The 70,917-nt window shown below is 49.6% G+C and overlaps 3 protein-coding genes and 1 long non-coding RNA gene across 4 annotated transcripts; all 4 read left to right on the plus strand.

Annotated features, from left to right (window-relative positions):
• The first annotated feature begins 14,191 nt into the window (after positions 1-14,191).
• On the plus strand, positions 14,192-17,694 carry LOC147599828 (uncharacterized). Its single transcript, XR_015259280.1, has 2 exons — positions 14,192-14,831; positions 16,869-17,694. It is a non-coding gene; the product is annotated as an uncharacterized LOC147599828 (long non-coding RNA).
• Positions 17,695-22,186: 4,492 nt separating this feature from the next.
• On the plus strand, positions 22,187-22,771 carry LOC147599829 (olfactory receptor 14C36-like). The gene has a single exon (XM_086753628.1). It carries the CDS (start codon positions 22,187-22,189, stop codon positions 22,769-22,771), a length of 585 nt encoding a protein of 194 aa, XP_086609754.1.
• A 17,772-nt stretch (positions 22,772-40,543) lies between these two features.
• LOC147599830 (olfactory receptor 14A16-like) lies at positions 40,544-41,479 on the plus strand. The gene has a single exon (XM_086753630.1). It carries the CDS (start codon positions 40,544-40,546, stop codon positions 41,477-41,479), a length of 936 nt encoding a protein of 311 aa, XP_086609756.1.
• Positions 41,480-53,638: 12,159 nt separating this feature from the next.
• Positions 53,639-55,094, plus strand: LOC147599831 (uncharacterized). Its single transcript, XM_086753633.1, is given in 2 exon segments — positions 53,639-54,909; positions 54,911-55,094. Coding segments are annotated over 2 exon segments (1,455 nt in total).
• Positions 55,095-70,917: the final 15,823 nt, after the last annotated feature.

The following is a 70,917-nucleotide window of genomic DNA, read 5'->3' on the forward strand; positions in this document are numbered from 1 at the left end:
CCCATTTCTGTCTCTGCAGGGCCCTCACCCTGGCCAGGGCACAGGCTGGGGCTGCCTGGCTGGGAGCAGCTCTGTGGGAAAGGTGCTGATGGACAGGGAGCTGGACAGGAGGCAGCTGTATGCCCTGGTAGCAAGGGAGGAGAGCAGTGCCCTGAGCTGTATGATCAGGTCATGGGCTCCATCCCAAATACTGTGTCCTGATTTCAGAGGCCAATATAGGGAAGATGATGGCAAGCTGGAGCAGGTTTAGGAAAGGACCCCAGAGATGACTGAGGGCTGGAGTACTTTGCCTTTGAGAGGAGGCTGAGGGAGCTGGGCTTGTCCAGCCTGGAGAAAGGAAGATCTTGGGGGAACATGCAGCAGCATTGCACTGTTTCCAGGAAGAGTGAGTCAGGCTCACATCCATCATACACAAGACACAAGGACAGAAGGCAATGAGCTGAACACGAGGCTTAGGTTACATATAGAGAAAAAATTTTCCAACTTGAAGATAGTCAAGTGCTGGAAGCTGTTTCCCAGCTGTATGTGTCAACTCTGTCCCGCCAAGTCACCAAGATGTGTTTGGGTACAGCCCTGAGTAATCTGGTCTTGCCCTGATTTGAGCAGGAGGTTGGCTGAGACCCACCCTGAGGTCCTTTCCAGCCTGCATGATGCTGTCCTTCCTCCCTTTTCATGTTTTCAAATTAGGGAAAGACCTCAGGATCTGCTTGACCACAGAAATAATTCACAGAGGGATCAGGGCTGCTTCACAGGTGCCCTCAAAGAGCCCTGACCATATCCTTTGCTTCCCTTTTAATTCCCTGCACCCGAGGTCTTCCCTGTTACTGTCATAATACACTCAAAAAAAACCAACCTACACATTTAACCCTTTCCCCATTGGCTGTACGTTCCTTGTGTTGTTGTCTATTCTGTCATTTCTGAGATGCTTGCTGTGGTATTTTTCACCACGGGCAGCAGCTCCATCACACACATCAATGTCTTTCATTACCTGTAGTGTTCTGCAACTCCTCATATTGTTCTCTTGTTTGAGAGAGATAACAAACCTTAAATGTTGATGTGTTGGAGTTTCAGTCCAGAGGAACCTTGACAAACATGAGGGCTTAACCAACAGAAACCTCGTGAAGCTTAACAAGGCAAAGGGGGCAAGGTCTGCATCGTGCGCAGAACAACCTCATGCAGCAGGGCAGGCTGTGACCTGACTGGCTGAAGAGTGCCCTGGGGAGAAGAGCATTGCAGTTATGATGGATGCCCTATGAGTCAGTGGGTTTCCCATTTAGAAAAGAAAATCAGGAGAAAGTCTAGAGGAAGTCTGTCATGATGGGGTTAGGGGCACATGAGCTGGGTGGAGAGGCTAAGGGAACTGGGGCTCTTTAATCTTCTGAAGGGGAGGCACAGGGCAATCTAAAAGCAGGTGACACCTGCCTAGGCAGGTGGTAGGGCCAAGATTTTCTGCAGTGGCAGATGGTATGGCAGGGACAACAGCTAGAAGCTTGTTCCTGGGAGCTTCACACTGGGCCTTAGGAAAAAACTGGCTAGAAGGGTGGTGCTGCTCTGGAGCAGGACATGCAGAGACTCTCTGTGATCTCCATCTTTGGAGGTTTTCAGGTCAACAAAGTCAAGGCCAACCTGTCCCATGGTTGGTGATTACCCAGACTTGGGTGGGAGGCTGGACCAGAGACCATCAGCAGTCCCTTTTCCAACCATTCATTCCATGTGCTTGTGTCTTGCAGTGTGCCCTGAGAGAAAGGACTCAACTGGAAGTGAGGGTGTCTGGCTCCTGGGGAAATTCGGGGTGGAATTCTCCTGTGCTCAGAAGCTCTCTAGTTCTTCCTTTGGTTCCAAGCAGGGCCAGCTCTGAGGTCTAAGAAGATTGCTCCTTAAATGTCAGCATCCATGTACAGTCTCCACTCGAGCCAGGCATCGATGCCACCACTGCAGAAATGGAGATGATGCATTGGACCGTCTCCCTGAACCCAGAATTTGGTATCCCGTGCCACCTGAGGTTCCTGGGAACACCCAAGCGTGTTGTCCAGAGAAGTGTGACTCCTCTTTAGATGTCCCGTGAGAGCGGCAAAAATAAGGGAAGCTCCATTGTCTGAACTCAAAAATTCTCCATCAGTTAAGTCCCACAGCCTACAAGACATTTTCATTATTTGGCCTTATAGGAAGTGGAGTTCCTTGGGTCTCTTGTCTCCAGCCGGCTGCATTCACGTTTCCAGCAAGGGGAAAAATTTCATTTTGAGTATCACTATTTTTTTTCCGATCCTGCATGGAAGGCCAGGGCAGTTCTTTCATACAGTAGTGAGTGCTAGAAGGAAGATGGAGGTAGTGTGAATTGAAATGATTTGAACTCAAACGGAAGCTCAGATCCTGAGCTGGCAGGACAGCATTGGCTGCAGTTAGACATAAGCTACCTGAGACAGCTGTGAGTTCAGATCTCGTTGGCAGAGTTTCTCAGCTCAATGAGGAGGACAGGTCGTTGGGGACAGGGGAGATGCTTCCCTTACCCAAATCCCAGGACAGTATCCAAACCATCCTTCCCTTGGCCTCCAGCATCGCGTTTCCTGAGATGCGAACCTGGTTGGGTCAGAGTCCTTCAGTCTTTCATGTGTTTGTGTGATTTCTCTAGGAATATCAGTATTTAGAAAAAGAAAAAAAAAAAGCCTTCCTCTAACTGAATAAAAATTTCTGTAATATAGCAGCTAGCTTCTGTAGTAGCAGTTTTTTTTTTTTTTCCTACAGAGAGGCAGAGCATGAATCCCTGTCTCAGGCCAAGCTCCTTACCAGGAAGCCACAGGCATGGGCGTAGCTCATTGGGTTCTTGCTGACGTCTCACTCGGCACCTGTTTGGATGGTGCTTTTCTCTGACTACAGAAAAAGACAACCATTTCATAAGAGGTGGTCACAAAAGCTCTGTTACAGACAAGAAAGTTGACCATGAGGTCTGGAGGAAGCAAAGAAGATTGTAACAAGCACCAGGAAGATCCAGGAAGACCAAGGTCTCTTCTGAAGAGGGATTGACCCTGAGCAGCAATGATTGGCCGTGTGCAGGCCTGGGAGGGAAGGTCAGGGGATGTCAATGAGAAACAAGGTGAAGGCTGATGGCTTCAGCAAATCCTTAAACTATGTCTGAGGCCATAAATGGAAAGCAGCTGATGTTTACAAGTGGAGGAGAAGGAGGAGGAGGAGGAGGAGGTTTGTGCTTGGTATATTGCAGGAAGGAAGGTCCCTCATGGATGATAGGAACACTTCTATCTTATATGCCTGGAAGATGGGGACTGCTCTCTTCCAGGAGTGGCTGTGCTCCTGCATGCCCCATGAACTGATGCTGTTCTCCTCCCCTCCTACACTCCCCACACTTGGATGGAGCTCAGGAAACATCCGTGAGCCTGGAGGATGCACAAACCACCTGGGCTGAGGTCTCATCACTGCAGGGAAAGAGTGAAAACTTTGTGAGACATGGGAGTGCAGGAAGAGAGCAGCGTACGTGTGCCAGCAAGTGTGTAAAAGACAGAAGACTTGAAATAGCAGGGGGTGGAGGGGTGTAGTGCTGAAGTGAAACAGGTTCAGCTTTGATTCTGAAGCAGCAGAAAAAGGAGGACGTGCTGTTCTGTTCTGGGATATGGAGACAGAGCACTCAAGCAAATCTGGAGGGTTGGGACATCTGGGGTGATGGGGGAGCATTAGTAGGGCTTTGGAAGAAGTTGAACAGGTAATGGGGAACTCACAGCCAGTGGCAAAACCTCAGAAAATGACAATTTTGTGTTTGAGGAAATTGTGAGGACAGAGAGTCATCAGTAAATCTTGGGACAGCATGGAGCCACAGTGAAGTAGGGAAGCAGGGGTGGCTGTTAAAAATCTGTAGAGAAACAGGCACAGGCACAGGACAGTGTAGAACAGCCTGTGGTGGGGATGATCTGTTTGTTGGGGCTGAGGCCCCCCAAGAGATCTGAAATCCTTGTCCACTTGACTCTGACTGCCATCTCTGCCACTAAGTCCCCTGAGAGGACACCAGCTCCTTACAGCCACAGGGCCTTGTTTCCTCCTCTCCCTCTCTCCAGAGAGCCTGGGAGGTGTCCTACTGCTGTTCTGCACTCAACGTCACACATCCCCTCATCCCACTGCCTCCAGTAAGAGCACTGAGCAACCCACGAGGGAACGAATCCCCCTAACAAGGGTATGAGGAACAGTGCTTGAACATCCTGCTTGATGAAATGCATTAAATGCTTCACAGCCACTTCCACATTTGATTTTCATCCTGTAAACATTGCCTCTGACTTTCTGCTTCAGGGACAGTCAGCTTGTCTCCTCATTCCTCCACAGTCTCTTCAGTGATGGCACTCAGTCAGGACTGCTAACACTCTCAGAGACTTGGAAGTTTGCTGCTTTAATTTCCCTAGAGGCCACCTGAATCCACTTTCAGCACCTGCAGTTCATTAACTTGGCACCAGAGGGCTCACTAGCATGCAAAAGGCCCTGACAAACCAAATTTCTGAGCATCAATTAATTTATCATTTCTTAAGGGATTAATTAGGGAGATTTCACAAGTGAAAAGATTTCAACAGTAAATAACAATAAGAAAGGATTTATTTTTCTTCCGCTTTTCTTTATTTTTCAGCTCACACATTAAGTGATGTCTGCAATCTCCAAATGGTATGGAAACCAAACATATTCGAGCGTGAATATGTAGGAAAGTCAACACCCTTGTCGTAGTTCAGCCCCGATCGGGACCAGACTACGCACTCTCTCTCCCGCTCCCCCTACCCTCTGAGAGAATAGGAGGAGATGTTATAAGAAAAATGGCTCGAGGTTTGAGATAAGGATGGGGAGAAATCCTTAAAGTTACCGTCACGGGCAAAACAGACTCGACTTGGGGAAAACTATTCATTTATTACTAAAATTAGCACGAAAATGAGACAGGGAACAAGATAACCTCCCCCCACCCCTCCCTCTTCCCGGGCTTAACATTATCTCTACTACCTTCCCCTCCTGAGCGTCATGGGGGGGGAAAGGGGATGGGGGTCGCGGTCAGTTCATCATGCGTTGTTTTACGCCTCTGTGTCATCGTCGGGGGAAGAACTCCTCGCATTTCTCCTCTTCTCCAGCTTGGGGTCCCTCCCACGGGCCACAGTCCTTCGTGAAACTGCTCCGGCGTGGGTCATCTCTTCCACGGGGTGCAGTCCCTCTAGAACAGCTGTCCCAGCGGGCCCTCCATGGGGCACAGCCTCCTTCAGGCCTCCACCTGCTCTGGCGTGGGGTCCTCCACGGGCTGCAGGTGGATCTCTGCTCCTCCGTGGACCTTCATGGGCTGCAGGGGGACAACCCGCTCCACCATGGTCTTCACCACAGGCTGCAGGGGAATCTTGGCCAGGAGCCGCATTACTCCTCCCCCTCCATCTTCACTGACCTTGGCGTCTGCAGCCGTTCCTCACAACAGGCTGGCAGACGCCTCTCAGGATCCTTTTTACATCTTATTCACTTCAACTGCTCATCTCCTCTCTACTTCTTACAGCCAGGCCGGGCCGAGTTGGGCCCAGTCTGCTGCCTGGCGGGAGGCCAGAGGGTGAGGCCTGCAAGGCCCACAAGGCTCGTGCCTCCCCCTCTCTGCCCCTGCTCAGCTGCTTCACATCTTCTCTTCTTTTTTTTTCTGTTTTCCCCTACTTAAATACGTTATCGCAGAGCCGTTATCACGGGACATTCTGCTACCAATCGGCTCGGCCTTGGCCAGCAGCGGGTCCGCCCTCTGCCCGGCCGAGTCCACTAAACAAAGGGGAGCGACTTCTAGCAGTTTCCTACAGAAGCTACCACCTTAGGCCCCCCTCACTTACAAAACCAGAACAACCCCGTATGTCTCTATGGGCAGTCTTCGTCCCTACCTCCAACCTCACATCTCCCTCATCGGCCACCTGGCACTTAGAGCAACTTTGTTCAGATCAGAGCTTGCTCCATTGTAGATAAAGTGCTGCAAGTAGCTGTAAGTTTCAACCCATTGGCTCGAGTTTCCACTGTTTTACTGGGAGAATGAGCTGCACCCAGACACAGAAGGATGTTTCTTAATTGTCAAAAAAAGAAAAACAAAGAAAGATATGCTTAAAAAAATATATTAAATACACTCCTTTTTGGTATGTTAAGTCCACCTTACGTCTTCTGAAGTCCACTCTCCACAGTGAATGGCCGTTGACCAATGGAAAACATGTTTTTGTGCCAAGCATGGTTTCTAAGACCCCCCAAAGCACTCCCTGCTCTGGACCCTGTTGAGTGAGCTCTGAAATGAGTTGTCTCAACTGAGATGCTTTGGCCTACCCTACCTGTCCACCAGCTCCTGCTCCAGAAATGCTCCCATCAGCCCTGGGTCACATTTCCCAGTCCCATGTCGGGGCTTCAGGCACCCCTGGGTATCCTGGAGGCAGTGGCCACCTCTGTGTGGGCAACTGCATCAACCCCTGAATGAAGATGTCAGGCAGAATTTGAAACGTACAGAAAAAGATCTCAGTGTAATAAATGTGTAGGAATTCTTCAGTTTCAGAATATTGATGCTGCTTGTCTGTATATCCGTATGATTTTTTTTCATAGGTCATGGGTCAGCAAAATGATGACCCTTTCTCTCACTCTGTGTGAACACTGATCTTGTTTGATCTTGGAAAAGAGAATATAGTGGGGGTAGTGTTGAAAGCCCTGCTGGTGTCCTGGTAAATGACAGTGCTCTCCCCTCACCCAGAGGTGTGGTCCTTTCATCATAGGAAGCAATGGTGATGGTCAGGCATGATCAGCCCTGGCTTCATCCAATCACCTTCTCTTTCACACGCCCAGAAAAGCAACGCAAGAGGACATCCTCTGGGAGACATGTTCCTCATCCAATGTGGAACTCAGCAGCTCCACCTCTGGACCTTTTGGAAAGATGCATGCAACGTACACTTCTTGCCTGTTGTTTGGGAGCCCCTCCAGTCTCCATGACCTTTCAACGGTGATGGAGAGTGGCCTTACTGTGACATCATCTTGCTCTATCAGCACCCTTGGATGTAGCCCCTCCAGTAGCTTCTGACTGATAACATTTGAGTGTGCATCCTTGAAGACCAGCTCTACTGAGCTCTGCTGCCTCTCAGTGCTTGTGACCATTGGATCCTCGCTACACCTCCCTAGAATAGACCAAAGTCTGCTCCTCTGACATTCAGCATCTGCAGTCTTCTATTCTCCTTCCTCACTCCCCTCGGGAGCTGGAACCCCTCTATCACAGGATTGCAGCACCCAGTCTGCACATACCTGAGCAGATCTCCATGCCTGCAGGTTGGCATTACCCTTGTTGGCCCATCTGGCAGCTGGGCAACTTGTTCCAAGTCACATCAGAAACCACCTGCACTATTTTCTTCCTGCTGGATTCCCCTTCCAGAAAATGCCAGAGTCACCAAAGTCCCCACTGAGACCAGGGCTTCCACATCAGGAGACTTCCTTGGGGTTCTTGGAGAAAACTATGACAACTTCTCCACTGTGACTGTAGGTTCCTTATCTCCCACCATGAGAGGTCACTTTTACTGGCCTCTCCTCTGACCCTTCCCCACAAGAGCTCCCTAAACATTTCACTCGCCCCACAGAGGAGCTTCATACATGAAGTTAATTTCTGCACTTTCAGGGAATTCCACCCCATGGCCTTCCAGCCTGTCTCTCCTGAAAAACTGGTACCCATCCATGGTAGCACTCCAAGCTGTGTGACTTGTCCCACCATGCTTTGGCAGTTACCTCACCAATGTCAAACAGCACAGGCTTTTGTCGACTTGCCTGCACCCCTGGTTGAGGACATTGGTGCACATCTGGGCTGTGGCACCTCAGGTGTGGCTGCAGGCCAAGCTCTGACTTGTCTTAGGGAAACCTGGTATCAAATGTCTAAGTCCCCATGTGTGAAAAGCTTTGCTTCAGAGCAGAGACATGGCTGAGTGATTGGCAGGCGGGAACTTAAACCTGAAATTGCGTGCAAAGAGAGTGAGGAACTCCTGCTGTCCGCAAGGTGAGAGAGAAACAGGGCTCGGAAGTGCAGCCCTGGCAATTAATGACTTTGCTGTCTGTGGTGTCTCTGCTGCCCCTGAGGGCCTTTGGTGAAGGAGAAGCTGATCTCCAGAACAACAAGGTTCTATGGACACACCCACTAGGAAAACTGTTGGTCTGCTCCTTGACTCCATTAGCAAGAGGGCAAATCAATGTTGGTGCAGAGAAAAAGAGCATCCTGAGAGTGCAGGCCCACGAGTGGAGACTCCAGTGCCTTGGTTCCTGGACCGCTCAACATCTGCTGGATGGAGAAGAAGCAGACCTTGCCACATGGCAGTGGTGGCAGTCCGTCCCTTGTGTTAGGACTTCTTTGCCTCAGCCTTTAATAGTAAGACCAGTTGTTCTCTGGGTACCCAGCCCCCTGAGCTGGAAGGCAGGGACAGGGAGCAGAATTAAGACCTCATAATATGAGGGGAAATATTTAGTGACCTGCTACATCTCTTGGGCACAAACAAGTCTATAGGGTGGGATGGGATCCACCCAAGGGTACTGAGGGAGCTGGTGGGAAGGCTCACAATCCACTCTCAGTCATGTATCAGCAGTCCTGGCTAACGGGGGAGATCCCAGTGGACTGGAGGGTAGCAAATGTGACACCCATCTACAAGAAGTGCCAGAAGGATGATCTATGGGCCTGTCACTCTGACCACAGTGCTGGGGAAGGTTATGGAGCAGGTCAATCTTGAGTGCCATCATAAGGCACGAACAGGACCACCAGGTGATCAGGCCCAATCAGCATGGGTTTATGAAAGGCAGGTCATGCTTGCCTAACATGATCTCCTCCGACAAGCTGACCCACTTAGTGGATGACGGAAAGCCTGTGGATGTTGTCTATGCTTTAGTAAAGCCTTTGGCACCATTTCCCCCAGCATTCTCCTGGAGAAATTGGCTGCTCAGGGCTACTACTGGTGGGACGTCCTCCTCGTTAGCATAGTCATTATTCAGAAGAGGGTGTAATTTTTAGTATTTCTATCACCTCAGGGTAGTTCAGGACACAAATTTTGGTTAGGGTGCAGTGTAGGCTTGTATACCACAGCACAGATCACTTGCACACAAGTACACTGGACATGAATCACATGAAAATGTGATTATTGTCCTTGACCAGGATGCATATCTGTGGGTAGCTAGGGTCTGGCGACCGGAAGATATCGCGCTGTACGGAAAGATAGGGTCTCTCTCCTGATGACCAATAGCAGTCAGTTTGTGATGCAAGCAGACGGAAATAACGTTGTAAACCTAAGCTATATAAGGTCGTGTTACCCCTCAATAAACGCCATTTGCCGTCCACCACACTGGTGTCAGCGAGCTGATGGACCGAGCAGCCTGGGGTTGGTCGCCGTGCCATTCCTGAACCAGGTCGCCACGCCAACAAAGGCAACAAGTGGTGCCGAAACCCGGGAAGTCGCCTGGACGGGTGAACGGCGGCCGGAGTGGCAGGACCAGCCCGGCAGGGAGGACACTCCCGGACCAACAAGGAGGATGGAAGCCCTTGTGAAGGTCGTATCACAATTACATAAGCAGTGGGGTATTGATTGTAAGCCCAAAGATTTTACTCTCGCAGTTGCGAGGCTTTTACAAATTGGGGTCATTGACCAGCTGGTGGCTATTCTCCACCCCGAAGTGTGGGATAAATGCACTAAAGCATTAGCCGAGGAGACGATGTCCTTGGGTAGCAGGAAAAACCTTAAGTCGTGGGGGAAAGTCATACAGGCCCTGCAGAAGGCCTTACAAGAGCAGGAAACCTGGAGGGCGGCAAGGGACTGTTTGTTAGTCACTCCGAAACTGGGAGTCGGGGCAGCTACACAGACTCCGCACCCCCCAAATGGCGGTGATTCCACGGAGTCAAAAAACTTACAAGAGGGCGACACGCCCCCTCTACCCCTGAACCCCTCGCCCCCTCAGTCCCCGAACCCTGACCCGATTACGGAGGCACAGAAGCGCGCACTGTCCTTCTGGGGTGGGTTAGCTGAGGAAGCCAGGGGCGCTGAAGCCCGGGCGAGACCACCACCTTATGCGCCTCATAATGGCGCCGAACCCCAGGGGGGAGGGCGGGGCGAAGATGTCCCTGGTGGGAACAAAGAAGAAGCACTCGAGCTAACAAGCGCACACAAACCGGAAGGGGAGGAGGACGACAAGGAGAAGAGTGTTGGGGGCGACCGGGGAGGGGAGGGCAGTGTGAGTGAAGCGCCGACAGCCAATCAGAGCGGCCCGCCGAGCAGAAGGCGGGGCGAACCAAAACGGAGGGACAAGCCAAGGGGGAGGGAACAGCCCGCCCACAAAAGAAGTGGGCGGCGCCCAACAAAAAGGCATCAGAACCCGGAAGTAACCAGTCAGTGGAGTTCCGACTCCGGAACAGACACGAGCTCGGACGAGCGGCTTGTAACCGATTCAGACTCAGAGGAGGGGGACACGAGGGTAAATAAAATTAAAAGCAAAAATATCCCCAGCCAAAATAAAAAGGAATCGCGAGGGGAAGGAGTTCCTCTCACGGATTGGAGGGAAATAAAGATTGCCTGTGCGGATTGGGTCCCAACAGCCACGCTGGCGTTCCCGGTCTGGGTGGCAGACGGGGGACAAAGGGTCTACTCGCCAATAAACCCCAAGGATATACAAGCGATTGTTAAAGCAATTGCAGACAAAGGGCTCAATTCTGCCTTGGTCTCCACCCTTGTAGGTGGTGTCTTTGGGGGAGACGACATGCTCCCATTTGATATAAAACAAACTTGTAGACTGATCTTTGATGGGGCAGGGATGATTGTTTTTAAACAAGAATGGGAGGACAACTGTGCAAAGCAACTAGCCCAAGTAACCGGGGCGGATCACCCACTACACGGCTCCAGCCTGCAGCGGCTGATGGGTTCAGACCCGACAATGATTACCCGCCAAGCGCAGGCCCAGGGCATGTGGGCCCATGAGGTTATGCCAACTACGCGTGTGGCCAGAGAAGCTATTCGCACAGCCTCTAGAGCTATTGTCAAGCCCTCACCCTGGTCCACAGTAAAGCAAAAAGAAAGCGAAAGCTTTGCGCAATTTGTGGATCGCCTCCAGACAGCAATTGACTCCTCGACCCTGCCTTCGGAAGCGAAAGGCCCGGTTATAGCAGAGTGCTTACGTCAGCAGTGTAATTCGGCAACCAAAGAAATCTTACGATCACTGCCAATGGGGTCAAGTATCGCGGACATGATTAAGCATGTCACGAACGAAGAGCATTTAGCCCCGATCCAGGTGGCTGTCCGCACTGCAATAGCTGACGTGATGGCATGTTTTAAATGCGGCCAGGCGGGCCACGTTGTAGCAAACTGCCCTCGGCTGGGGAATCTGCCAACAGCACCCCCCCCCGCGCCAAAATCAATCCAGAGGACCGTGTTGGGCCTGTGGAAGGACAGGGCATTTCGCTAAAGAATGCAGATCTAAAATCCAGGGAAACGGGAGGGGGAGAGGGCACCTGGGCCGCACAGAGCCCTCTCCCACTTGGGATACGAGGCGGCCCAATTGTGCCAACCCCGGATGGGGCAAAATGCTCCCGAACCCGCTGCCCCCTCAAGAAGCGACCAACTTTATGGCTCAACCAACGGTCCAGCCGAATCTACCCCCATCTCAGGAACAACAAGGACCACCATTTGGGGGCAGGACCCCAGGGTGGCCCTGGCAGTAAAGTGTGACAACCCACCAGTGGTGTGGGGGATCTGTTCCCTTCACAATGCCTTAAATGGCACCACTATTAGTGTCCCTTTTCTGATTGACACCGGAGCAGATGTTACAGTTATCCCTGAGGTGAATTGGCCCCCACATTGGAAATTGGAAGGCGCCCCCATGGTGGGTGGAGTCGGGGGATTAACCCAAGCCGGGAAGAGCGCTCAATTGGTAGCAATCACACTTCACACTGAAAAGGGACCGGAGAAAACTATTACCCTCTTCCCATATGTCCTGTCAGGAGTCCCACCCCTGTTGGGAAGGGACGCTCTAACCCTATTAAAAGCCAGGGTGACAAATTTACCATAAGGGCCACTGCCACATACCCACTCCCACCAATCAGACTGATGTGGAAATCGTCCAACCCAGTGTGGGTCGAGCAGTGGCCCCTGTCAAAGCCTCGAATGGACGCTCTTCTTAAGCTACTTGACCGTGAACTACAACAAGGTCACATAGAGCCTTCCACTAGCCCGTGGAACACCCCAGTTTTTGTAATACCCAAACGATCTGGCGAGGTGTTTCATCTCCTTCATGACCTGCGTGAAGTAAATAAGAGAATTCAACCAATGGGTCCTGTCCAAACACTGTTGCCCATGAACTCTATGATACCAGAAGGACAGCATTGCGCCGTCCTTGACATTAAGGACTGCTTCTTTTCAATACCCCTGCATGAAGAGGACAAAGAGCGGTTTGCTTTTTCTGTCGTGTTCCCAAACAGCCAACGCCCCAACCTACGCTTCCAGTGGAACATGCTGCCTCAAGGAATGATCAACTCGCCCACTATCTGCCAGATCACAGTGGACCGGGCGCTGGCACCGGTTCGGCGCAGTGACCCAACCGCGACTATCATTCAATACATGGATGATATCTTGATCGCCGCACCGTCAGGGAGTCAAGTGGACCAGCTAGTGTCAACAGTCTCAGAAACTTTAAAAACTAACGGGTTCGAAATTGCTAGTGCAAAAATCAAAAGAGGACCATGTGTGAGTTTTTTGGGAGTGGGAATTACAGGTTCTTACATAACCCCTCCCCAGATAAAGATCCATTGGCATATCGAAACGCTCCATGACATGCAACAGCTGGTGGGGTCCTTGCAGTGGCTCCGTAACATCGTCTTGATCCCTCCCGAAACCATGGCCCCCTTGTACGATCTTCTAAAGAGAAAAAACCCATGGGAGCAAAAAACTCTGACGACGGAAGCAATGAACTCCCTCGACTTCATTGAGCAACAGGTATCATCAAGCATGCTCGCCAGATGGAACCCAGGTGCACCGGCTCGATCTGTATGTACACTTCACAGAAAAAGGGGGGGTAGGGGCACTAGCCCAGGGTCCCCCTGAAAAAGCGCAGCTGATACAATGGATAGTCCTGGGAAACACGTCGCGTGCATTCTCTCCAGGAGTCAAGTGTCTTGGCAACCTCATCATGAAAGGCAGAAAACTCGCCTTGAGACATCTAGGCATTGAACCCGCCAGAATATACCTACCCTTCCGCAAACAGCTTCCAACGCAGTCAGGGGCAATGTCAGAACATTTAACCATAGCCCTCGCCGGATTTGGAGGAGAAATCCAGTACGCTGTAAAGCCCCCTTGGACTCAAATGCTGGCAATTGTCGATATCGACCTTCCACGAAAAATCATGGACCGGCCCCAACAGGGACCAACGGTCTTCACAGATGCATCCTCAGCGACCTCAACCGCAGCAGCAGTATGGCAATTGGAAGGAGAATGGTGCTGCATTAAAGCAACCGATCGTGCGCTTTCAGTCCAGCAGCTAGAAGCAACGGCAGTAGTACTAGCCTGCGGACTGTTCCCAACGGAACACCTTAACGTTGTGACTGATTCGATGTTTGTGGCTAAACTTTGCTTGGCCATGTCGGGGCCTGGCGTGTCAACGTCCACAACAGCATTGATGCTAGAAGAAGCACTTTCTTCCCGAAAGTCATCGGTCATCCTCGTCAACAGTCACAGTTCAGTTAAGGGATTCTTTCAAACCGGCAATGATAAAGCAGACGCCTCTGCAAAAGGGCTGTGGACGCTAAGAGATGCCCGTCAGCTACACGAGTCTCTCCATATCAGAGCTAAAGCGCTGGCGAAGACACGTGGGATTTCAGTCACAGATGCGAAACACGTAGTAGCTACGTGTCCCCACTGTCAGAAAGCGCCACTATGGTCCAGTGGAGTCAACCCCAGAGGTCTTAAAAGCCTCTGAGGTGTGGCAAACGGACTTTACGCTCTGTCAGCTACTGAAGCCTCGAGAGTGGCTAGCGGTAACTGTGGACACGTATAGCGGAATGATCGTAGCCACACAACACCTTAAGACTGACTCCAAAGCGACCATCCAACATTGGCTGACAGCCATGGTGTGGCTTGGCATTCCTAATCAGATCAAAACAGATAACGGTCCGAATTTCATTTCTAAATCAGTCCAAGCATTTGCTTCAAAATGGGGTACTACTCTAATACAAGGTATCCCGTACAACAGCACAGGACAAGCCATAGTTGAGCAGGCAAACCAAACTCTAAAATCCAAATTAGAAGTTTTGGCAAAAACAGAAGGTTTTACCAATGCCATTCCTTCAGGGGACCAAACACGCCTCTTGGCGACTGCTTTGTTAGCATTAAACCAGTTCCCCAGAAGGGAAGAGGTGAATAGCCTCGCCCAAAAACATTGGGCCACTCGAGCGCTGGAAGAGGGCCCATTGGTTACAATCAGGAATGAGCTGGGAGAATGGGAACGAGGGTGGAGGCTAGTCCTAACAGGGCGAGGGTATGCTGCTGTCAGAAAAGAAGGGAGAGTTAAGTGGTGTCCGCTTAAGTCCATTAAACCAGACCTCCAGAATAAAGCTAATGAAAACTCTGAGTTTTCGTCCACAGGACCGGATCATCGGACGCCCTCGTAACCCGTATGCCCCGGTGCCAAGAGAGGACGACAACTCAACAAGCACCCTGTCCGCACCTGAGAGCTCCGCACTAGCGGAATCAGAACAACGGCGACAGAGCACCCATGGGTGGGGGGCCGCGACGCCTTTGTGTGATTCTGATTTTAGAGCTTGTGGCTATAGGGCAGGCAGAATCGGAGTACCATCCCCATCGGCCATGCAGGTGGGTCCTATGAAACCCTGCAAACAATGACAAGGTGATAAAGGAAAACATAACAGCAGGTGCTCCGACTTTTACAATAACAATTGGTGACCTGTTCCCCGCAGTGGGGGGACCCAAATCCAAATCACTATGGGGAACATACTGGTGCCCCAGTTCAAACCCGGGAAAGAGCTTTTGCAACCATCCAGGGTATTGTTTTTGTGGATACTGGGGATGTGAGACCATTGTGACAAGTGATAGATGGAAGCCAGGAAGAGAGGATGACTTTTTGCGGGTAAGATGGGGACCAAGTGGGTGTGACCATCCAAAATTTGCAAGCGATGGATTAACATATCACAGAGGTACTTGTACCCATTTGAATTTGGAAGTCCTACACCCGGTTAATACGGGCTGGGCGGTGGGGAAAATGTGGTCAGTATTCATTCACAAAGCTTCCACAGATCCAGGAGTAGTGATACAAATTACCAGGCTCATGCCGCAGGCACCCCAACCAATCGGGCCTAACCCAGTTCTTAGCCCACAAATATCTAAACCTCCACTACGTTATATCAAAAGGAATACTGAGGTTACCACACCCATGGTGACACACATCACCAAAATCCCTTACGAAAATCCTCTCTGGAAAATGATGCAAGCTAGCTACCAAGTATTGAACAAAACTAACCCAAATCTCACAGAGCATTGCTGGTTGTGCTACGGAATAAAACCACCCTTTTCTCAGGCCGTAGGAGTAAGTGACATGCCAACACAGTCAAATGAGTTAAATCCGGCCCAGTGTATATGGGACACAGAAAAGCGTGGGATTACATGGACACAGGTGGTGGGAAGTGGTCTGTGTGTAGGCAAAGTCCCAAAGCACAACGAACAACTGTGTGTTAATAAGACACCATATAAAACCCCTGCAAAGTGGCTAATACCGGCCAAAAATGCCAAATGGGTTTGTTCTGCTATTGGAATCACACCTTGTTTGTCGTTGGAAAATTTTGACGGATCCTCAGAATATTGTGTCCAGGTATCCATAGTTCCCAAAATCTTTTACCACTCCGAAGAATTTGCCTACGACTCACAGATTACCCCAGAACATCATCTGTCAAAGCGAGAACCCTTCACAGCACTAACGGTAGCTACGCTAATGATCATAGGGGGTGCAGGAATAGGTACGGGAGTAGCATCCTTGGTACAACAGAGTCAAGAATTTAGTGCCTTGAGGGTAGCAGTAGATGAGGACCTGGCTAGAATTGAACAATCAATAAGCGCATTAGAACAGTCAATCAGATCATTATCTGAAGTAGTGTTGCAAAATCGCAGAGGATTGGACCTGATGTTCTTACAGCAAGGAGGAGTGTGCGCCGCGCTAAGGGAAGAGTGCTGTGTGTATGCGGACCACACGGCAATAGTGAGAGACACCATGGCCAAATTGCGAGAGGGATTGGAGAAACGGAAAAGGGAACGAGAGGCACAACAAAGTTGGTTTGCATCATGGTCTAGCCATTCACCGTGGTTAACCGCCCTGGTATCTACCCTGGTAGGGCCAGTCACAATGATCGTGTTAGCATTGATCTTCGGACCCTGTATATTAAACAGACTCGTGTCGTTTGTCAAGAGCCGGTTAGAGACGGTTAACATCATGTTAGTGGAACACATGGAACACCGACAATTGCTTTAAGGTTCTGTTTGTTTAGAATTATCCCTAATCATTCCCCATTTACCATCCGCCCAGCGTGCCTTATACTCGCTATCGCTGGATGATTACACAGTATTTTCAATCAGGTTTACTAACAGTATTAGGCTTGCCTTCGCTTTTACGCCTACTCACAAAGTGCCATTAATCGATCTTTTTAAGGTAACAACTATTTTAAGACATATATATTCTTTAAGATTGCTGTAAAACATAGAACAAGAACAGAATATTTTAACTAACTTAACTATACATTTAGTATGTTTTTTATCCGAGATCACAGTGTATGTATTCTTGAACTGGATCCAAAGTGCGTCTTTGTAGTTGCGGTACTAATTTATTGTGTTCTGTCATTGTAGATTTCTTTGTTCCCTTGTAGTGGGACCCCGATGGCCCTGAATGGTGTCCTTTACACCGCGATACCTCTTGTAAACCTGTGTTTGTTCCAGAGTGCAAGTACGTGCTGTAATGAAAAGTTGTGAGCAGTGTTTAGCTGGAATTTCGAGTGTCCTAGGTGAGTAAAGAGAGGGTTGTGTATGTGTACGCTGGAAAGAGGAAGTCGGACTAAGGGAAGAGAGGAAGTAGTCACCCATTCGGATTCTGGGGGAGTGGCAGCACCCCTCAAACTCTGGGGAAGGGGTGGTACAGCAACTGAGTTGCTGGACACGGAGTAAAGACAGGATCAGAGAATGAATCAGTAAATATGGGAGGAGGTCAGAGTGGAGGAACATTAAAGAAAAGCCCTTTAGGTTGTGTACTTGCTCACTGGAAAGATATTGTTGGGACTGGACGTACGGAAAGTAAGAAGACCTCTACCCAGCAGTGGCGGATCCATATACCCTGCTGACTGTGATGACACCTGAACCACTTTGGCTTGCTGCTCTGGATTTGAAAGGACGCTTTTTTTCTTTTGCCTCCCTCTCCATGAGGCCAGTCAAAATCGTTTGCATTCAAACGGGAAAAGACTGTGATATTTTGATCAATTTAATTACGCATAGGGAGGGGGGAAATGTGGGTAGCTAGGGTCTGGCGACCGGAAGATATCGCGCTGTACGGAAAGATAGGGTCTCTCTCCTGATGACCAATAGCGGTCAGTTTGTGATGCAAGCAGACGGAAATAACGTTGTAAACCTAAGCTATATAAGGTCGTGTTACCCCTCAATAAACACCATTTGCCGTCCACCACACTGGTGTCAGCGAGCTGATGGACCGAGCGGCCTGGGGTTGGTCGCCGTGCCATTCCTGAACCAGGTCGCCACGCCAACAAAGGCAACACATATCCTGGTTGGTAGTGGGAGTTTCCACCTCCATCTCCAAGGATATCTGGATTTGAAACCTTGATTTTGATCCTTCCTACAACAAACAGGGGAAGTTTTAGTTGTCCTAACTGCTCTCATTTCCATCTACCAACCAAATTCCCCACCAGGCTCCAGAAGGATGCCCCAAGATGCTGTCCTCTCCATTAGCACTGCTTCAATTGGAGCTTGCAGCTGCCTGCACACCTCTTGGACAAACTCTGGTGTCACTTCAAATATCACCAGGTGTTCACACCTGAACAACACCCTCAGTCACCAGGAATTACAAAGGGAGCTGAGAAAAACAGCTCACGTGCAGGTGCAGCTCTTTGTGCACAGCTGAATGCAGGCAAGAGGCATCCCACCTCCTCTGGGTCTGGGGTGTGCATGGGAGGGAGATGGGTCCTGTTCCAGCCCTAGGACTGCAAACCCAGGGTGAGATGCTGTGACTGACTCTGCTGAGTCCTTTCCCTCAGCAGGGGTAAAGGAGATCCCTCCTTGTCACTGTCTGGTACCCTGCCTACAGAAAGGACAAGGTGATTCTCACTGCCATGTCTTCCTGAGAGGAGCAATAACACTGCTGGAAGGAAGTGTCTCTTCCCAGCTGCGGGAGGGAACATCCGTGATGACTTCAGCCTGTCTCCCAGCAGGTTCAGTGTTCAGACAGTGGCAGTCAGGGATTACTTCAGTCTGTTGCAAATGCCGTTCCCCAGGGATGACCCTTGTGCCTGTCAGGAGCTGCCAGCCCTGGAGCCCCAAGGACAGCTGGAGGGAGCCCAGAGGGGACAGAGAAAGTGCTGCCTTGAGCTGGGCCTCTGCTGCTGAGCTGGGCCGGGCTCCTGGGATGCAGGGAGCTGATGGTAACAGGGCAGCGCTGCAGAGAGACAGCTCTGCCCAGGAGCAGCTCCTCTGCCAAGCGCAGCAGGGCTGAGGGCTCTGCCTGCAGGAGCTGAGGGGAGAGGAGCGAGGCACAGAGAGGTGAAAGGCAGCCTGGGGTGGCAGGATGCCGAGAGCTCGCTGAGGCAGAAATCTTCACAGCCTTCTTTACGGTAAGTCTCTGTGTGCGGGGCATTGAAGCTGGTGTTCCTGGAGGGATCTTGTGGAGCTGGTTCATCCCACAGCCTGTAGGAACTGCCAGGACGGTTCCCACCGTTTCCCCGGTGCAGGGGCAAAGGACCTGCTCCTGAGCAGGGCTTCCCTGCTGCACCATCAGTAGGAGAGGGCATGATGTCTGCCTTGTGTGGGGGGTGAGTGCAAGGGTGCAAAGCCAGGTGTGCAGCCAGGGGTGCCCAGGGCTGTCCTTCCGAGCTGGGTCCCTTCACCATGGGGGCTGTGTGATGGGGCAGGGACTCAGCTATGAGGGCTGTGGGGAGAAGCTGTGGGTGGAAGGAGAGACCCCTGACAGGACAGGGTCTTTCTGCTGTCGAGAGTGTGCTCCATGGGTCAGCACTGCTGTAAGCTCCATGCTACCCCCAGGTCATTTCCAAAGGGATTTGTAAAGGGGATGGTCAAAGTGTGGTTTCCCTGAAAGGGAAGGAGTCTGTGCTTTGGGATCAGTCCTCTTGGTTGGCTGGGTGGGAAGTGGGAGACAGGAATTTATTGTTCCACTCTTGAGGAGACACAGAGATGCCCGTTCTCTTTAGGACTCTCTGAGCTGCTCCTTAGCCCTTGCACAGACAGAGCTGCCCCCGCAACAGTTCCCTGCTGCCAGGAGGAGTTTGCAGGGCAGAGCTGAGCACACAGGGAGTGGGATGGGGCTCTGGTTCTGTGAGCACTGACAGGGAAGAGACCTGGGCACAGAGAAGCGGTTCCCAGCAGAGACAGCTGCAGGCGGCAGAGACATTGTCAGAGAGGGAGAGGGCGCTGATCCCAGAAACGTGGTGGGAGGGGGGATTTGGGCATCTGCCTGCAATTCCCTGCAGTGCGGGGACCATTCCTGGAGAAATTGTGGATCCTGTCATGCAGATTTTTCCACAGAAAAGCAACCAAACCCTTTCCCAAACTTTGGGACTTTGGCCATTGCAGTGTGTATGGCTGGAAAAGATCAGCCCCTCCCTTCAGGTGAAACCAGCTTTAGGATATTTGACTCTTTCAATGGGGAGTCCTGCTGGGTTCCAGGTTGCCCTCCGGAAGGGCACATCCACAGCTCCTCTGGTTTTCCAAGTGCCGAATGGTGAAGACCTTGCAGGGTTAAGGCCATGGAAATGCTGCTGGGCCGCTGTATGCGAGCAGCTGTAAGAAGCCCTTGGTGTCCCTGGCTGGGAGGGCAGAGCTGAGATCATCCTTGATTATGACGAGAAGGGGTGAGGGACTGGGAGAGCTACGCTTAGAAACTGTATTCTGCTCTCAGCAGTGTCCATTTTCTTTTGGGGAGAACACCTGAGTGTGATTGTCCTCCAGCTCAATCAGATGCCAGCACAGTGCAGTCGAGACCAGGGCTGATGGAGAGACAGCGTCTGTCCTCATCCCACACTAAGGGACAATCCCTTTGCTTCTCAGCACTCACTGGATTTCACCTGGAGTGCAGCAGGAATGCCAAGGGCTCCAGTTCTCCTCAATGGTAGTGCAGTAACCAGAACAGAATCATAGAATCATCGAATGGTTAGGGTTGGAAGGGACCTTCAAAGGCCATCTAGTCCAACCTCCCGGCAAGGAGCAAGGACATCTCCAACCAGATCAGGTTGCTCAGAGCCTCTTACAACCTGGCCTTGAGTTTTTCCAGGGATGGGGCATCAACCACCTCTCTGGGAAACCTGGGCCATTGTTCTACCACCCTCAGTGTTAAAAAAAAAAAAATTACTAAAATCTACTCTACATGTACCTCCCTCTATATTTAAACCATTACTTCTAGTCCTATCACAACAGGCCCTACTGAACAGTCCCTCCCCATCTTTCCTTAACGCCTGCTTGAGGCACTGGAAGACCGCTATCAGGTCTCCCCGGAGCCTCCTCTTCTGCAGGCTGAACAGCCCCAACTCTCTCAGCCTGTCCTCATAGGAGAGGTGCTCCAGACCTTTTATCATCTTTGTGGCCTCCTCTGGACCCTCTCCAACTGGTCCATGTCCTTCTTATGTTGGGGGCTAAAGAACTGGACGCAGTGCTGCAGGAGGCGTCTCACCAGGGCAGAGTAGAGGGGGAGAATCACCTCCCTCGACCTGCTGGCCACGCTTCTCTTGATGCAGCCCAGGAGGTTGTTGACCTCCTGGGCCGCAAGGGTGCATTGCCTGCTCGTGTTAAATTTCTTGTCCACCAGCACTCCCAAGTCCTTCTCCTCAGGGCTGCTCTCAGTCCATTCCCCGCCCATCCTGGATTTGTGCCTGGGATTGCCACGACCCAGGTGCAGGACCTTGCAATTGGCCTGGTTGAACTTCATGAGGTTGGCACGGGCTCACCTCTCCAGCCTGTCAAGGTCCCTCTGGGTGGCATCCCTCCCCTCCAGCGTGTTGACGGCACCACACAACTTGATGTTGTCAATGAACTTGCTGAGGGTGCACTCTATCCCACTGTCCATGTTGTTAACAAAGATGTTGAACAAATGAATCATAGAATCATTTGCCTTGGAAGGAACATTTAAAGATGATCTAGTTGAACCCCTCTGCAGGCAGCAGGGATATATTCAACTGGATCAGATTGCTCAAACTGGCCTTGAAGGTTTCCAAGGATGGAGGTGGAGAATAAGCAGAGAAAAATCGCAACAGCTGTATTCCACAGTTCAGAGAATTGGGAGAGACGATACTGAAAAGCTCTTTGATAAAAGAAGTGGATTTAATCTGAGATCATCCCTGTTCTATTTACCTGTTGCCATAGTGCAGGACTGAATCCTGCAGAGCCCACAACGAAGCCCTCTGCTCCCAAGGTCACCATCAGTCAGGACGAACCACAGCTCATGGAAGGGACCTGCAAAAGTTCTCACTGAACGGGGAGAGGCAATCCTGGAGGTTTCTCTGCGAAACTGAATACATCACTCTTAAATAAATCTGTCCTAACTTATTGATGTATTTTCCTCCTTGAACAGACTCCATTCGCAGGGGAAGAAAATGTCCAACGGCAGCTCCATCACTGAGTTCCTCCTCCTGGCATTCGCAGACACACGGGAGCTGCAGCTCTTGCACTTCTGGCTCTTCCTGGGCATCTACCTGGCTGCCCTCCTGGGAAACGGCCTCATCATCACTGCCATAGCCTGCGACCACCGCCTCCACACCCCCATGTACTTCTTCCTCCTCAACCTCTCCCTCCTTGACCTGGGGTGCATCTCCACCACTGTTCCCAAAGCCATGGCCAATTCCCTCTTGGACACCAGGGACATCTCCTACCAAGGATGTGTGGCCCAACTATTCTTCTTTTTACTTTTTATCTCAGCAGAGTACTATCTTCTCACTGTCATGGCCTATGACCGCTATGCTGCCATCTGCAGACCCCTGCACTATGGGACCCTGCTGGGCAGCAGAGCTTGTGTCCACATGGCAGCAGCTGCCTGGGGCAGTGGGTTTCTCTATGCTCTGCTGCACACTGCCAATACATTTTCACTGCCACTCTGCCAGGGCAATGTCCTGGACCAGTTCTTCTGTGAAATCCCCCAGATCCTCAAGCTCTCCTGCTCAGACACCTACCTCAGGGAAATTTGGGTTATAGTGGTTAGTGGTTTTTTTTGTGTTGGCTGTTTTGTGTTCATTGTGGTGTCCTATGTGCAGATCTTCAGGGCTGTGCTGAGGATCCCCTTTGAGCAGGGACGGCACAAAGCCTTTTCCATGTGCCTCCCTCACCTGGCCGTGGTCTCCCTGTTTATCAACACTGCCATGGTTGCCTACCTGAAGCCCCCCTCCATCTCCTCCCCAGTCCTGGACCTGGTGGTGTCATTTCTGTACTCAGTGGTGCCTCCAGCAGTGAACCCCCTCATCTACAGCATGAGGAACCAGGAGCTCAAGGATGCCCTATGGAAACTGGCCCAATGCACATCATTTCACTGACACGAATCTTCCTTTCTGTCTCTTAACATTACACAGACTTTATCTTAGGCTACATGTTTTTGGTTTTTTGGGGTTTTTTTTGGGTTTTCTTTTTTTCCCTGTGATAATTCTACTTATATATAATTTTCAAGGTTTGTACTGCTTCTGTTGAGGCTTGATCCTGTTGCGTCTGAGCCTTGCACCACAGTGTGTCCGATATCACCTGTACAATAGCAGCCTCTGTAGAGTTTCCCTCTAGGATGTAATTCTGTCTCACCGCATCTTTCTGTTATCTCCAAGCCCCATGTGTAAGCAGGGAGATACTATAACCAAAGAAACACTGCTGGACTGATGAAATGAGCCATGTGTGTCTTTGTCTTTGTGGGGTTCCGACACCTTGAGAAGAGATGAGAGATTGAGTTGTCTGCATCCAAGTTCAGGGCATTGCTCTCCTCTCAGCAGTGTCTGGTGGCTTTGCAGGATAAAAGTCTCACTTTGAGAGTGACGGAACATTGCAGAGACCTCCGTGGGAGATGTTTTGTGTTCATGTGCTGTCATCCATCTACTGGATGGAGAAGGGACAGACCTTGTGTCTCTGTAGCGGTGGGATTCCGTCACTGGCCAAAGGCCATCTCAGGTGTGAGATGGCCTGGCTGGTGCCCGTCACACCGCTGCTCTGAATGGGGCTGGGGTTCCTGCACAGGACCGCTGCTGTCTGTGCCAGCTGCATGCAGCTGTGCTGCAGAGCCCTGGCGTCTCGCGTAGCACTACAAGCCCATGCTTGGCCATCAAACCCACATTCAACTGCCCTGATTGAGGTCAGGCAGAGGAAGGACGTATGTGGGACAAGTGCCATTCTACCCAAAGGACAGGTGGAAAATACAGCTGATGGTGAAGAGAAAGGGAAACTGAGCTCTCCCTGTTCTATTCCACGTGCTCAGCTGAACACCTCTGCCCTCTGGCCTGAACATCATGACTAGGGAAAAGTTCGCTTGTCCTGCATGTGGGTTTCTGCTGTCCTTTCACCTCCTCAAAGGGATTCCCCACCAGTCTCCAAGAGACACCTTCTTTGCTTCTTGCTTCCTCCACTCATTATGACATCACAAAATGTCTCGGAACAGCCTTGCTATGACATCATCCTGCTCTCTCAGCATCCTAAGATCCATCCCATCTGGTGCAATGGACTCTTAAGGACTGACCTTACCTAAGTAACCTCTGACTCCATCTCCATCCACTGTTGTGTTCTGGCTGGGCTCTACCTTTTAGGCACACGCAACTCAGAGACCTTGCTGGAGAAGACAAAGGCCGAGAGTACCTCAAACCTATCTATTCCTCCTCTTGCTAAACCCAGCAGTGGCCACACATTCTCTTCCTTTCTTCTTGACCTTTTCCTCAAGTAGGAACAGCTGATTGTTGTGCCCCTGAACTCCCTTGCAAGTCTCAACTCTGCAGCTTTCCTAAAACCAACCCTATTTCTGAATTCCTTCTTTCTTTCAAGTCTCCGCATCCATCTCCTGGATGCTTCCTTTTTGCCATGGAGCTTTCCCAGGAATTTCCTGCTTCCTCCAGCTTCTCTCCTGAATATCTCTTCTTCTTTTCCTGACTGTTGGTGCAGACGGTCTTGGACTTGAAAAGCGCTGTCCTTGAAGACCAGCTCTACTGAGCTTTGCTGCCCTTCTGTGCTGCTCACATGGACTCCCCCACTACAAATCACAAGACTAGGCCAAAGCCTTCTCCTCGGAGGTCAGGCATCTGTACTTTTCTATTGTCTTTCCTGTCATGAACCGATAAATATGTGGTCGTGAAAGGTACGAATTTCTCGGTTAGAGAATGAAGACACAACTGTGTCTTACGCATATGTTGGTTCTTTATTTCATTCACACACAAAGGGTAATGGCGGGGAGAGAACGAGAAAGAAAGGAGAGAGAGGAAAAGAGAAAAAAAGGTTGGAGAAAATAGCACCATGGAGGGTCAGCCTCCTGAAAGTCCGTCTTATAGAGTGGGTGGCGTTGGCTCCTCAAAAGGATGACAATGCCACCACCCAGAGGTCCGTCTGAGTGGGTGGTGCGAGCGACGGAGGAACGTACGACGAAGACTCAATATGAGTAATAAGCGTAGTTCGACTTATTAGTCCCGGGTGCGCATATTTATATTGCTAAGATAAAATATGCCTACTAGTCATTGCGTGATTGGCTTAAGCTCTAATAGTTACATTTGCATATCCTTCCTACTTGCAGTTAGCTAATCTGGAAAGTCCGTTAACCTGGAAAGCCCCATACTTTTTGTGTTTTCACTTTCTCAAAGTTGTTTGCGATCTTCTTCAATGTTGCTTCGTTTACTTTCTCACAGGAGGCTTCATTATTTTCTCACAGGCGGCCTCATTATTTTCTCACAGGTGCCTTCAGTACTTTCTTACAGGCAGCTTCAGTACTTTCTCACAAGCGGCTTCAGTGATGTCCTTGAGGCCTGCTGCTCACAAACATAACAATTCCATTCGGTCTGGATGGTTCACTAAGTGCCCCTGATACTCCAGGTATCCAACAAATCCCCCTTTTTGTTTTGAACAGTCCAGACCCACTTATGTGCGCATAACAAAAAATCAATGGCTGCTAGATTCTGCAAAAATATCATGACGCATGCTATCCATGTCTTCTAATAATCCTGATAACATGCTAGAAGTTAAATTCATTTGCTTTTGTGCCCAACAAGCTAATTTATTTAAGTTAGCTAAAGTTTTTGCAGTTGCTGCCCAAGGAACAAATAAAGATAATGCTATCCGCTCAGCTGTACCCAACAGGGTTAAATTGCCGTCACAATGGGGAGTCAATACTTTTAGCATCTTCTTGCTCGAGTATGATTCCGTAATGTTCTCATAGGTGGAGCAAACACTATCAATTTTCTAAAATAACATGGTCCTCCTATAGCCCTTTTTGGTACTCCTGACCTTATTTTACTACAATATCAACTAGGTACATGTAGGCCTCTACTGAATCTCCCTTTTTTTTTTTTTTTTTTTAATGAGCCAGATTGTCTGTATTGAGTTGTCAATCATTTTTTGCAAGCATCGTATGTTATGCCTAGTATGATGCCTAATATCACAATTCCGATTTTAATCGAGGGCAGCAACCACCCAGTTATGCCACACACAGGATTAGTTAATAAAATTACTGATCACACGTTATACACATTCATGATTACGAAGCAAAGCTAAGTTTCACTACCTTCTAGTAATTTTCTACTATAACATTCTGCTACTATTATAGATATAACAACTCCAGTAACTTTCTTATCTACAAGAGCAATGACTAGTTTTCTGCAGGCCTCTGTTGAAACAAGCCATAAATTCTGCTAACAATGTTTTGGATCTTAAAGCTTCCCTTCTCATTCCATGGCCTTCTTCCTGAGAGCATGATTGCATTCCTCCCCCAAGGTCGGTGTGCTTTCACTGATACCGTACTGGCTCAGCGAAATACCACATCTGCCCCTTCTTTGTTTATGAGAAGAGGCTTGTTTCAACGCTTTATCTATTAAAGTCTGCACACATTTTAAGACACAGAATATAGATCAAAATACATATATAAAAGGAATGAATAAGCATCCTACTGCTATTAGTAACAAGCTTATATCAAGTCACCAAACGATTTCTGAATATATCAAAACCATCACTTTGTTGCTGTTTTTGTACTCCTTTTTGCAAGTTTTGAATACTTTGGTGAATAGATTCCGAATGATCAGACAGATTCATGCAGCAAAGCCCATCAAAATCCTGACAATCATGATTTTGTGCTAATAGTAAAAAAAGTCTATTGCTGATCTACTCTGTTACTAACCCAACTATGCCAAAGACACCGCTGAGCAAGAGGATGATTATCAGCCGGGTCAGAGCAGAGAAGGGAGGTAGGTGCAGCACCTTCAGGGCGTCCCCTGTTGTAAATAAAGTGTGCTCTGGGTCCGTCCTCTCCCCTTCGCTCCGAGCCACCTCTGTTGATACCCTCAGCAGATTCAGTGAAAGAGTACTGACCGGATGTTGCTGCATGTGTGGCCAGCGCATACAACAAGGCCTGTCAAATATGTGCTCTGCAGGCTAACAGCGGTTCTGTTTTGTAAAGTAGCGTAGCGTATAGAATCTACATCAGTTAACAGTGTTGATAGTGCCGATGCAGTTGTATTTATTTGCTTAGCAAGCCAACAGTCCAATTTATTTAGCGTAGTTAACGCCTAGGCACTTGCCACACCAGGTGTAAAGACTGAAGCAGCAATAATTTTACTTAGTTTCCAAAACTCTGTATTATCTTGGCAACCAGATTCAATGCTATGTATGCTTCGTTTAGGTCTTTTATGCTGTCTGGATTTTGATATGTGCTCGCATGATTACGTCAAGCTGTGTCGTTGCAATGTATAGATCTTAAAGCATTTACAATCATTACCCCTCTAGAAACATTAGCTCTTGAATAGCTAAAAAAAAAGAAAATAGACAGAAGTCCATCTTTACTGATCCCAAAAAGTTCCATCTTTTGTAGTTTTAGCACTCAGCACTCGTGGTTGCTGCTGTTTTACACAGAGTTGCCGTCCTACCGGTATCTGGCAGGTCAACCAAACCTGTTCTGAAAGGCTTACCCGCAGATGGCACAGACAGGGATCCACTTGTTTACTGCTCCTGTAAAGACATAAGCGTATCCTTTCCCCCATGTTATAAGAGGGAACGGTCCTTCCACTTATACAAAGCTCGACTCAGACAGGAGTATCTGTTAACCATGTCAGGGGCAGGGGGGTGGGGGCGCGTGGCTGCAGCTGTGGCCCCAGGCATACAGGAGGAAAGAAAACTAAAACCTGAGGTTTAAGACAAGAATAGGGAGGGATCCTTAAAGCCACCGCTACAAGCAAAACAGACCATCACTAAAACCAAAGTAGGATAATGAAAAAGGGAACAAGACAACCTCCCCCCACCCCTCCCTCTTCCCGCGCTTAACACCATCTCCACCTCCCTCCCCTGCCCCCTGAGCGGGACAGGGATGGGGGGGGGGCGGGAAGAGGGAATGGGGGTTGCAGTCAGTTAATCACGCGCCGCTTTATTGATATCAACGGTTTAACTGCTGCACCTACAGCAGCAGCCATGACTGTAGCCTTTTCTTGTTCTAACATTCGCTCAGCAGCTTCCAGCAGTTGCCCTGTACTAGATCCTTTTGGCAGCACACTAAGGGCTCTCTTAGTTTTTTCATTAGCATTATTAAAGGCAAGCATGTCTAAGAACTTTGCTTTCATGTCATCATCCAGATCAGGGTGAGCCATAATTGCAGTGTGCAACTGATCAATAAATTTCCCATATGGTTCTGTGGGACCTTGCCTTACTGCCATGCACCCTAGCAAGCGCTCTATAAGCCAAATCTTGGCCCAGTTGTAGCACTTCGGTAGCAAATTGCGCTTGCCAATCAGATCGTGTGTAGGGTCCCGCTCCCATCAGCATTTGAGTTTGCACCCCAAATAATGGATCACTCTGTTGTCGAGGCGACGCAGCTGCCCTATCACAAGCAGCCTGCCAGTACTGAAAGAACTGCAGCTGCTGTGAAAGTAGCAAAAGCATCTGGACAATCATTCTAATATCATAAGGAGTCAAGAACTGTGACAAAAAAATATGCTGCAATACAGATTGAGTATATGATGATTTTAGCACTGCACTGCACTTTTAGCTTCCTTTAATATTTTCTAGTCTAATGCTTGCCACACACTTCTCGCAGTATTATTGGTCACAACTGGAAATGCCATGGGCAAAGGCTCTCCTTCTATCAAAGCATCTCGAATCACCTCTTCCCACCGCACTATCGGATTCAAATCCACGGCCCCTCCCGCCGGCGTCCCTTGCAAAGGTGCAAAAAGACTGATCTTCCCCGATGCTCCGTTCGGAACGAATAGGTTGGATGCTGGCAGGTCTCGATGTGGCACAGGCGAAGGAGGTGACAAGTTTCCCAGCGACGCTTCTTGGCGAACCTCTAGGGCTTCCAGCCTTTTTAGCGTCTCTTGCAGCTGTGCGTCCTTCAAGCCGGATGATTGTTCATCCCCCTCTTTCTCACGCCGTGGTGGCAGGGAAGAAGGTGGTAACGGGGGATAAACCAGAGCTGCTGGCGCCGGCAAAAAGGCTCGTGACTGAGCCTGCACTGGCGCAGTGTGGTGGGGCGCCTGGCAGTGGTACAGCTGATGGTGGTGAAAAGCCTTTGGCAGTTTTTCCCTCTGGTGCCCACATATCTATAGTTATAGGGGCTGTGGCTGCATTTCCTGGAGTCCCTGCTGGGGCTCGAACCCCCCCACCCTCAGCACGAGCCAGGGCGGCGGCAGGGCTCGTTAAACCCGAGAAGAGCATGCTAGTAGCAGAGGTGGACCCGTCGGCTGGAGTTAAGGCCGCAAAAGCAGATGTGGCAACTGAATGCTTGGCTTTCATGCTTATCAATGTTTCGTTAATTAGCCTCCACACGGTGGAGAGTTTGCTCGCCTCCTTTGATCCCTTACTTATTTCATCCCACAGTTCTTTTCCTATATTTTCCCATGTCGGGAGTTCAAAAGCATCATCAACTGTGGGAATTAATTCCCTTTTCTTTGCCCACTGCAGCAAAGCTTCTAGGACGGCCGAGTCATAATTCAGTCCTCTCATAGAGAGCATATGTTGGAGGAGCTTAACCACTGCTGACTCCTCTTTGGTCAGTGTGGACCCCATCTCCTCCCCGGCCGCTAGCCTGGCCGAGATGAGATTCCGTTGTACGTTTTTGCGCTATAGCGACTTCCCGAGTGCCGGGGCAGCACTCGCCTTCGACCAGCTTCCGCCCCCTCTTCTTTTCCTATTTCAGTTCCGTCGGAATGTCCAATGCCGATCTGAGGGTCCCTGTTCGGGCGCCACCTGTTGACGCGGAAGTCACGGACACTGCTGACGACCAATATGATCAAGCAAATGCCGATTGTTGATACATCCCGGTTAATATAGCCCTTCTAACTCCGTGGCATGCCCAAGCTCTCTACTAATTGGTTAACTATATCATGCACGCACTCCTAGCTAAAATATGATTCATTAAGTCTCTATGTTCACACGCATGGCTCTCTCCACCTGCACCCTGCTTCACGTTCAGCCCCCAGTCACGTATGCCAGCTGTTTTCCTTCTTCTCAAGGTTGCTTCATTTACTTTCTCACAGGCGGCCTCATTATTTTCTCACAGGTGGCTTCAGTACTTTCTCACAAGCAGCTTCAGTGATGTCCTTGAGGCCTGCTGCCTCATAAACATAACAATTCCATTTGGTCTGGATTGTTCACTAAGTGCCCCTGGTACTCCAGGTATCCAACAGAAATGTATCTGGGACATGACTGAAATGATTAATGTTGATGACAGAAATCCCCTGAGGGAAGGCCCAGTTGTCCTCTGGAGACAGAAGTCCCAGTTCATGAGACTTGCAGACAGCAGAGGGTGGCACACAGCCCAGTACTGACCATAGGATATGGTCTCACTTAGCAGGAATGACAACCACAAAACCTAATAAAGTCTGGGGCAGTAAGGAGTTCCACTATGAGTCATACATTGAAGAAGATGGACACACTATCGCATCTCGAAAAAGTTCAGTCATCATTTTCCATGCTGCTTCCCTGAGCTCCTGGTTCCTCCTGCTATAGATGAGGGGGTTCACTGCTGGAGGCACCAATGAGTACAGAGCAGCAACCAATAAATTCAAAGATGCGGAGGAGATGGAGGGGGGCTTCAGATAGGCAAATATGGCAGTGCTGAGAAACAGGGAGACCACAGCCAGGTGAGGGAGGCACATGGAGAAGACTTTGTGCTGTCACTGCTCAGAGGGGATCCTCTGCACAGCCCTGAAGATCTGCACATAGGACACCACAATGAACACAAAACAGCCAAAAAAGACAAAAGCATTAAATGCAACAAGTCGAAATTCTCTGAGGTAGGAGTCTGAGCAGGAGAGCTTGAGAATCTGGGGGACATCACAGAAGAACTGATTAAGGGCTTTTCCCTGGCAGAGTGGCAGTGAAAATGTATTGGCAGTGTGCCGCACAGCACAGAGAAACCCAGTGCTCCAGGCAGCTGCTGCCATGTGGACACAAGCTCTGCTGCACAGGAGGGTCCCGTAGTGCAGGGGTCTGCAGATGGCAACGAAGCGGTCATAGGCCATGACAGTGAGAAGATAAAACTCTGCTGAAAGAAAAAAGACAAATAAAAAGGCCTGTGCAGCACATCCCAAGTAAAAGATGTTCCCGGTGTCCCAGAGGGAATTGTCCATGGCTTTGGGAACAGTGGTGGAGATGAGGCCAAAGTCAAGGATGGAGAGGTTGAGGAGGAAGAAGTACATGGGGGTGTGGAGGTGGTGGTTGCAGGCTATGGCAGTGATGATGAGGCCGTTTCCCAGGAGGGCAGCCAGGTAGATGCCCAGGAAGAGCCAGAAGTGCAAGAGCTGCAGCTCCCGTGTGTCTGCGAATGCCAGGAGGAGGAACTCAGTGATGGAGCTGCCGTTGGACATTTCCTTCCTCTGGGCAGGGAGGCCTGTCCAAGGAAGAAAAAACAGTGAGAAGGTAAGGCAAAGCTGCCTGAGCAAAACCTATTCAGTTCCCATGGAAGCCCCCCCACCACCCCGCCCCCCAGATGATCTTTCCCCTTTCAAGGAGACGTTTCTCATGCCCCTTGTATGAGCTCCACATGGTGCTGGCGGAGGTGCCACTGGGAGTAGGGAGCACTGGTGTGAACTCTTGAAGGGCAAGTCCTGCCCTACAGAAACATGTAAACACAGAGTCTTCTCAGATTAAATCTACTTTGGACGCCAATGAGCTTTGCAACCTTGCTGCTCCCAGTTCACTTGACAGCAAAGTGACGCTGCAGGGCAAGAGGATTCCTTGTGGCTTAGCACTCAGGGAGAACCGAGTGAGTCTTGTATGAGAAGAGAATTGCTGTGGGGTAGTGCAGAGTGAGCGGAGCTGGTCTGTCTCTCCATCCTGGATGCCCTGGGCTTGCAGCTTTCTGAAACTGAAGATGATCACACTGCTCTGTTTCTGTGAAAAGATAGGAGACACTGCTGAGAGCAAAGGGATGCACTGCAAACCACTGAATGTCTCACCTTTTCTCAAGGTTTCAGCACCTCACTTCTAGCCCACAGCACTCATGGCTCATTTCACCAACCCAACAGCAGGGTTTTGGCCATAGCATCTCTGTGCTGAACCATGGGGTGTTCAGGTAACAAAAAGATGTTATGGGAGAGTTTGGCATCTCTGAGGGAAACTCACAGCTTGGAAGGACACACCAAGAAGTTATGTTAGGTGTTTTCATGATGGAATCCCACTGAGGGAAAAGCAGCTCCTGCCCCAGCCCCACAGCCTGCATTGCCCACAGCCCCACAGGTGAAAGCTGGGACAGTTGTTCCCATGGACACAGCTGCAGGAAAGGACCCACAAGATCAGGGGGTGACTCTGCAGCTGGAGCTCCCCTCCCCAGACAGCCTGACAGCAAGAACAAGATCCCAGCAGCACCACCACAGAGAGGTGGAGGCACAAGGGCAAATACAGCCAGGGTGCGGCTGAGAGAGGACAGGGCAGAGGCAGGTGGGCACTGGGGACAGCGTCCCCCTCCCCCAGCTGTGCGTGCCCCCTCCCCGACACCACCATTGCCGGGCAGCTGCTCTCAGCCCCTGTGCTCTGCAGAGGGCCGTGGGCACGTGGCTGGAGAGCTGCAGCACGGCTCTGCTGGAGCTCTGGCTGCAGAGGAGGGGGTTCATGGCTGGGACCCCACAGCCCTGAGGGCAGAGGCTTGGGTGGGTGGGAGAGGAGGCCAGGGGTCTTGCCCAGAGAGAGGGGTCTGAATAGGACAGAATTGCAGAGAGTTTTCAGAATTCTCCCTCCCACAACATTTATCCTTTTACTTTCCTCTCATTCCTGGATCATATCCCTGCTGCCTGGGGATTTTCCTGCTGGGAGGTGTTTCATTGTCCAGTGTGTATTCCTGTCCTATCCCACCCTCTGTGCACTCACCCTGGCCCTACACACACCTGCCTGTTTGCAGGGCACTGGCTGGGTGTCTGTTCCTGTTCGGAGGTTCCAAAGGCCAGGTCAGGACAACCTCTTGAAACATCCCCTTGGAAGTTTCCCACTGGTGATGTGGAGCTGTGGGCAGCCCTGACCCACACAGCACCCTCTCAACAGCAGAAGGACCCTGCTCGTCCAGAAGTTGATCCTTCCACCCACAGCTTCTTTCCCCAGCGCCGTGGGGAGCTCACAAAGGGAGGCTGAGTGCTGAGCCTGGCAGAGGCAGAGTCCCTGCCCCAGCACACAGCCCCTGGGGCGCAGGGACCCTGCTCTGAAGGACAGCCCTGGGCACCCCTGGCTGCACACACACATTCACACCCCTGCAGCCGTCCCTGGGAGAAGGCAGCCGTCATGCTCTGTCCCTCTGGCAGTGCAGCAGGGAATCCCTGCTCTGGAGCATCTCCTCCTCCTCCTCTCCAGCAGAGAAGGTCTGAGAGTGGTACTTACAGATCCCACAGGCTGGGGGAGGTGCCAGCTTCACAAAATCCCTCAAGAACCTGAAGCTTCGATGGCCTGCAGCCAGACACTTAATATGTCAAGGGCTGTGAAGTGTTCTCCTCCAGTGGCCTCTCAGTGGCCTCCCACCCCAGGCTGCCTTTAACCTTTCTGCCTCACTCCTCTCCCCTCGGTGCCTGCAGGCAGAGCCCTCAGCCCTGCTGCGCTTGGCAGAGGAGCTGCTCCTAAGATCTGTCTCTTTGCAGTGCTGCATGCTTGCTGTGAGCTCCCTTTGTCCCAGGAGCCCGGCCCAGATCAGCAGCAGAGGACCAGCCCAAGGTGGCACTTTTTCTGCCCTCCTGGTCTCCCTGGAGATGTCTCTGGGGCTCCAAGGTCTGACAGCACCTGGGAGGCAGCCATGTCTCTCCTGGGGAGTGTAGGCTGATGCAGAGTGAAGTAGTCATTGTCCCTCTCTGAACGTTGTCAAGACTGATTTTGGAAGTGAGATTTGTCCTTACATGGTGTCATCCAGGAGAGATGTCAATGTTCACCAGACTGCTATTGCAACACAGCGCTGCCCTTCAAGTGGCATTTCTTTCTTCTTGTCTCAGGTCTCAACCCCCCAGCCTGCACTTTGTAGCATTCTTTCTTTCTTGTGCTTTTTCCAAATTTTGAGAAAGTTCAAGAAACTTCTTTTGGAGAAGTCCCACAGTTTCTCCAGGTCCTCCTGGACTAAAGCTCCATTTGCTCAGCTGCGTACAGATGGCTCACCCTGATGCTGCTGTCTCTCACAAGATAACGGCACAAGGAGTTGCAGGGCACTAAGGACAATAAAAGAAGGTACTTTTAAAAAATTTCTGATCCAGGCAGAAATTACTGTGAAAATCATCTCTGAAACATCAAAGGACGGCACAAAGCAAACAAAACCGGGGCCAGTGGAGAAAGGGAAAATGAGGGTTAGACTGGTTGTGTGCTAGGCACTGTTAGTGTAAATGTCTACCCATGTAGGCACAGACACAGTAGGGTTCCCTCCAAGAGCAGATTTTAGACCCTCCATCTGTCCAGGAGCTGGTCCTGGGACCCTGCCATACCCACAGTTCCCCCATGCGCAAACGCAAATGGCTCTTTCCAGCACAGAGTCACAGAACCATTGAGGCTGGAAGGCAGGCAGCTTCTGCCTCCGCTGTGCTTCCCTTTCATGCTTGGTTTTAGTTATGAGCTCCTCTCTCATTCATCCCAGCCTCCTGCCACGTTTGCTTGACTTCTTGCATGACCAAGTGGGCCATTCTACATCTGGAAAAGGAGATCTGTGACTATGAAACAGCTCTTAGCTCTTCTCTGCAGGGTCGTATCCCATGGGATTCTTCCAAGCAGGTCCTTCAGCAGGCCAAAGCCTGCTCTCCTGAAATCCTGCTCTTCGTCACCCTCTTTTCTTTCACGAGCCTCCACTCTGCCTTCTCTCCCCTTGACTTTTACATCCCTGATCACCTCTTCTTTGTTTCCAAGCATGATACCCACAGGGCACCTCACCTCACTGCTTCCTCACTCATCCCTGTCAGGAAGATGTCATCAATGGGCTCCAAAACCCTCCTGGGTGGCTTATCCCTCACAATGTTGCTCTTTCAGCAGATACTGGAATGGATTAAATCCCACAGGAGGTCCAGGGCCTGCAAACATGAAACTTTTCCCAGTTGTCTGAAAAAGGCGCCATCTGCTTCCTCTTCCAGGAGATCCATAGCAGACATCCATCCACCACTGTGTTGCCCGTGTCTTTCTGTCCTCTCCTGTTTACCTCTCAGCTCTCAGTTGACGCACTGTCCATCCCCAGGCAGAACTCCAGGCGTTCCTGCTGCTCTCTCCCATAAAGGGCTACTTCTTCTCCAGGTCCACACCTAAGGCCTTATCAGTACCAGACCCTCAACACCAGGGGTGTTCCTCCAGGAGGCCATATTCTGCTTTCCGTACCCAATCTGCAGACCTGCTGGGCTCTCCATTGCTCAGTCCAGACTTCAACTAACTGGCTTCCAGGCCTCTTCTAATCATTGGCTGCTCTGGTTTGGTGTTTCCTAGTGGTTACATCCACTGACATGCACACATGATACACACACACACACACTCTAATCTCCCCAGTTGTGGCCCCACAATGGCTACAGGCCTTCAGGCCTTTCCTAGACATCCCACACAACGTTTTACAGAATCCTCACATGTTCCCTCTGGCTTCCCACAATGGGTCTCAGACCCCCAGAGGCAGAAACCCACACCCCGAGTATGCGAGGTCATCCTGGGAGGCTCTCCCCGTGAGCAACTTGGTGAGTCTCACACTCAGATAAGTTGGGCTTGTCTGGAACTTATTTTTCCCCTTTGGTTTTCAATCATTCCTCTGAAAACAGGGTGGTTGATGGCCTAGAAATGGCAAACCCTTTAATCCTTTATCTTTTTTTTTTTTTTTTAGTATCAAACTGTGAGGGATTAGGTCAGATCAAAATGCCCAGCTGCTTGCCTCCTGCCTGACCTGGGGAATTTACTTCCTCAGGTCATACATAAGGACCATAACATCCATCCATGTTGATTACCTGGTAGGTCCTCTTCACTCCTGTCTGCTATAGTATATGTTTTCCCCTCAAAGGATGTGTCACACACTGCCATAGTTCTGCCTCAGTCGCGGCCAGACTACACGGTCTCTCTCTCACTCCTCCTACCCTCTGAGAGAACAGGGAGAGATAATATAAGAAAAATGCTCGAGGTTTGAGATAAGGACAGGGAGAAAAATCTTAATGTTACTGTTACGGGCAAAACAGACTCGACTTGGGGAAGACTATTCATTTTTTTCTAAAAACAGCAGGATAATGAGACAGAGAACAAAATAACCTCCCCCCACCCCTCCCTCTGCCTGGGTTTAACATTATCTCTACCACCTTCCCCCTCCGAATGACACAGGGGGGAAGAGGGAATGGGGGTTACGGTCAGTCCATCACACGTTGTTTTATGTCTCTGCTTCGTCGTCGGGGGAAGAACTCCTCACATTCCTCCTCTGCTCCAGCATGGGGTCCTCCATGGGCTACAGGTGGATCTCTGCTCCTTCATGGACCTCCATGGGCTGCAGGGGGACAACCTGCTCCACCATGGCCATCACCACAGGCTGCAGGGGAATCTTGGCCAGGAGCAGCATTAAAGCTCCCCCTGCTTCTTCACTGACCTTGGTGTCTGCAGCCTCTCAGAAATTCTTCACAACAGGCTGGTAGATGCCTCTCAGGTTCTCTTCACATCTCACCTCCTCTCCACTTCTTGCAGCCAGGCTGGGCCAAGTCGGGCCCAGTCGGCTGCCTGGCGGGAGGCCAGAGGGTGAGGCCTGCAAGGGCCATGAGGCTCGTGCCTCCCCCTTTCTGTCCCCACTCAGCTTCTTCACATCTTCTCCTCTTCTTTTTTTTTCTTTTTTTTTCCCTTCTTAAATACATTATTGCAGAGACGTTATCACGGAACATTCTGCTACCAGTTGGCAGGGCCTTGGCCAGCAGCGGGTCCACCCTAGACCTGGCCGAGTCCACTGAACAAAGGGGAAAAAACTTCTAGCAGTTTCCTACAGAAGCTGCCACTGTAGCCACCCCCTCACTAAAGAAAACCAGAGCACTTAATAAAAGCAGGACATCTGTGTAGGGTTGCACAGCCAGTGCAGCCTTTGGAGTGGTTTGTTGCACCCCAGAAACTTAGTGCTTGGCTCAGTGGTTTGAGGACAAGCACTTGAGATGGCCAGTTGTTTGTGGAAATTCTTGGCCTGTTCCTTGATTTTGTCATCAAGGGGACAGAAGAATCGGCAAAGTTTGAGAATGTGGGCCCATGAGTGGAGATCTCGCTGTGGCGTGCTTCATGTTTCATACGCTGTGTGCATCTCGTAGAGAGAGGTGGGACAGACCTGGCCTTACTGCAGCAGTGGGAATTGCTTTCAGAGCAGTACTGAAGTTGTCTAAGATGCCCTGAGGTGCCTGTAACGTACCCACTCTGAGTGGGCACGGTTTCCCTGTTGGTCCTGTGCTGTTGTGTCAGCAACACGCAGTTGTGCTGGAGTGCCCTGACATTTCCCATATCCCTACAGCCCTGTATTTGGTAGCTGAATCGAGCAGCTGCCCTGACGAAGGTTAGGCAATAGAGGGATACGCATGTAAAAGACTTCATTAGAGTCACTGGGGGTTAGGAAATGGAGCTGATGATAAAGAGAGACTCAGCTGTCCTGATGGCACACAACTCCATTGGTTCAGCTGAAAACCTCTACAGGTGGCCTTGTGTTGGATACCTGGAGTATCAGGGACACTTAGTGAACAATCCAGACCAAATGGAATTGTTATGTTTGTGAGCAGCAGGCCTCAAGGACATCACTGAAGCCTCTTGTGAGAAAGTACTGAAGCTGCCTGTAAGAAAGTACTGAAGCCACCTGTGAGAAAATAATGAGGCCGCCTGTGAGAAAGTAATGAAGCTTCCTGTGAGAAAGTAAACGAAGCAACCTTGAGAAGAAGGAAAACAGCTGGCATACGTGACTGGGGGCTGAACGTGAAGCAGGGTGCAGGTGGAGAGAGCCGTGTGCGTGAACATAGAGACTTAACGAATCATATTTTAGCTAGGAGCGCGCGCATGATATAGTTAACCAATTAGTAGAGAGCTTGCTCATGATACGGAATTAGAAGGGCTATATTAACCGGGATGTATCAACAATAAATCGGCATTTGCTTGATCATATTGGTCGTCAGCAGTGTCCGTTACTTCCGCGTCAACAGCCTTGAACACAACAAGTGGAGGAGATTTAGTTGTTTGTATTGTGGGCATCTGCTGTTAACTGTAAGTTGTCCAAAGGAATTCCCCAGCAGGCTCCAGGATGATGTCCCCACATGGTGCCACAACCCATCAGCACTGGTCAATTAGACCTTGCAGTTAGCAGCACGTATCTTGGACCCCCTCTGGCACCTCAGGTGGCACCCGGTGTTCCCATCCAAACAGCTCACTGCTGGCCTCCATCTCCATCAGTTACCACGGCAGCTTAGACATGGAGCTCACATGCAGGGACCTATTTTGTGAACACCTGAACTGAGGAAAGGGGAATCCCACCTCCTGTGTGCTTGTGGTGTCCGTGGGAGGGAGCTGAGTGCCCTGCCAGTCCCAGGGCTACAAACCCAGGAGGAGATGCCTCGAATGACTCAACTGGATCCCTTCATTCAGCAGGGGTAAAGGAGATCCCTCCCTGTCACTGCCCAGGTGTCTTGTCTCATGATGGGACAAGGCAAGGTGCTTGTCAGACTGAACTCTGTCCCTGAGAAGAGGAAGGTCAGTTCTAGAACAAAGTATCTCTACAGAGGTGAGAGAGGGAAGAGCGATTACATCAGTCTGTTTGCCAACAGGTTTCTGGGGAGCCCCAGGGACATCTTGAGGGAGTACAGGGTGGGAGTCAGAGAAAGTGCCTCTTGGGGCTGGTCCTCTGCTGCTGAGCTGGGCTGGGCTCCTGGAATGGAGGAAGCTCATGACAACCAGGCCGTACCGCAGAGAGACAGCTCTGCCCAGGAGCAGCTCCTCTGCCAAGCGCAGCAGGGCTGAGGGCTCTGCCTGCAGGAGCTGAGGGGAGAGGAGCGAGGCAGAGAGAGGTTGAAGTTGTTCAGGAGTGGAAGAACACTGAGAGCTCACTGGGGAGGAATCTGAAAAGCCCTCTACATGGTAAGTCTCTGGGTGCAGGGCAATGCAGCTGCAGTTTTTGGAGGGAGCTCCTGTATCTGCTACATCCGACAGCTTGTAGGATCTGTTGGAAGGACTTTCACAGTTTCTCTAATGTAGAGGAGGAGGAGATGCTCCAGAGCAGGAATTCCCTGCTGCATCTTCACAGGGACAGGGCACAATGGCTGCCTTCTCCCAGGGACGGCTGCAGGGGTGTGAACATGTGTGTGCAGGCAGGGGTGCCCAGGGCTGTCCTTCAGAGCAGGGTCCCTGCGCCCCAGGGGCTGTGTGCTGGGGCAGGGACTCTGCCTCTGCCAGGCTCAGCACTCAGCCTGCCCGGGGAGCTCCCTGTGGTTTTGTGGGGACAAGCTGTGGGTGGAAGGACAGACTCCTGGCAGGGCAGGGCAGGGTCCTTCTGTTGTTGAGAGGGTGCTGTGTGGTGTAGGGCTACTCACAGCATCACCTCCAGGAAATTTCTGAGGGGACTTTACAAGAGGAAGGTCAAGGCTGGAGTTACCTGCTTCAGAGGGTGGCGTTCTGAGTCTCTGCTTTCAGTTTTCTGTTGTTCTACTTGGAGGTAACAGGAACAGAATTGTTCTTTCAGAGAAAGGCCTGATACTCCTAAACCATCACTCTGAGGGTCAGGAGGAACCGCAGCAACAGCCTTCGGGGCCCCTCAGCCTTCAGAAAGCATCACCATCACACTTGTAGTTTTGTCAGTGTTTGCATGAATTGCTCCTTAGTCCCTGCACGCACAGAGGTGCTCCTGGGCAGTGCTTGCTGTACAGCTCTCTGCAGGGCAGCGTTGAGCATGGAGTGGGTGGGATGGGGTCTGCGATCACCGGCAGGGAGGAGGCGTGGGGATGCAGAAACAGCTCCTGGCAGGGACAGCTCCAGGCAGCAGAGACCTGGGCAGGGAGGGAGAGGGAGCTCCTACCAGAAACATCTTGAGAGGGGGGATTCGGACACCTCCCTGCCATTCCCCACAGTGCAGAAAACATTTCTGGAGCTACTCTCCAGTCTCCTCTCCTGCCCAGCAGAGCCACCCACCCTTAATGTCACGGGACTTCAGCAAGATTTGCCTTCCCAGCAGCCAGACCACCAGAGAGTAGGAGTGGTGAAGTGTCCATCCGTGCCTCCCTGTCCTGCCACCCTTGGCGGCAGTACTTTCGCATGTTCTCCTCTTGTCCCTGCTGCCCTTGTTTGTTCCATTGCACTCACTGGTGCAGGGGGTGAGGATTCAGCTGAAGCCCAAGACACTGGATGGCCACACTTGAATTGTTGTGTTTGACAACTTGATGTCCAGGTGGAGACTGGTGATGAGTGGCGTTCTTCAGGGGTCCATACTGGGGCAGGTCCTGTTCAACATCTTTGTCGGTGACATGGACAGTGGGATAGAGTGCACCCTCAGCAAGTTCACTCATGACACCAAGTTGTGTGGTGCCGTCGACACGCTGGAAGGGAGGGATGCCATCCAGAGGGACCTCGACAGGCTGGACAGGTGGGCCTGTGCCAACCTCATTAAATTCAACCAGGCTCAGAAAAGTCTCTCTGAGTTTGCAATTACTTTTCCTCCTTACAGGGGTTCCCATGCCCAGAGGAAGGAAATGTCCAACAGCAGCTCCGTCACTGAGTTCCTCCTCCTGGCATTTGCAGACACATGGGAGCGGCAGCTCTTGCACTTCTGGCTCTTCCTGGGCATCTACCTGGCTGCCCTCCTGGCCAACGGCCTCATCATCACTGCCATTGCCTGCGACCACCGCCTCCACACCCCCATGTACTTCTTCCTCCTCAACCTCTCCCTACTTGACATGGGCTGCATCTCCATTATTGTTCCAAAATCCATGGCCAATTCCCTGTGGAAAACCAGGGCCATCTCCTACTCAGGATGTGCTGCACAGGTCTTTTTCTTCTTCTTTTTGATGTCAGCAGAGTACTGGCTTCTCACCATCATGGCCTATGACCGCTACATTGCCATCTGCAGACCCGTGCACTACGGGACCCTCCTGGGCAGCAGAGCTTGTGTCCACATGGCAGCAGCTGCCTGGGGCAGTGGGTTTCTCTATGATGTGCTGCACACTGCCAATACATTTTCACTGCCACTCTGCCAGGGCAATGCTGTGGACCAATTCTTCTGTGATGTCCCCCAGATCCTCAAGCTCTCCTGCTCAGACTCCTACCTCAGGGAAGTTGGGCTTCTTGTAGTTAGTCTCTCAGTAGCATTTGTCTGTTTTGTTTTCATTGTGGTGTCCTATGTGCAGACCTTCAGGGCTGTGCTGAGGATCCCCTCTGAGCAGGGACGGCACAAAGCCTTTTCCATGTGCCTCCCTCACCTGGCCGTGGTCTCCCTGTTTCTCAGCACTACCACGTTTTCATACCTGAAGCCCCCTTCCATCTCCTCCCCATTGCTGGATATGGTGGTGGCATCTCTGTACTCAGTGGTGCCTCCAGCAGTGAACCCCCTCATCTACAGCATGAGGAACCAGGAGCTGAAAGACACAGTGCAGAAGCTGATTCAATCAGCTCTTTCTCAGAAGCATTGAGCTGCCCATGTCTCTACAGAAGTGCTTGCAAATTCACCTCAGCGGTCTTTGCTTTGGGTATTTTATCTATGCTAAGCATGTTTGTCCATGCCTGCATGCACTCCACTTCACCAGAGGCATGGACCCAGCCTGTCTGACCCAGAGGTCTGTTCACGTGTGTCTGACACAAGGAAATTTCTGCATTCTCAGTGTCTGGAGGTTGGGCTCTTCTTCCAAATTTGAGGTCAGGCTGAAGGAATTGCCCCCACAGTGCCGTGCTGCTGTGCTGGGGTTCTCCATGGGATGAGGGGTGGAGGGTTGGGGCAAGGTGTTCAAGAATGGGCCTCGGCTGAGCCTTAACATGTGGGTGTCTGGTTCCCTTGGAGATGGTGAACGATCGACATTCCACACAGGGATCTGCCTGGGACTGTCAGCTCATGGCTTTCTCACCACAGCCCCCTCACTCTGCAGAGCAGGGCCTCCAGCTCAGGGCCATGTGGAGAGCACAGGGAGGGGTCAGGGGCAGCAAGTCAGGTCAGCATGGACACACTGCCCTGGAGAACGGCTCTTTGGGGGCAGGGACACCCCTGGGGAAGAGCAAAGGAAAAACTCTGTGCTTCCAGGAGGGGACCAATGACCAAGAGAAACCTATTTCTGAATGCACCAGCTTGGGGCAGCTTTCTCTATTGCTGGGGAGCTGCAGCAGCCTGAGGAGTCCCCGGGCCAGGAGTCTTTTCCTGGGAGAGGGCCTGGCACAGAACAACTTGTTGGCAGTGGACAAGAAGGATGTCTGGGAGACAGGCACAAGGGACACACGGAGACACTGTCCTCTGTCTCTTCATGCCATGGGTGGCCTTCAGCCCTGAGACACCTCTGTTTTCTTCCATCACTCTCCATGCTTGGATGGACCTCAGGAAACATCCATGAGCATGGAAGAAGCACAAACCTCCTGGACTGAGTTCCCATCGCTGCAGGGGAAGAGGAAAGATTGTGAGACACATGGGGGTGCAGGGATGCAGTGGGGGGTGTGTGGCAGTGTGCGTGTAAAAGTGAGGAAGAAGATGTGAAATGGCGAGGGGTGGGAGTGTGTCATGCTCAAGTTAAATATGTTCAGTTTTGATGTTGAGGCAGCAGAAGAAGGAGGATGCGTGGTTCAGGGCTGGGACACGGAGCTAAAAAGAGGAGTCAAGGGAGTCAGGGGTTGGCATCTTTAGTACCTGTCGAGCACTAGCAGGGCTTTGGAAGAGGCTGCACGGGTGATGGGGAACTCACAGCCATTGTGAGTTCAGTCAAACTTGGGACAGCAAGGGGTCAGAGTGAGGTGGGGAAGCAGGGGTGGAGATGGTCTCTTTGTTGAGTCTGCAACCCCCCAACAGAACTGAAATAATTTTCCTTTCTACTCTGGCTGCTGTCTCTTCCAATGAGGCCCCTGAGAAAACATGAGTTCCTTACAGCCACAAGGCTTTTTTCCCATTCCCCACTCTCCATAGAGGCTGGGAGGTGTCCTACTGCTCTCCTGCACTCAGCATCACACACCCTCACATCTCAGTGCTCCCAGGAATGGCCCTCAGCATCCCATGAGGAAAAGGATCCCCCTGCCCAGGGTATGGGGTCACTACTAGATCATCCTGCTCAATGGAACCTGTCAAGGGCTTTCACAGTCACCTTAACACTGGATTTTCAACCTGTAAGCAGTGCCTCTGACTTCCTACTTCACCAGCTCGCAGGGACAGCAACCTTATCTCCTCATTCCTTCATGGGCTCTTCAGTGATGGCCCTCAGTGGAGCCCACTGACATCCCCAGAAACGTGGTTTGCTGCTGACTTTGACTGCTCTAGAGGCCACTTGAATCCACTTTCGGTGCCTGCAGTTCAGGAACTTGGCAGCAGAGGGCTCATTAACATGCAAAATGCTGTAACAAGCCAAGTCTCTGGGCATAATTCAATTCCTCCGTTCTTAGGTGGCTAATTTGAGAGGCTACAGGAGTGTAGTCAAAGTACAAAGTTCTCAGTGATCAATGTCAGTAAGAAACAATTTATTCTTTATGCACCACACCATTTTTTCTGCTTATGCATTAAGTGCCATCAGCAAACTCCTATTGATACTGATCTTGAGTCCTCATTGAATCGGAATATGTAGGGAAGTCAAGACCCTGTATGTCGGACACTCTATGGGCAGTCTTCATCCCCATGTACAACCTCACATGTCTCTCCTCAGCCACCTGGGACTGGCAGCACCTCTGTTCAGATCAGAGCTTTCTCCACTCCAGCCTGTAGCTGCCTGATTTCGCCCATTGACACCAGTTTCCACTTGTTTTACTTGGGGAATGACGTGCACCTGGATACAGAATGATGTTTCTTAATTATAAAAAAACCGAAACTAAATGAATGTCTAGTTCAATTTGAAAAAAAAAATGCACTCCTCTGCTGTATATTAAGCTCACCTTACCTCCTCTGATGTTCACTTTCCACAGTGCATGGCCTTAGACCAAAGGAAAATACATTTTGTGCCAAGCACAGAGCCCAGGAGCCCCCAAAGCACTCCCTGCGCTGGATGCTGTTTGTCCATATTTGCTCACAGCATGTCACACTCTGAAGCCATGAGCTCCTTCGATTCACAGAGGGAAGCAAAGAGACAAAGTGAGTGAAAAGCTCTTTTTTGAACAGCCTGCGCTAATCGCAGCAGATCTGGGCTATAGAAATGTCTTCAGGCAGGCTCTGCAGCATCGAGACCCACTCATTTCTCATTCTCCTCCAACACTGGACAGCTCGGGTGCCATTATTCATATTTTCCCTTGTCCTCAAGGGAGAGAAATGAGTTGTCTCAACTGAGATGCTTTGGCCTACCCTGCCTGTCCACCATCTCCTGCTCCAGAAATGCTCCCATCAGCCCTGGGTCACATTTCCCAGTCCCATGTGGGCGCTTCAGGCACCCCTGGTGTTCTCATTTTATTTATTAAGGGGGGACTATGGTGGTAGCTTCTGTAGGAAACTGCTAGAAGTTGTTTCCCCTTTGTTCAGTGGACTCGGCCGGGCCTAGAGCTGAGTGGCCAAGGCTGTTGGCCAAGGCCAAGCCAATTGGCAGCAGAATGTTCTGTGATAACCCATCTGCAATAATGTATTTAAGACAGGGAAAAAAAAAAAAAAAAAAAAAAAGAAGGAGAGAGGATGTGAAGAAGCAGAAGCAGGGGCAGAGAGGGGGAGGCATGAGCCTTGTGGGCCTTGCAGGCCTCACCCTCTGGCCTCCCGCCGGGCTGCCGACTGGGCCCAACGCGGCCTGGCCCAGCTGAAAGAAGAGGAGAGGAGATGAGTTGTGAAGAGATCCTGAGAGGCGTCTGCCTACCTGCTGTGAAGATTTTTTCTTGTGAGCGGAACAGCTGCAGACGCCAAGGTCAGTAAAGAAGGAAGATAAGCAGTAATGCAGCTCCTGGGCAGAATTCCCTTGCAGCCCATGGTGATGGCCATGGTGGAGCAAGTTGTCCCCCTGCAGCCCATGGAGGCCCCCACGCCAGAGCAGGTGGAGGCCTGAAGGAGGCTGTGGCCCATGGAGGCCCCTCTGGGGCAGCTGTTCTGGAGGAACTGCACTCCATGGAAGAGATGACCCACGCTGGAGCAGTTTCACGAAGGACTGCAGCCCATGGGAGGGACCCCACGCTGGAGCAGGGGAGGAATGTGAGGAGTTCTTTCCCCGACACTGAAGCCGTGGTGTAAAACAACGTCTGATGGACTGACCGCAACCCCCATTCCCTCTTCCCCCCTGTGCCACTCGGGGAGGGGAACGTGGTAGAGATAATGTTAAGCCTGGGAAGAGGGAGGAGTGGGGGGAGGTTATCTTGTTCTCTGTCACATTATCCTGCTTTGGTTTTATTAATAAATGAATATTTTCCCCCAAGTCGAGTCTGTTTTGCCTGAAACAGTAACTTTAAGGATTTTCTCCCTGTCCTTATCTCAAACCTCAAGTCTTTTTTTCTTATATTATCTCCCCCTGTGGGGTAACGTTAGCAGGGCTGCATGTATGCAGGAGGGGCAGTCCGTGGTGATTCGCACGCTAGGCGCGGATAGGTCCATCAGCGCAGGGGGCAGGTGCGTCCACATACGTGGTGGGCATGGATAAGTCCATGGGTGCAGGGGCAGGTGCGTGGCAGGCACGGATAGATTCATGGGCGCAGGGGGTGGGTGCGTTCGCATGCGTAGCAGATGTACGGGTATTTAGCCCTGTGTTGCACAGCATTAAATTGAAGGCTTGGCTTGACGGCATCTGTGTGATGCCCTGCTTTCCCCAGGGCGGGGCTCCACTGCATGCGGGGTAGGTTAGCTGGCAAGAGAGCCGGCAAGCGGTGACCCCGACGTGTGACACGTCCGGACGGTTTTGAGCTGGGGCCGCAGGGCGGTCATGCCTGCCTGCTGTTAGGATGGCATCCGTCTGTGATACAGTGAAGGTATTAAAGGCGTTGGGTAAAGATCTTAATTGTCTGGTGCATAGGGCACCGTTGACGGAGTTCATCCTATGGATGCAGAAAAGGGGCTTGATGAACAAGCCGGGAGAGGTGATGGACGTGGCGCAGTTAGAGGCGGCGGGGAAAGAGTCGTTGGAAGAAGGGGGGGTCAGAACGAAGGGTGTGGCGGCACGGCTGGAGACGTTAGGTTCGGTGAAAAGACTGCTGGCTAAGGCTCGAGAGTCACGCGAAGTGTGGGTTGCGGCTTTAACTGCAACCAAAGAAGGGTGGCCCTCGGAAGGGGAGGGGGACGAACGGGGTCGAGACGGCGTGGAGGAGACTGGGGGGTGGCGCTCCGGTGGCCTGCCCGGTTCGGCCGAGAGCCTCTGACAGTGATAAGGGGCGATGGAGTTTGGGTGTGCTCCCCCATGTGTTGCGCCTTGCTTGCTGGGGGGGCCTGGGCTGAGGGGGCGACCCCCTGGATGTGAGGACGCGGGCGTGCCCTCTGTCTCTCCTTCTGCCCCATCGGCTCCACCGCTTGTAAATTCGCAGAGGGGCCATAGTGAGGCGGGAGCCAGTTTCGAGGTGGCGCCCGAGGAGTCGCGGGACGCGGAGCGGGGTCCTAGCGCTTTCCTGGTGGGGAAAAGAGCCACGGTCCCCAAGACCAAGGAGAAAGCGGCGGGTGATAGAGCCACGGTCCTCCAGACCAGAAGGACGAGAAGCACTGCTTCAAAGGAACATAAATCAGTTTTAACGAGTCTAACAAAAGTGTTAGAGGAACAGAACTGTGCTATTAATAACACTGACCTGAAGAGCTTGTTGACTTGGGTTTCCGCTCACGTATCAAACGCAAACCTCTGTAATATCTATACAGTGGGCTCCCGGAACACCATAGGTATTGGACTGTGGGACTGTGTAACGCGGCGTGACCCTGCTGTTCAAAAGTTATTACCGGTGTGGCGTGTAATGTTTGAAGCCTTAAAGAATCACACGCAGAAAGGAGATTCAACAGCACCCGTTACCCCGTCCGCTCCTTCATCCATGGAAACAAGACTAACAGTGAGCCAGAAAATCTGTTTGATCCAGGTCCCAGAGATCCGGAAAAGGAGCCTTCAGTCTTTGGAGCTTCCTTGTTATAGAGGTGGTGCGTTTGTGTGTGTGTGCGTATAAGCATGAAGTAAATGGTGTGAAATAAGGGGTGAATACTGTCTTGGTTTTAGCAGGGATGGAGTTAATTTTCCTCTCAGAAGCTTTGGATTTTGTGCGTGAAGAATGTTGATAAAATGCTCTGATGATAAGAGTTGTTGTGAATGAGACCAAGGACACTGTCTGGCTTTCCAAGTCTCGTTAACGAGCAGGTGCAGGAATCTGGGCCAAAAAAAAAAACAAAACAAAAAAAAACAGACTGAGTATTGTTCATTTGGACATCGAGTGGTGAGAAATTGTACACTGTTCATTTTGTATATATTAATGTTCTTCTACTTTGTTGTTGTTGTAGGTTTCCTATAGGTAACGTGTGATTGGCCGACCGTGGCCGCCATTCCCTCCTTCCCCCCCACCCAGTCCCGCTTAGGGGGCCGGGGAAGGAGGTGGAGATGGTGCTAAGCCCGGGACAAGGGAGGGGACGGGGAGGAGGTTGTCTTGTTCCCTTTCTCATTATCCTGCTTTGGTTTTAGTAATAAATGAAGAATTTTCCCCAGGTCGAGTCTGTTTTGCCTGTGATGGTGGCTTAAGGATCTCTTGCCGCGGCCACTGCCAGGCGCCCCCCGCGGGGGCAGCTTACCCAAAAACTGCCATGGTTACAGATACTCCCATCTGAGCTGACCAGTGGCCTTTAGCAAGAAAAAAGCTGCACCATTTGAATGAGTGAGCTGAGGAGTGATTACAACTTGGATGTACAAAGCCAACAGACAGCCCCTGGAATACACCTGTGTTTGTAATACAGAAAAGTCGGATGCTCCACAATTCACATTTTCTGTGCTTTCAATCAATGCGGGAGGACCTCATCAGCGATATCACTGGACGGTACTTCCACAGAGTATGAAAAATAGTCCACCCATCTGCCAATGGTACGTCGCACAGGCCATAGCACTAGTAAGGCGCTTGCATAGGAACAGCCTCGTTTATCATTATATGAATGTTATCTTAATTGCAGCACCCGATGAGTCTCTGGTGGACAGAGTTCCTAATAATATCACCAGTGCATTATCTGGATTTAAATTGGTTGTTGCTCAAGAAAAAATTCAAAAGGTATGTCCCTAGCAGTATCTCGGCTGACAAATTATGGAAAAAATAATTAGGCCGCAAAAGTTAAAAATTCGTCAAACAGTGTTTACCTTAAACGATTTGCAGAAATTGCTGGGAGCTGTCAACTGGATATGCCTGGTATTAGGCCTCTACAGAATTGCTTTCTCCACTACTCCAAATACGTAAGGGAGACTCAGATTTAACCTCTCCTAGGAGACTCACTCCAGAAGCACAAACTGCGTTACAAACAGTTTTGCTACAGGACTCCATTCATTTGCCTAAGCAACCAATGCTGCAATTTTCAAGAGAATTAATGTTGTATCCAGCAACTCATTTAAGTTGCACTTCCATAAAAAATGCCTTAACAATATTTACAGATGAATCAGGAGAAACGCACAAATCTGTAACTGTGTGGAAGAAAAATGATAAGTGGCATCATGATGTACAATTGGTAGAAGGTTCAACCCAAATTGTCGAACTTGCAGTGGTGGTACGAGCTTTGTAGAAGTGGAAAGATGAATCCCTCAGTATTGTCTCAGATTCTGCCTATGTGGTCAATGTGATCCAATGCGCTGAATGGACAATGCTAAAGGAAATTAATAATCCTTTGTTGTATGACCAGTTTAAAAAAAAAAAAGTGAAAATAAGAATCTGGAAACAAGTAATTGGGAAGGACCATTCCCTCTTATGACGTGGGGCAAGGATATGCTTGTGTCTCTACAGGAGCAGTGAACAAGTGGATCCCTGCACGATGGCTACGACCAGCGCTCCAAGCTGCCTTGCGTTCATCGGATTCTTAACAAGCTGTGTGGCAGCTCCAAGGACATCAGTCACGGAAAAACAAACGTGTGGGTAACTATGGCTGGTGCCACAGGGTGGGGCGCCATTTGTCTGTCTCTGTCATCTTCAAATAACCCTTTCAGAACATGCTTGGTTGACCTGCCAGATCAGATAGCGGTAGGACAACAATTCTGTGTAAAACAACAGCAGCCATGAGTGCTGAGTGCTAAATTACAAGAGATGGAACTTTTGGGATCACTAAAGATGGACTTCTGCCTATTTTCTTTAACTATTCAGGAGCTAATGTTACTAGAGGGGTAATGATTGTAAATGCTTTAAGACCTATACATTGCAACGATACAGCATGGTGTAATCACACGAGCACATATCAAAATCCAGACAGCGTGAAAGACCTAAACGAAGTACACATAGCTCTGAATCTGATTGCCAAGATAATATAGAGTTTTGGAATCAGGTGAAATTATTGCTGATTTAGTCTTTGCACTTGATGTGGCAAGTGCCTAGGCATTAACTATGCTAAATAAATTGGACTGTTGGCTTGCTAAGCAAATAAATACAACTGCATCGGCACTATCAACGCTGTTAACTGATGTAGATTCTATATACTATACTACTTTACCAAACAGAACCGCTGTTAGCCTGCAGAGCACATATTTGACAGGCCTTGTTGTATGCGCTGGCCACGCATGCAGCAACGTCTAGTCAGGCCTTGTTGTATGCACTGGCCATGCATGCAGCAACACCTAGTCAGTACTCTTTCACTGAATCTGCTGAGGGTATCAACAGAGGTGGCTCGGAGCGAAGGGGAGAGGACAGACCCGGAGCACACGTTATTTACAACAGGGGACGCCCTGAAGGTGCTGTGTCTGTCTCCCTTCTCTGCTCTGACCCAGCTGATAATCATCCTCTTGCTCAGCGGTGTCTTTGGCGTAGTCGGGCTGGTAACCGAACAGATCAGCAGTAGATTTTTTATTATTGGTGCAAAATCATGGTTGTCAGGATTTTGATGGGCTTTGCTGCATGAATCTGTCTGATCATTCGGAATCTATTCACCAAAGTATTCAAAACTTGCAAACAGAGTACAAAAACAGCAACAAACTGATGGTTTTGATATATTCAGAAATCTTTTTGGTGGATTGATTTAAGCCTATTACAAATAGCTGTAGAACGCTTATTCATGCTCTTTCTGTATGTATTTTGATCTGTATTTAGCATGTGTGTTAAAATGTGTGCAGACTTTAATAGATAAAGTGTTGAAACAAGCCTCTTCTCATAAATAAGAAAGGGGGATATGTGGGCATTTTTTTGAGCCAGTACGGTGTCAATGAAAGCAAACTGACCTTGGGAGAGGGATACAATCCTGCTCGCTGGAAGAAAGCCATGGAGTGAGAAAGGAAGCTTTAAGATACAAGACTTTGTTAGCAGAATTTATGGCTTTTTTCAACAGAGGCCTGGGGAAAAAAACAACTAGTCACTGGCCTTGTAGATAAGAAAGTCACTGGACTTGATCTATCTATAATGGTGGAAGAGTGCCGTAGTAGAAAATTATTAGAAGGTAGTGAAATTTAGTTTTGCTTAATTAATTACGATTATGTATATCGTGTGTTCAGGAATTATATTGACTAAGCTTCTCTGTGGCATAACTGGGTGGTTGCTGTCCTTGGCTAAAATTGGAATTGAGACACTAGGTATGTCAGTTAGCATAATCATTAACATTTCATGTTTGAGTCACCTGCCTACAAAAATGACACAGAAAATACTACATCAGATATTGATAGTAGAAAAAGAAAAAGGGGGAAATTTGGTAACAGAGAGTGCAGCACAGCTGTCTGATATTGAAGAATTTGAGCTATGTCCTTGAACACCACTTGCTCAATAACAAAAAAAAACTGCAATAAGAACAAGATAAGTAAATACCAAAGGCAAAAATAGTAAAGGCAACTAAAAAATCTATAACCAACCCAAACCAAGCTTAAGGCACGTGAACATTTCATTGCTACCAACAGAATTAGATTATTAAGTACGTGCACTTCACGTGTAACTGAGAAAAACTATAAAAGACTTATGCTGACGGACAATAAAGGTCTCCGGAACACCATCCACAGAGTCCATGTTTTTAGTGCAACACCTCCAGATTCCTACAGCTACCAGGACTGGGGGATAAACAGAAGAGCGACGTAAAAAGAATTTCCCAGGGGATGGGAGAAGTATTTCCAGCCCTGTATAAAGGCTCCCCGCAGGAACAGACACTTCTCTGTGCCTCCAGCCAGAGCAGGGCCAACAGCCTGGTTTGGTCAGACCCCCCAAAAGTTCTAGAGTGAATGGACTGAAAGACAGGAACTGGTGGAGCAAAGTCACTCCCACTGTAAGAGAAGATGTGATTGTGACTGCCTGAGGCACCTGAACATCCCTAAGTCCATAGGATCTGACAAGACACGTCAGAGAGTCCTGAAGCAACAGGATGACGGGCTGCTGCACCTGCAAAGCCACTCTCCATGACAGTTGAAAAGTCATGGCAGTCAGGTGATCCCTCACCTGAGACTAAGGGATCTTAGTCTTGGTAAAAAGAGTAAGGGATCTTATCTTGGCATAAATCTCTGCCCAAGGAGGGGAGATCCCTTACTGAGGACAGATCCCTGCTAAGTGACTGATAGCATGCTGAATTAATCCTAATGAAACATTACTAATCCATGTAGCTACTCAATATTATTTATAAATTTTGTACAGATAATTCCATTAGACATAAACCATTGTCCAAGTCTGAAACTGAGATTGGCCCTAGCAGCACCTAGGCTTCACAAGGAGTTTAGAAAGCAAGAGGATCCACTCTGAACTTCATGACTTGGCAAAAGAGTCTTCCTTATCCTTTTCCTTATCCTGGTAAACCACTGTTAAACTTTGTTAAATTCCATCAAGTATGTCAAACTCTGTCTATTATTTTGCCTCAATAAAATGTATTACAGCTTCTCTCTTTTGAGTGAGGCGCATTCCACTCATCTGAGAAAACAAGTCCATGGAAAAGGACACGATACACCCAAGGGTGCTGGGGAAGCTGGACCTTGCAAGATTGTGCTTGTCTGCCCTTGAAATTTCAGGGCCCTCTGGGAAGGCTGTTGATGACTGCAGAAAGGCAGATGTTGCACCCATCTTCAAGAAGGGTCAGGAGGAGGGTTTGGAGAACTACAGCCCAGTCAGCCTCACCTCATTCCCTGGTAAGATGGTGTGAGAGACTGTGTCGAATGTTTGTCTCAACATTGTCGAAGCATCAAACCATCACCTAAACAATGGTACATCAGTTAAACCGTAGGACTGGAGTCTTCCTGTTTTTTCCTGCAAGATGATTCCCTTATCTTGCAAGCCAGTCAAGCCACAGGGCTGGAAGCTTCCTGTTTTTTCCTCCTATTTTCCCACAAACCTGAATGCAGAGCTGATTCTGCAAAATTTAGCCTTACCCCTACGTATGCGCCCAGACCCAGGCCAGAAAAACAGAGGGGCCCAGAGACGGTATTGGGCATGCGTATCACCGCCAGGTGAGGGGTGCGGCCAAGCAAACCCGCTCTTGGAATATGTGACGTGGATAAGACGAACGATAAAAGGACAGAAATGACCAACATCGGACGGAACGTTTCCCCCACCGAGTCAACTGGACTGTCGGGACGCCGCAGCTCCGTGGTGGTAGCTATTGCAACTGAAACTCTTTTCCCTCTCTCCTTTCTTTCTCTCCTTTCTCTTGCATTTGCGAACTTCTTGTCGGGTTAATAAAGTTACCTGGCGCTTGACTCCGTTTTGAGTCTTAATTCTGTTCCCGAGAAATACGAACAAAACCACGCTCCGGTGTGTGTGAGGTTGGTCTAGCCGCCCCTAGCCTCCCAGACTCGTCTGAGGTCGGCTAGAACGCAAGGGGGCCTTCCTCCCACCCGAAATTGGAGCGTGACATTATTTAATTGGCGTAGTCGGCAGGATTCTCGGAGAAACAGAAAGTGTCCAGTTGCTTTATTAGAGACTCTAGTGTGTGCGTGTGTGACTGAGACGTACATTGGTACGAAGCGAGTGCGGAGTCCGGATCCGCGGTTCTGTTTGTCCGCAAGGAAAACAGCCGGAGAAGGACGAAGCGACAGAATTGGGCGAAAAACGAGTTTTTGTTTTGTTTTTTTTTTTTTGTGAGAAATTTGAAAGGTGTTTCCTCCTGAGAGTGTATGAGGGGAATTGTGGTAGAAATTTAAGGTGTGTCCCTCTCAGGATGAAATAACCCCTCTTGGTAAAAATAACTGAAATTTGAAAGTTGTGGCCTCCTGAGAGTGTATGGGGGGAATTGTGATAGAAATTTAAGGTGTGTCCCTCTCAGGACGAAATAACCCCTCTTGGTGAAATAAGTGAAATTTGAAAGTTGTGGCCTCCTGAGAGTGTATGGGGGGAATTGTGGTAGAAATTTAAGGTGTGTCCCTCTCAGGATGAAATAACCCCTCTTGGTGAAATAAGTGAAATTTGAAAGTTGTGGCCTCCTGAGAGTGTATGGGGGGAGTTGTGGTAGAAATTTAAGGTGTGTCCCTCTCAGGACGAAATAACCCCTCTTGGTGAAATAAGTGAAATTTGAAAGGTGTGGCCTCCTGAGTGTGTGTGTGTGTGTGTGTGTGTGGAATTGTGGTAGAAAATTAAGGTGTGTCCCTTTCAGGACGAAATAACCCCTCTTTGGTGAGATGGGTGCTTGCAAATCTGTAAATGTTCGTGATGAGATCCCCACGACGGTATCGAATGGGGATTTAGATAAATTGGATGACCTTTTGGAAAATTATCATGCTCGCCCGTCCCTCCAAGGACAAGAATGGGCGAAAAATCATTGGTTCCAACCGCAGAGTATAGTGGATAGGATCATGATATTACAGAAGGGCTCTAAACTTAGGCCCGGGAAGGGAAAATCTATCGTTTGTGCTGTTTTAGGAGCAAGTCTGGCAGCAGCTATAGAAGATAGGAGGCAGAGATTGTGTCAAGATAATGCTGTGATAGACTCTTTGAAACTGGCAGTTGAATCCTTACGAGAACAATTAAAAGATACCCAGCAGTTGTTAGAGGAAGAGAAACACCGGAATGTTTTGCTAAAGGAAACTTTGAAGGAAGAATTGTGGAGAGAGAATGACTCATGTGGAGAGGTGGAATTGAAGTTAGAAGAGAAGGGGATCAGACAAATCTATCCTCAGGAGGACTTGCAAAAAGCAAAAGAAATTGTAGAGAATCCTCCTCACATGTATCCCCTAGTTAAAACTGAATATGTGTATGAGGGGGAAACCGACAACCGTCCCCAAGTTATTACTAAAGAGGTTCCGTTTACAGCAACTGAGTTGGCAAAATTAAGGAAGGATTTTGCAAGGACTCCAAAGGAATCGGAAACAGAGTATGTTTGGAGAGTGTCGTTGTCAGGGGGGGATGGAATCTTGTTGTCAGAAAGGGAAGCAGAAGGATATTGGGGTCCGGGCGTATTTTTAACTACCGATAATTATCAGGCCCCATGGTCTTTGACACAGAGGGCAGCATATTGGGCTGGAGGGCTGAACCCTTTGGAGAGAGGGGACCCCCTAGCCATCACAGGCACAGTGGATCAACTGGTAGAGAGTGTGCAAAAGGCTGCTTGTTTGCAAATGATGTATGATAGAGAGCTCAAACCTAACCAGGGCTCTCCTATGATGATGCCTGTGGATCCCGAACGGATGACTCCTCTAATTCGAGGACTTCCTGACTCCCTGAAATCCATTGGGATCCAGCTACAGGGGAAGATACAAAGTACCCCTGTAGCAGATAGACTTACTGGTGCTCTGGAGGGAACAGTGACCCCCGATCACAGAAGAACAGGGAGGAAAGTGTGGACATGGGGGGAAGTAGCACAAGAACTCATAAATTTTGGGAGAAAATATGGTCCCGTTGGTGGATTCGGGCAAAGAACCGAAACCAGAGCTGTACAAGCCGCAGAAAAAAGGTGAAGGGCGGCCAGCACTGATCAAGAAAAGTCCCGATTCTATGTCAATCCGACTTACTGATTCTGGGAGAGGGAGACCCCTCAGCCGTCAGGAATGGTGGCAACTGGGGCTCCAGACAGGCATTCCCCGAGATTTAATGGATGGGCTTCCAACCCAGAAATTGGGGAAACTCGTACAAACATGATCAGGGCGAAAAGTCAATTTTGGAACAATCCCTAGTGCCCCACCTTTGATAGACCTTAGGGAAGAAACTGATGCAGAAAAGAGGGTGACGGGAAACTAGTTCCTCCGTTCCCCGAAGGTGGGGGGGGAAACGGAGGGTGGATGTTTATAAAGCAACTCACCTTAAATATGAGAGATTTATTGATTACAGTGGCTGTAGGACCACAGGAAAAAAAAAAAAAAAAAAAGTAACCTTTTTAATTGACATAGGAGCACAAGTCACCGCACTGATGCAGACTGAGGCAGAGCAATGTGGAATTTTGACTTTGTCGAAACAAGCAGAAACTCCAACCCCAGCGCCTCGTGCGCCCACCCCCTCCTTTCAGTCTCTCGTCGCTTTTTCCTTTTTTTTTTTTCTTCCCTCTCTCTCCTCTCTCTCTCACCCGAGGCAAACAGAAGCCCCACCCCCCTTGCGCCTCATGGCCGCTTTTTCTTTTTTTTTTTTTCCTCTTCCTCTTTCTCCCACCCGAGAAGCGAGTTCTGTTTTGTAGGAGGAAGAAAGCACCAGACCAGAACCTGACACGCCTGCAGAGGAAGTGATAAAACCTATCAGTGAAGATGTTTGTAAACACTGTTTTGCTCTCAATTATATTGCTCTGGGGATTTGTCCGAGGTGGGGAAGAGAGGCCAGCTCACCCCCCCCCCCCACCTTCAGAATTCCTTTGACAGTAATGAGGTTTTTTTTGTTAGCAAAATCTGTGAGTGAAACTTTTAACTTAAGCCATTGCTGGGTGTGTGGAGGACCTCTAGGACTATCAAGCAGGCCATGGACCTCCATGCCCTTCACGCCAGGACAAATCATGAGCAATTACAGAGAGGTCAATAACACCACTTGGGACGATTCCAAAACATGGCCAATTCAATTCCCTGCCATATGTTTAAAGATATTATTATATATATTATATATATATAAAATAATATATATAATGATCATATTTAATATATAATAATAATAAAATATTTTTAATTATATATATATTTAAAGATACTGCTTAAATCGCACCCAAAATGGAGGAGTCAGTGTGGGGGAAAGCAAATGTCAGTGGACACTCACATATAAGTTAATTAACAAAGATGTTAGTCTTAGCATATGGATGTGGGTTAATAAAGCCGGACGCAGTAAGAGTTTTGGTGGATTTTGGTCAAATAAAAATGAATCCTTTGACGCTTGGTGGCCCAGCGGCCGAGGTTATATTCAAACTTGTGAGTGGAAAAAAGACACGGGTGCTTGGTACTGCACTGGGCAAACACATAGCCAACTGGGAAAACGTAACACCACCTTCTTTAGCCCTTTAGGAGACTATAATACAACTTACTTGCAACATCCACGGACTGCAGCTGGACCGTTTGCTGGAGGGGTCAGAGCCAGAAAAGGACATTACTGGATCTGTGGACACACTGCCTACAAAATACTACCAGCAAACTGGTCAGGGGTTTGTTATATTGGAATTATCCGGCCTCTATTTTTCCTGCTTCCAGAAACAGAGAGTCCCCGACTAGGAGTGAAACTGTATGATAATCTGGGTGACGAAGATGTTGCACGCAATAAGCGAGCTATCGAGATTGAAATAGGTGGAACACAAAAATGGGGGAAAAATGAGTGGCCTCCCGAAAGGATAATACAGCATTATGGCCCGGCCACCTGGAATCCTAATGACCTGATAACAGGGGCCCGGGAACCAATTTATAACTTAAATCGCATAATTCGTTTGCAGGCAGTTTTGGAAATCATTACCAACAAAACTGCTGATGCTATAGATCTCTTGAATCAACAATCTCGAGAGATGCGCACTGCGATCCTGCAACATCGCATGGTTTTGGATTATTTGTTGGCTGAAGAGGGAGGAGTATGTGGGAAGCTAAATATTTCTAATTGTTGTTTAAAAATCAGTGATGTTGGTGAGGTGGTTCTACAACTGACCTCAGACATTAGAAAACTAGCCCATGTCCCCACTCAGACATGGAATGGCTGGGATGGCTGGGATGGTGGTTTGTGGTCCTGGCTACCAGGAACACCATGGATAAAACGGCTTTTATTTTATTTGCTATGTGGGTTAGCAGCCTTAATGTTTTTTGCCTTGTGTTATACCGTGCCTAATTCAATTAATCCAAAGCGTAGTGACTCGAATGCAAGCGGTCACTGTGACTTCACCCGATGGGGTTAAACATATCAGATTTGTACGGCAAGCTGAACGCGTAACTGTTAAAATCATATAACTTTGCCATTTTTAACTGTTCTGTTTGCTATAGAGACTATTGGCTTTTGTCAGCCAAACCGCGTGGCAGTTTCCCCTTCCCCCCCCGCCTCCGCAAACTTCCCGCCTTTGCTTACAGATCCACCATAGAAGTGAACAAGAGACCTCCTGATGAACTGTGAAACTGAACTTTATTGTAGAACATATATTAACTAGACTAACAATAACTAACAACACACAAAACAAACAAACAAAAAATGTGAAAACAGCTTATATACAACAATCGTAGTAGTAACAGTACAGCAAAAAGCCCAACATAAAAAGAGCACCAAAAATTGCAACCACTAACAGTAAACAAATTAACATTCTCAGACACCCCCAATCAACCTCTTCAACACCTTCGCTGTGGGCAGCGCCAGGTCTCTCTCTCTCTGACCCCGCAGCAGGTATCATGAAGCTGGAAGTGGAACAGCAACAAAAGGAAAACCTTAACAGCCACGAAAATTAAAGGAGACCTCTTGAGATTAATGATACCTACCTCACTGATCGCCTCGCGTGGTGATCGGGCGCTTGTTCAGGTCTCTCGTCTTCGCCAAGCGGCGCCAGCTAATGATAAGAGAACATTACACCACTATAGCCAAGCAACAGGAAAAGTAAAGGAATAAAGGAAAAGAGAACACTTACTGCTGGTGCATCTGCCGACATCTTGAAAATGGGTGCCGCAGGTGGTGACTCCTGCTGCTCAGGTGGTGTGCGTGTGCGTGGCACCTTGCCGTTGCCCCTTTTATAAATTCCAAGTCTGGGATTGCGCACGCGCAGCCCCCCCCCCCCCCTTGGAAAGATCTAGAAACGGATCTTGGGGTTCATATACGCAGTTCCTTCTTCCGGAGGATGTTGGTACTGAAGCGGGAATCCTGGGTAGTAGTCCAGCTTGCCTTCAAGCCCACAGCTCCAAACTGGCGCAGGCGCAGTCACCCCATTTTTTGGGAAAACACAGGAAAAAACACTGTCCCACTCCCGTGGAGTCTATATCAGCCACACCACAACTGGCAGAGAATGGCTCCAGATGATTTTCCAATTGATGACATATAAAATTTAAAAGTGGTCTATCTGTCAGATAGACAGATAGCTTTCCCCAAAAACCATGTTTGTTACCCCCCCGTTTGAAGGCAAACCTGGAAACCTACCTAAAACTTGATTTTTAGGACTCACAGGGTGGGAAAAATGGTCCTTATATTGATATTTGAATCTATGTTTTTTTATATAGAAATTAATTGTTAACCTATTAATCTTTATTTGTGTTATATGTATGATTTTGAATAGGTATTTGACATCCTTGGATCTCTGAACATCATATCCACAAAGTGCTGTATGTGAACTGGATTAAGATATGTTACCTTGGGGTGGTCCATATTAAAAATGAAGAAACACCTCAACGTATCATACAACAATATAAACCCATTTTGTGGCCACATATAAGCATAACTAAGTCCCCTTACCCTTTCTTCCCCCCCCCCCCCCCCCACCTTTTCCCTTTTTCTTTTTTTTTTTTCTTTCCTTTTTCCCCTTTCTTTTTCTTTTTCCCCCTTCAACCTCGGTGAGCGATGCTGAGCCACGGGGTGGTATAGAGACTGAAAAGGTTAATTAATGTCTCAACATCGCTGGACAATGGAAAGAACCAAACCAGACCACCAGCAATAGAAATTATATGAGATGTTTGTTTGTTTGTTTGTTTTTTTTTTTTTGAAACCACCATGGATCCATGGGGTGATATAAAATTGACAGCAAATTTATAGTGTTATTGTTTATTTACTGTGTTCTGAGTTGGAGGCGTGGAAATCCACTTTCCTGCTGCGTATCCAGACCCAAGTTCCAGTGGATCACACAGCTACCAGCTCCACAAGGACCTAGTCGCCAGCTTCACCAAAAGGCAAAAAGTGAACTGTTTTGCTGAAGAAAAATGGTCGCAAAAAAAAATGAACAAAATGCTTAACATTTTGATGGTGCTGTATCTTGGGACATTTATGAAGTGGTGCATTGCTATAGTTTTGTTGGTTTGTCTTTGTTTACCTTGTGATTGTCCTTGTAAACAATTACTTGCTTCTTCTGAACCCCCAGAGCCATCAGCCTCAAACTTGGCCTGGGACACATGCTTATATGTTAAAACCATTTACTCAGATAAGATAAATGTTGTTAATTAAATTTAGATATGTTAAGATCATTTAGTTAGATAAGATATTGTTAATTAAATCAATGTATTTAGCATTTATATACACTAACTTGCCTGACAAAAAATAATGTTTAGAATTGTATATATCTTTTTTTTTTTTTTTCTCTCTCTCTTCTCTTTTTTTTTCCTTTTCCCTTTCCTCTATCATTTATGCCACCACGGAACCCCATCCCTGAGGCAATAATGTTGAGCCACGGGGTGGTGTGAGAGACTGTGTCGAATGTTTGTCTCAACATTGTCGAAGCATCAAACCATCACCTAAACAATGGTACCTCAGTTAAACCATAGGACTGGAGTCTTCCTGTTTTTTCCTGCAAGATGATTCCCTTATCTTGCAAGCCAGTCAAGCCACAGGGCTGGAAGCTTCCTGTTTTTTCCTCCTATTTTCCCACAAACCTGAATGCAGAGCTGATTCTGCAAAATTTAGCCTTACCCCTACGTATGCGCCCAGACCCAGGCCAGAAAAACAGAGGGGCCCAGAGACGGTATTGGGCATGCGTATCACCGCCAGGTGAGGGGTGCGGCCAAGCAAACCCGCTCTTGGAATATGTGACGTGGATAAGACGAACGATAAAAGGACAGAAATGACCAACATCGGACGGAACGTTTCCCCCACCGAGTCAACTGGACTGTCGGGACGCCGCAGCTCCATGGTGGTAGCTATTGCAACTGAAACTCTTTTCCCTCTCTCCTTTCTTTCTCTCCTTTCTCTTGCATTTGCGAACTTCTTGTCGGGTTAATAAAGTTACCTGGCGCTTGACTCTGTTTTGAGTCTTAATTCTGTTCCCGAGAAATACGAACAAAACCACGCTCCGCTGTGTGTGAGGTTGGTCTAGCCGCCCCTAGCCTCCCAGACTCGTCTGAGGTCGGCTAGAACGCAAGGGGGCCTTCCTCCCACCCGAAATTGGAGCGTGACAGATGGTGGAGTAAATCTGCCTGGAAGAAGATTCCAGGCCTGAAATGGACAAGATTGGGAAGAGTGAGCAAGCGCAAATAAAAATCACCCTTGACAAGCCCGGTTGCATTCTCCATGAAGAGGAACGGCTGTGTGCACAAGGGGAATTAATGGGCCCTTACTTTACTAAGGCCTTTAACGCAGGCCCCCTGGTCTCTCTGTATCCAAACCGCTGAGCTCTGGAGTGGGTGGAAACTTGACAGAGCCATGCAGTCACAGTGCAGCCAGTTACTAGTGGCCTCCTTCAGTGACGAACGCTTAGGGCAACACTCGTTGATATCTTTATTAACGGTCTGGAGTGCAAAACGCACTTTGTTTTTTTTTAATTGAACGGGACATGCATTTATTTTTTTTTTTATATAATTAAGAAACATCATTCTGTATCCAGGTGCACGTCATTCCCCAAGTAAAACAAGTAGAAACTGGTGTCAATGGGCAAAATCAGGCAGCTACAGGCTGGAGTGGAGAAAGCTCTGATCTGAACAGAGGTGCTGCCAGTCCCAGGTGGCTGAGGAGAGACATGTGAGGTTGTACATGGGGATGAAGACTGCTCATAGAGTGTCCGACATACAGGGTCTTGACTTCCCTACATATTCCGATTCAATCAGGACTCAAGATCAGAATCAATAGGAGTTTGCTGATGGCACTTAATCCATAAGCAGAAAAAATGGTGTGGTGCATAAAGAATAAATTGTTTCTTACTGACATTTATCATTGAGAACTTTGTACTTTGACTACACTCCTGTAGCCTCTCAAATTAGCCACCTAAGAACGGAGGAATTGAATTATGCCCAGAGACTTGGCTTGTTACAGCATTTTGCATGTTAATGAGCCCTCTGGTGCCAAGTTCCTGAACTGCAGGTACTGAAAGTGGATTCAAGTGGCCTCTAGAGCAGTAAAAGTCAGCAGCAAACCTCCAAGTCTCTGGGGATGTCAGTGGGCGCAACTGAGGGCCATCACTGAAGAGCCCATGGAGGAATGAGGAGATAAGGTTGCTGTCCCTGCGAGCTGGTGAAGCAGGAAGTCAGAGGCTCTGCTTACAGGTTGAAAATCCAGTGTTAAGGTGACTGTGAAAGCCCTTGACAGGTTCCATTGAGCAGGATGATCAAGGACTGACCCCATACCCTGGGCAGGGGGATCCTTTCCCTCATGGGATGCTGAGGGCCATTCCTGGGAGCACTGAGATGTGAGGGTGTGTGATGCTGAGTGCAGGAGAGCAGTAGGACACCTCCCAGCCTCTATGGAGAGTGGGGAATGGGAAAAAAGCCTTGTGGCTGTAAGGAACTGGTGTACTCCTAGGGGTCTCACTGGAAGAAACAGTAGCCACAGTAGAAAGGAAAAGGATTTCCATTCTGTTGGGGGGTTCGAGTCTCAACAAAGAGACCATCTCCACCCCTGCTTCCCCACCTCACTCTGACCCCTTGCTGTCCCAAGTTTGACTGAAATCACAATGGCTGTGAGTTCCCCATCACCTGTGCAGCTTCTCCCAAATACCTACTAATGCTCCTCGATTAACAAAAGTGTGCCAACCCCCTGACTCACTAGAAACCTTCTATTTGGCTTCGTGTCCCAGCCCTGAACCGCACATCCTCCTTCTTCTGCTGCCTCAACATCAAAACTGAACATATTTCACTTGAGCATGACACACTCCCACCCCTCGCCATTTCACATCTTCTTCCTCTCTTTTACACCCCCACTGCATCCCTGCACTCCCTTGTGTCTCACAATCTTTCCTCTTCCCCCGCAGTGATGGGAACTCAGCCCAGGACGTTTGTGCATCTTCCATGCTCATGGATGTTTCCTGAGGTCCATCCAAGCATGGAGAGGGAAGGAAGGAAAGGGAGGTGCCTCAGGGCTGAAGGCCAGCCATGGCATGAAGAGACAGAGGACAGTGTCTCCATGTGTCCCTTGTGCCTGTCTCCCAGACATCCTTCTTGTCCACTGCCTTATACTACCCAGGCATTAACCCCGGGGGTATGCTCCAAACCAGGTATGGCAAGTTCATATCACAGACTATGCGCTATTTGGCCGTCTGTTCTGGTTTTGTAAGTGAGGGGGGGCCTAAGGTGGCAGCTTCTGTAGGAAACTGCTAGAAGTTGCTCTCCTTTGTTTAGTGGACTCGGCTGGGCCTAGGGCGGACTCACTGCTGGCCAAGGCCGAGCCAATTGGTAGCAGAATGTTCCGTGATAACGCCTCTGCGATAACGTATTTAAGTAGGGGAAAACAGGAAAAGAAGAGAAGTTGTGAAGCAGCTGAGCGGGGGGCAGAGGCGGGGAGGCGCGAGCCTTGTGGGCCTTGCAGGCCTCACCCTCTGGCCTCCCGCTGGGCAGCAGACTGGGCCCAACTTGGCCCGGCCTGGCTGCAAGAAGTGGAGAGGAGATGAGAAGTGAATAAGATGTAAAAAGGATCCTGAGAGGTGTCTGCCAGCCTGTTGTGAGGAACAGCTGCAGACACCAAGGTCAGTGAAGAAGGAGGGGGAGGAGTAACGTGGCTCCTGGCCAAGATTCCTCTGCAACTTGTGGTGAAGACGATTTGTCCCCCTGCAGGTGGAGCAGGTTGTCCCCCTGCAGCCCATGGAGGTCCACGGAGGAGCAGAGATCCTCCTGCAGCCCGTGGAGGACCCCACGCCGGAGCAGGTGGAGGCCTGAAGGAGGCTGTGGCCCATGGAGGGCCCACTGGGATAGCTGTTCTGGAGGGACTGCACTCCGCGGAAGAGATGACCCACGCCAGAGCAGTTTCACGAAGGACTGTGGCCCGTGGGAGGGACACCACGCTTGGAGCAGAGGAGGAATGCGAGGAGTTCTTCCCCCGATGATGACACAGCGGCATTTAACAACGCGTGATGAACTGACCGCGACCCCCATTCCCTTTCCCCACCCTGTGCCGCTTGGGAGGGGAGCTAGTATAGATAATGTTGAGCCCGGGAAGAGGGAGGGGTCGGGGGAGGTTGTTGCCTGTCTCATTCTCCTGCTAATTTTAGAAATAAATGAATGTTTTTCCCCAAGTTGAGTCTGTTTTGCCCATAACGGTAACTTTAAGGATTCTCTCCCCGTCCTTATCTCAAACCTTGAGCTGTTTTTTTTATATCATCTCCCCCTCTTCTCTCGGAGGGTGGGGGGAGCCTGCATAGTCTGGGCCCGATCGGGGCTGAACTACAACACTGTCTCACATACATTCATGTTGCGGTCGACACTTGCTCCTGAGCTCTCTTCGTGTGTCCATTCACAATATCCACGACACAGATGCACCAGAACCGGGCTTTTGCCTGCCTAGGAGTACCTCGGGAGATAAAGACCGACAATGGGCCGAATTATCGATCACTGGTATTTTGCCACTTCCTGCAGACGTGGGGAGTCCGCCATACATTTGGCATTCCTCTGAACAGCACCGGGCAAGCGATTGTAGAACGCGCACACAAAACCCTGAAAGCACAGCTAACGCGCTTAAGAGAGGGGGGAGAGAGGGGTTCGCCAGAGGTCTTAGTCGATAAAGCACTTGTAGTACTGAATCATATATACTTTGCTGACCCCCAATCCGTTTCCCCTATCCAGAACCATTTTTCCTCGTGTCAGCCGCTGTTTGGGGGCAAGGCACTCCTGGGGGACCGGTACCACCTGCCAGAAAACCCATGTTGGGAAGGTCCCGCTGATTTGCTAATATAGGAACGAGGGTATGCTTGTATCTCCACAGGTGCGGGGACCTGATGGATCCCGGCCTGCTTGGTACAGCCATGGCTGGAGGATCGGCAGGGTAACCGAGCAGCGCGGCGCCCTCCAGCTCACCCTAGTGGGATTGATCCTGATTGTGAGTCTTCCAGTGCCAGTGATAACGACTAATTTCTGGGAGTGGTTCACGAACTGCACCGACTCTACTCAGGTTTGCATAGCACGTGGCCTGTTGGGCTCTTGGGAATGCCAACCGCACAGCCCTCGCTGTATCTGAACTGGCGACTGCTTTAGCAGCAGACGACGAAGGACTGACACAAATGAAGATGGCATTAGATTATGACCTTGCGAGGCCTGGCATCGGTTGCAGCGACCTAGAGGGAGTCCTAGGTCTCCAGGGTTACTGCTGTGTGGACTTCAGCAAGAACACCTCCTTGGCCTTGGAGAAGACGCGTGTGCATGCTGCCCAGTCGGTATTCAACGCCAAAGTCCTAAAGGACTGGGGGTAGTTTCCAGACCTGTTCGGTTTACCTAGATGGCTAAGAAATATTGTGTCTATAGGTTTTACGATCCTAGCAGTTGCTTTGATAATGCTTTGTTTGTTTCTGTTACTGTTACGTTTCTTGCATGCTATGATTGAGGGGTCACTAGGCGACTATCGATGATCAATTATGTTATGGCGGCATCCGCCTAAGGGTACCAGCCATTAGACTAGAATGATTTAGCATAGAGGGGGGGAATTGTGGGGTAACGTTAGCAGGGCTGCATGTATGCAGGAGGGGCGGTCCGTGGTGATTCACGCGCTAGGTGCGGGTAGGTCCATGGGCGCAGGGGCAGGTGCATAGCAGGCAAGGATAGATCCATGGGTGCAGGGGGTGGGTGCGTTCGCGTGCGTAGCGGGTGTACGGGTATTTAACCCTGTGTTGCGCAGCATTAAATTGAAGGCTTGGCTTGATGGCATCCGTGTGATGCCCTGCTTTCCCGGGGCGGGGCTCCAGCGCGTGCGGGGTAGGTTAGCTGGCAAGAGAGCCAGCAATTTAAAGAGGGAAGAAAAGGCTTTGTGTGCAACAAAGCAAAATAAGGAATTCATTCCATGCTTTCCATCGGCAGGCAGACGTTCAGCTAATTCCAGAAAAGCAGGGCTTTATCACACGTGTCAATGACTTGAGATCACAGTGACCATGACAGTTCCTCTGTCTTTCCTTGAGGTTTTTGTGAAACATGACATCATATGGAATGGAATATCCCTTTGTTCATTTCGGGTCAGCTTTCCCAGGTGTGCCCTTGCCAACTTCTTGGCCAACTTCTTGCGTACCTCCAGCCTACCTGCTGTGGGGCAGAGTGTGAGAAAGAGGAAGCCTTCGTGCTCTGCCAGGGCTGTTCAGCAACAGCCAAAACGCTGCTGTGTTATCAGTGCTGGGTTAGTTACAGATCCAAAGCACAGCACCCTGTGCACTGCTGTGAGGGAATTAACTCCATCCCAGCCAGGTCCAGGACAGAGTTACAGGTCACAGAGTCAGGGTGAGGAATGAACGATGCCTTTTAAATGATGTGAGGAAATCTGTGGATCACAGAGCCTGGCTCTGATGGGGGACTCAGTCTCCCCAGCATTCACTGGCCAAGTGAGACAGCAGGATGCAAACAGTCCAGGAGGTTTCTTGTGGTGCTTCTGGAACATTTCTTAGCACAGCTGCCAAACCAGGCATCCAGTCTTCTGCTCCCCTGGACATGGTACTGCCAAAAGAGGAAGAGCTTGTGAGGGATGTGAACACCAGTGTCCACCTTGGCTGTAGTGACCATGAAATTGTTTTGTCCCAGATCCACAGGGACAGAGGGAAGGAGTCTGGGATTTAGCAAATAGAAAGCTCCTATAGTTTTACGAGGAGAAGTGGGAGGTCTTTACTGGGGGCAAAATAACTCCATATCCAAGGGAAGACTGAGGCCTGAACAGCTGAGGAGGGACTCTGAGGAGAAGGGCCTGGGCATTAAGAGGGATGCCACGTCAGCCGGTGATGCATGCTCACTGTGAATCAGGCCAACAGCATATGGGGCTGCATGAGGGGGCCTGTGGGCACCTTAACAGGGAGTTATCATCCACTTTCACCCAGCATTGCTGTGACCACACCTGGACTAGCGTATCTGCCTGTGGGGCTCACTGTTCTGAAGGAATGAGGAGGAACTGGAGAGGGTGCAGAGGAGATCTGCCAGGATGAGGTTTGGGGCCTTTGTGGAGAGGCTGAGAAACCTGGGCTTCTTTAGCCTGGTGAAGTGGAGGCCAAGGGCTCCACAGCAGCAGCCTGCCATTGCTTGAAGGATGGTTTCAGAAGTGGTGAAACTTTTCTTGGTAGCGGGAAGAGAAGGACCCTTCCAGAAAGTGCAGCTTGGAAGGTTCAGACTGCAGGGGAGGAATAAGAAATCTCCATCAAAGGGTAGCATTGTGGTGCAGGAGGTCACCCAGAGGGAATCTGGATCAGCCCATGGCTTTGTGTTTCAAGGAATGGCCAATGAGAATGGAGACATCAGTGAAGATATAGAAATGCTGAGGTGAGAGCTAGGTAGGAAAGCAAGATGGATGTCAACAGCCTGAAGGGAAAAAGGTGCATGAAGGGGACAGTATGGGTAAACCTGCAGAACAGATGACCAAGGGCTCTGGCAAGGCTGAAAGACCAAGCTCTTTGTCCTGCTGAATATGCAGTTGCCTCTGCCGCTGAGGCCTACTAGGATGAACCTTATTTTGAGGTTCTGGACTCTGTTTCCTACTCATTCCTTCTTGGTGAAGCCAGGACGTGCTGTACAGCTTTCCTACACTGGGCATTGCTCACCCTCACACCCCACTGCCCCAGGAGTCACATGTGAGTGACAAGATCAGCCTTCCTAGGGCCTGGGGGTCATGGTTTGGCCCTTCTGCTTCATGAAACAAACCAAGGGTCTTCTCAGCATTACAGCCACCTGCACAATGCTTTTTTGACCACTTGCAATCACAGCCTCCAATTATCTGCTCTAACGAGCCCATGGGGAGGCTTTGTCAGTAATGACCCTCAGTGGGGCCCATTAATGCTTCAAGGTACTTGGAGTTTTTCTCCTGACTTCAACAACTTGCACAATTTGTTCAGTCTCCTCTGAGTATCTGAGGTTCATGTAATGAGCCCCAAAAGCACTCTGGGATTCATTAAAATACAGAAAATTCTAACGACCCATGTCTCTTTCTGTAATTTTCTTCAAGACTCGTTCAGCTAATTGGAGAGGTTTCATAGTGTAGTCAAGGAGGAAGACGTCCTAGTGCACCTAAAAAAAAGATCTTGATTTTAAAGGCTACTTTTAATTACTTTTCAGTTGAAAGAAGAGGTGATAGCAGCATTCTTCAATTGATATTGGTCCAGAGTGTCTCCTCAGGAGGTCTGGACAGGTAGGAATAGCAGTCCCTTGAAGTTCAACACTGTATGGACAACCTTTCTCCTCACCTCCCTTACCCCACCATTTCTCTCATTGGCCACCTGGGACTTGCAACACTTCTCCTGAAATCAGACTTTTCCACTGAAGTTTGCAGCTGGGTGCTACAGCTCTTTTGCGCCATCTCCCACCCGCTCTCCTTAGAGAGCTGAGCTCCAGGACAGAAAGGCAGCACACAGGAGGTGGGGAAGTTTTCTCTGCGACCAAGGGCTGTGAGAAGACATGTTGTCCTCCTGGAACTGCAGCCTCACTTCCTCCTTGTAGCCCAATGGGGAAGCTGGGAGAGTTGTACTGATGTCCTACACTGGACACTGTAGACCACACAGCCACTGCCCCAGGAAGGGCCCTGAGCCATGTGTGAGGGACAGGATCCCCCTTCCCATAGGCTTGAGGTCAGAGCTTGGCCTTTCTGCTTCATGGAACAAATCAAGGCTTGACTCAGCATCAGAGCCACCTGCACAGTGCCTTTGCCTACCTTTACTCACAGCCTCCAATTATCTGCTCTAACGAGTCCATGGGGAGGCTTTCTCAGTAATGGCCCTCAGTGGAGTCCATCAAGGCTTCAAGGTACTTTGGGTTTTGCCTCTGACTTTGTCTCCTTGAGAGGTTAGTTCAGTCTCTTCTCAGCACCTGAGTTTCATGGACTCAGCACTGCATACACTGTGGGCTCGTTAAAATGCAGAAAGTGCTAATGACCTATATCTCTTCTCTGAGTTTTTTTAAGTCCTTAAGACTTGTATAGCTAATTGGAGAGCCTTCAGGAGGGTAGAGAAAGAGGAAGTTTTCAGTGAGCACTTTAAAGAAGTGATAGAAGAATTCTCCAATTGATATTGATGCAGAGTGTCTCCTAATGGAAAGGCAGGTCCTGCTTGACTAACTTGATCTCCTTCTATGACCAGGTGACCCACTTTGTGGGTGAGGGAAAGGCTGTGGATGTTGTCTGCCTAGACCTTAGTAAAGTCTGTGACACTGTTTCCCACAGCATTTTCCTGGAGAAACTGGCTGCTCATGGCTTGGACAGGTGCACTCTTTGCTGGCTAAAACACTGGCTGTATGGCCGGGCACAAAGAGTTGTAGTGAATGGAGTGAAAACCACTTGGCAGTCGATGACAAGTGATGTTCCCCAGGCCTCAGTAATTGGACCAGTTCAGTTTAATATCTTTAGCAATGATCTGGACCAAGGGAACGAGTGCACCCTCAGTAAGTTTGCAGATGACACCAAGTTGGGTGGGAATGTTGATTTGCTGGAGGGTAGGAAGGCTCTTCAGAGGGATCTAGAGAGGCTGGATCATTGAGCCAAAGCCACTTGTACGAGGGTCCTTCACTTGGGTCACAACAGCCCCATGCAATGTTACAGGCTTGGGGAGGAATGGCTGGAAAGCTGCCTGGTGGAAAAGGACCTCTGGGTGCTGGTGTGCAGCTGCCTGAGTATGAGCAAATAGCGTTCCACGTGGCCAAGAAGGCCAAGAGCATCCTGACTTGTATCAGGAACGGTGTGGCCAGCAGGATTAGGGAAGTGATTGTCTCTTTGTACTCACCACTGATGAGACCACACCTCCAATGCTGTGTTCAGATTTGGGCCTCTCACTGATGGAAAGACATTGAGGTCCTGGACCACGTCCAAAGAAGAGCAATGAAGCTGGTGGAGGGTCAAGAGACTAAGTCTTATGAGGATCAGGTGAGGGAACTGGGGTTGTTTAGCCTGAATAAAAGGATGCTGAAGGGAGACCTTGTCACTCTCTACAGCTACCTGAAAGGAGGTTGGAGCGAGGTGGGTATCAGTCTCTTCTTCCAGGTAACAAAGTACAGGATGAGAGGAAATGTCCTCAGTTTTCACCAGGGGTGATTTAGATTGGATATTAAGAAAAAAATATTCACTAAAACAGTTGTCAAGCATTGGAAAAGGCTTCCCAGGGAAGCGGTGAAGTCACCATCCCTGAAGGTATTTGACAGACATGTAGCTGTGGTGCTCAGGGACATGGTTTAGCTGTGAGCTTGGTAGCGTTACGTTTGCAGCTGGACTCAATGACCTTAAGGGTCTTTTCCAACTCAAATCATTCTATGATTCTATGGTCCTTCTGCGTGAAGATGTGTTGCACCACAGTACTAGCCTTGGAGTGACCTTTCTTTCTCTTCCTGTCCAGTCTCAGCCTTCCAGACTGTAATTCATACTGGTTACCCTTTCTTATGTTCTTTCCCACTACCATAAAAACCACCAATAGTCTCTGAAATCCACTTTCAGGCTTTATCAAAGTACAACTATACTTCCCTGAGACTTCACTTCACCAGGCCTAAAAAGCCCAGGTTTCTCAGCTTCCCAACACACGGTCCCTAACCCCATCTTAGCAGATCTACGCCAGACCCTCTCCAGTTCTGCTCCTCTCCTCTGGAATGTGAAGCCCCACACTGGGACACACTGTTCCAGAAGTGGCCATGCCAGTGCTGAGTCAAGGAGCATGATCATTCCCCTTGTCTGGGTGGCCATGTTCCTCCCAGTGCAGTCCAACATGCACACAGACATACTCATGCTGAGCACCACTGGCTGGTCTGGCAGCCTTTGCAATTACCAGGTCCCTCTCCTGGACGTTCCTCCTCATCCAGTCAGGTCTGAGCCTGCCTTGATGAGAACATACTAGTTCAATGAAATTGCTGGCCAAGGCATGTATTACCTTGGTGATGCTCCCAGAATCACCAAATGAGGGTACAGAGACAGTAAAACCAGGGCTGGGGAGGAAAGGAAACCAGAGGTAGGCTGTTTGTATGGGAGGACCTGAGGATGATCGGAAGGAAGAACTTGGGAAGGACAAAAGTGGGTAAAAGATAATACAAGATGAAGCCAAGGATATGATCAGGTCTGTTTGGGGGTACCTGCCAAGCAGGCCTTCAGCTGGGAAAGAATGACTGAAGTGGACAAGAAAGCTGCACTTGATATGACAACCATATTTACACCTGACTTCCATGGTCCCAGGGATCCTGAGTTCTTTTCCCACCATCATGAAGGGAAGAGCCCCATAGTGGATGGAAACAGAGTCCTTCAGGCTGGAAGGGACCTCAGGAGGTCTCTAGCCCAAACTGCTGCTCACGGCAGCATCAGCTATCAGGTCACTTGTCGTCGCAAAGGACTTTATTCATTCAGGACCTGAAACCCTCCAAATACAGAAATGGCACCAACTGTGCAAAACCTTCTCATGCTCATTGACCCTCTTCCTCCCATCATGCATGACAGTCAAGAGCTTAGCTTCTCCTGAATCCCTTCTGATGGGTTTCTGAAGGCTTTTCTGTGCTCTGCC

This window comes from Chlamydotis macqueenii, chromosome 8, assembly GCF_036417535.1.
Source record: "Chlamydotis macqueenii isolate bChlMac1 chromosome 8, bChlMac1.mat, whole genome shotgun sequence".
NCBI lineage: Eukaryota > Metazoa > Chordata > Aves > Otidiformes > Otididae > Chlamydotis > Chlamydotis macqueenii.

Coding starts and splice junctions, on each gene's coding strand:
- LOC147599829 (XM_086753628.1), top strand. CDS start 22,187: ATGGCCTATGACCGCTATGCTGCCATCTGCAGACCCCTGCACTATGGG.
- LOC147599830 (XM_086753630.1), top strand. CDS start 40,544: ATGTCCAACAGCAGCTCCGTCACTGAGTTCCTCCTCCTGGCATTTGCA.